The following is a 71,397-nucleotide window of genomic DNA, read 5'->3' as shown; positions in this document are numbered from 1 at the left end:
AGTTTTTAAATTTTAAAACATGGTTTTAATTTTTAGAAACTTTCCTTTTTTAACTCCTACTTTAGGAAAGAGAACTTATAAAATTTTATAAGAGTTTATCTTGTAAAATTTTATATAAAAAAATTTTTTCCTTTCCTTTTAATGTGGCCGGCCACCTTGCTTGGTGCCCAAGCAAGGGCCGCCCAATAGGATTAAATCAATCCCAATCCTAAACCAAACAGGATTGATCTCAACCATTGATTGATGATTAATTCAATCAATAGGAAGGAAAAGGAAAATAAAGAGGGAAAAGGAAAATTATTAAAATCTTTCCTTATTTGCCTTGGGCAAGTAATATAAAAGAAGGGGTAAGGGGGCTTCATGAGATATAACTCTTATTCTATTGCTTGGGTGATCTCTTGGTGGTCGGCCCTCTCCCTTTTTCCTCTCCCTTTGCTCTCTTCTCCTTTGTGGTGGTGGTGGCCGAATATTGCAAGGAGGAGAAGTTCTCTTTTGGGTGGTGTTCATCTTGGAGGTTCGTCGCCCACACGACGTCCAAGGCGAGGCGAAGAATACGGCAGAAGATCTCGAGGTCATTAGCATACAAAGAGAAGGTATAATTAGCAATTGTTTTCCGCATCATGCTAGTTTTTCTCTTTGTAAGAATTCTAAATACAAGAGGCAATTAGATCTAGTTTTTTCGAAATAGTTTTTCGAGTTTGTGTTTTCTTCTTTTTCGAACTTGTGTTTCGATTGTTCCTTTTGGTTGACCTAGAGTTATTTAAGGAAATAAATATTAGCTTTCCTTAAAAGGCTTTGCCTAGGCGGTGGTGGTTGCTCCCATATCCAAGAAGGACATGTGCCTCGCCATGCAGTCCTGGAAGCCAATTTTGGACATTAATATTTATGGAATTAATAATCTAGGTAGGTTTGAATCAATAGTGTTAAGTTCCGCTTGCGATTCAAATCTAAACCATTAAGAACAGATAAGTTAAATTTGGAATCAATGATGTTAAGTTCCGTCTGCGATTCCTAATTTAACTTCTAAAGAACATAATAGGTTATTTAAGGAAAGGTTCGATACTTGTACAAAAATTTTTGTACAGTGGAACCGGTACGTTTTCCTAGGATTAACCAACAGGTGCGATAGCTTCTTATAATGGTTATGCATTTTAGATCTATTGTCTCTATATCGTGCACTCATCAATCGGTCGGTCTCCTTCATGACCGATGATGAACCCTCCTGAAAACTTATATCAAAAGCAGTCTGAAAAAAATAAATTTATTTTGCACATGGTTAGTAATAAAGGAGTGATTATAAATATGTTGAATTACTTATACTTACTGATATTCGATCGTATATCATCCTTTTATTCTCAGCGGGGATGTGCTTCCAACTCTTAGCTTGTAAGGGAGCAAACTTCTTTACTGAGAGGCCTAATTCGGTCATAAATGAAGCTGTATTAGGGCCAATGGGATGCCCATCGCTCTGACAGAAAGTAACGAGGAATCTACCCCAATCACTTATCTGGCGTCATAGTCGATCAGAATATGTGTCACGTGTCTCCCTACGTATCGACCGACCTGTAAATGTAATAGTGTTAACAATTAACAAATGAAATATTTAAATAAAATTTTTGTAAATTAAATACAAAACAACTAACCACTGAAAGAACTATCATCTATAGGTGTCTCCAAAACTGATAAATGCTCAATCCTCTTAGGCGGCATGGCTGTCGCATATTCATCATATATAGATTAACAAATATGCATCAACATATATAGACATCTACAAGTAATGAATTAAAAAAAAAAAGAAAAACATATATACCCTGTTCATAAACATTAATCACCACTATCATCTGAAAGAGATAATTGATCATCTGTGTTACTATCAATTTCAGTATCTTCATCTTCATCGTTAAGAAAACTTTGAGCATCCCTAGCAAGCTCCACTTGTGCATTTGACATATTTATATATTGATGCACAACATCTAATCTACAAATTTGGGATATCTCTAATTCTTCACCAACTACTAAAGTTGCTTCATTAGAAGAATTATCTTGGTTAGTGTCAATATTGAAATTATTTTCGGATTCAATTTCTTCTGATACTTCATCAACTTCAGTTACTTCGTATATTTCTCGGTGTTGAACCTTCTGCACTACCATCCAATGGCCTCCGCACTTTATATCATTTAAATAATAAACTTGGTTTGCTTGGTTGGCCAAAATGAATGGGTCATCAACGTACCATGTTTTAGAAGTGTCAATAGATAACAGACCAAACTATTCAACTATTGATTTTTTTTCAGATTACATTGGAACCATTCGCACCAAAATAATTGTACTTTATATCTGAAAGAGTAAAATAGTTGAACAACATCCTTCAACACTCTAAAAAAATCTAAATTGTCCCCGTCATCAGATGATGGTACGCTAACCCCGCTGTTCTGAGTAGTTCTGCGAGCATCACGAGATCTTGTATGATATCGAATACCATTTACAATGCATGCATCATACAATTGAACTTCAAGATCAGGTCCCATTGCTAAATAATATAACTCGTTTGTGATTTCTAAATTTGTTAAATTCTTTAACTTTATCATTCTATCCCTAAACTATTGTGGGAAATCTCGCTCATGGTATTGGAGAAGTTGATTTGAATGAACTTTATTTGACAGAAGTTGTATATGTTCATTGTAGAAAAAAATAATTATTTTACAATTGTATAATGAAGTATAAATAATAAAATTACATAATGTAAAAACTTACTTTCTATATTGGTCAACTTCCTTACAATTGTTGAGAATATATCAATGTGCTTTCTTATACAAAGTTAAAGGTAATTTCAGATTATGTGGATTGCCAAATACTCTTGTTTGTTGTGAGAAAATACTTAAATTGCATTTTACTAGTTGAACATCTTGGTTTCGTTCTGGCCTACTAAATCTTGTCTCAATTTGACTCATATATAAGGAACTGAAAGTCAATGCCTCATTTACAATATACCCTTCTGCAATAGATCCTTCAGGCCTTGCTTTATTATGAACATACTTTTTTAGCCTGCCCAAATATCGTTCAAAAGGATACATCCATCATGAATAAACAGGTTCAACTAACATGGCTTCACGAGGTAAATGAACTGCCAAATAAACCATAGTGTCAAAAAATGCTGGAGGAAATATTTGTTCCATCTTACATAATATGAAGATTATTTCCTCTTCCATTTTACATAAGTCCACTAAGTGTAAAGATCTTGCAGTTAGTTTTTTGAAAAAAATCACATAACTCAATTAGTGTGTCGTATATATCTTTTGGAAATAATTTCTGTACGACCACTGGAAGTATTCTTTGCAACAAAACATGACAATCATGTGATTTTAGTCCATGTAACTTTCCATCATTTGCATTCACATTTCTAGATATATTAGCAGCATATCCATTAGGAAACTTCATGGATTTTAAAAATTGGCAAAATTCACGTCTTTCTTCTAATGTCAATGTGTAACTTGCATATGGTTTACTAAATTTGTCTCCAACTTTCTTTAAATGCAATTCACTTCTAATTCCCATATCCTGCAAGTCTAACCTTGCTTTAAATGTATCCTTTGACTTTCCATCTATATTAAATAATGTGCCAACCAAAGCGTCGCATATGTTTTTTTCTATGTACATCACATCTAAATTGTGTCTCAACTTTAAATCTGACCAATATTTTAACTAAAAAAATATAGACTTTTTTAACCAATTGGTTTCATTCAAAGATCGCTGCCGCTTTTTACTTAATGTAGGATCCTTACTGAATGCCACTTGGGGTAATGCATTTAACTGTGCTAAAATCTCATAACCATTAATCTTCGTGGTGGTCCTTCTTGTTCAACCTTTTCATTGAAATTCTTATTTCTACGCCATGAGTGTTGCACATTCAAGAATCGACGGTGCAATGTATAGCATATTTTACTCCGTAATCTTTGGGATTTAGTTTCATCAAGACATACTGGACATGCTTTATAACCCTTTGTGCTCCATCTATATATTGTTCCATATGCTGGAAAGTCATGAATGGTCCACATCACAGCAGCATGTAATTGAAATACTTGTTCAGTCGATGCATCATATGTTTCCACCCCATCATCCCATAGCTCCTTTAGTTCGTTGATCAAAGGTCATAAGTACACATCTACCTCTTTCCTAGGTGATTTAGGACCAGGAATTAAAAGAGACATTATCAAATATGATGGCTTCATCATTTTCCATGGCGGTAAATTATAATTTACAAGTATAACAGGCCACATACTATAAGCATTTGATATATTTCCAAATGGATTAAAACCATCAGTAGTCAACCCTAAGAGAATATTTCGTGGATCACTAGCAAATATTTCATGTGATGTGTCAAAATCTTTCCATGATTCACTATCTGCTGGATGCCTTAATACACCATTTGTTTCAACCCGTTTTTCTTTATGTCATCTCATATCTTTTGCTGTATGTTTGGCAATAAACAACCGCTCAAGTCTGGCCTTCAAAGGAAAATATCGAAGAATTTTATGAGCATTCTTTTTCTTATTCATCCCATCATACTTGTATCTGGGCTCCTTGCATACTAGACATATATCTTTATTCTCATGCTCACCCCAAAATAATATACAATCATTCTTACATGCATGTATCTTCTCATATGTCAATCCTAATTCTTTTAACATTTTTTTTTCTTCATAATGAGAGTTTGGATCACTAGCAAATATTTCATGTGATGTGTCAAAATCTTTCCATGATTCACTATCTGCTGGATGCCTTAATACACCATCTGTCTCAACCCGTTTTTCTTTATGCCATCTCATATCTTTTGCTGTATGTTTGGCAATAAACAACCGCTCAAGTCTGACCTTCAAAGGAAAATATCGAAGAATTTTCTGAGCATTCTTTTTCTTATTCATCCCATTATACTTGTATCTGGGCTCCTTGCATACTGGACATATATCTTTATTCTCGTGCTCACCCCAAAATAATATACAATCATTCTTACATGCATGTATCTTCTCATATGTCAATCCTAACTCTTTTAACATTTTTTTTTGCTTCATAATGAGAGTTTGGAATCACATTCGGTTTTGGAAATGCCTCTTGCAATAACTGAAGTAACATATCAAAAGATTTATTGCTCCACCCATTTAACACCTTCACATGCATTAACTTGACCAAAAAACTGAATGCAGAAAAATTAGTACAATTGTGATACAACTCTTTTTGTGCTTCTTTAAACATTGAGGTATAACTTCCTCTAATATCATCTGCATTAATATAATCTGATTGAGGTCCACTAGTATTGATATTTTCTGCATTTCTTAAATCAGTAAACATATCTTCAAAATCATCTTCTTGATCATGTTCCTCTTCATTGACAATATTTATATTAATAGATGATGTAGTAGCTTCTCCGTGAAAGTTCCAAACTTTGTATAATTTATCAAATCTCCACTTATAAAGATGTCCTCGAACATAATTCAACTCATATTTAAACAAATTGTCACACCTTTGACATGGATAACGAATTTTAGATAAATTCAAACTTATCATATAATTCTCTGCCACCTTTAAAAACTGATTTAGTCCATTTATATATTCAGGCTCAATCCGATTCTCAATCATTATCCAACTTTTATCCATATTTATTACCTGATTAATAATATAAAAAAGCATATTATTCAATAAAATAATCCTAAAATTAATTAATAGCATCAAAAGAACCCTAAAATTATCATCTACGCATTAAAATAAAAAATTGTCATTATCATCTAAGGATAGGCTAGATGACTAAGAAATTTTCTACACATGTGGTCTAAAATGACTATATTATCATCTATCATTATCATTATCATCTATACTATAAAGAACTAAACTAGACATTATCATCCATACTATAAATGACTATATTACCAAAAAAAACATATTACAATTATAAACTAGGTAGGCAAGATTTGACACAGAGCTAAGATTAATTTTAATTACCAAGCTAAGATTTGACACAAACATGAGGAGTGGACGGGGATAACAAAAATGTAGGCAAGAGATCACCAAGGACTAAAGAACTAAACAAGACATAAGCACATAAAGATGAATAAAAATGAAAAGCACAACTGACAGAAGGTTTCAAGTTTCAATTAATGCTCACTCCTTCTACGAAATTAACATTACCTTCTATACTATGTACTCCTTCTGCGAAACCAGATGAACCGAGATGCTTCATGTCTACTATGTACTTTTGAATCAAATCAAAAACTAAAGGAACAAGAAGCAGAACGATGCAAGTTTGAATGAAAAAGAGCAAGCTTTGACGCAAAGAGGTATGAGTATAATAAACACTACATTACGAACCTATTTCGTGGAAAGAACTGATATGAAGCACGTTCAAGAGGAAGAATACAAATCCCCATCAATAACAGGTAATAACAGGAGCAGGAAGGAGGGAAGAGTCACCTCGCCGGAAGGAAGGAAGAGACGAGGCGTTCGGTGCAGCGTTGGGGGAGTCTCGCCGGAGGAGGGAGGGAGGGCGTAGGAATGAGGGAGGAGGAATCGCGAAATTGAGTGCGTCGGGAGGAAGAAAGGGTCGGTCTAGCGTCGATGGAGTCTCGCCGGAGGAGGGAGGGTGCAAGAATGAGTGAGGAAGAATCCCAGAATCGCTAAGGGAGGAAAAATCACGTGCGTCGGGAGAAAGAAGAGGGTCGGGGCAGATTAGGGTTTAAAACGAAAATTAGCGACGAAATTCCCAATTTCGTCGCAAACATTTAATCATTTGCGGCGAAAAAAACACTTTTCGTCGCTAAGTTTTTAGCGGCGAATAAATTCGCCGTTAGATTTGTTGTAAAAATATTTTTTTTAAAAAAAAAAACAATTGGCGACAAACGGTACTTACTTTCGTTGCAAACATTTTAGCGGCGAATTAATTCACCGCTAGTTTCGTCACAAACATATATTTTTTAAAAAAATGGGAAAAGTTTGCGTCGATACTATATTTAGTCGCAAATATCATTATTTAGCTACGATATTATGTTTCGTCGCTAATACTTCGTCGCTATTTTCCTAATTTTTTGTAGTGAAGGATAGTTCTATTTTATTTTATTTTACTTTATTTTCTTTATGTTATTGTCAAGTTCATTGAAGTTAGTTGAGATTGTTAATGAAGAAAGATAAAACTCTCCTATTTTACTTTTTCCTCCCCGTGTTCTCTTTTCTGTTTTTCTCAAAAACAACAATTTTTATTTTATTTTATTTCAAGCAAACAACCTTTAACAAGCAACTCTTTTCCCCAAGCAAACAACCTTTAACAAGCAATTCTTTTCCCCTCTGTCCAACCACAACAACAACTACATAAGTGAGTTGTTTCTTTCTTCTTTTATATTTCATTAATTAAAAGAGAGTTGTAAAATATAAATTTTATTTTATTAGTTATTAGTAAGAATGATTATTTAGATTGGAATGAAGTATCTATGTAGGAATCCTAAATATTATGAGAAGAGATATCATAAATAATTTTTTAACCCTGAATCATAGATAAGCTCTGGATTCAACGGATTATTGGTTCAACTAGAATCATATGCTAAGGTTAAAATTTTTGAATTTAAATTCATTTTCAGTCCATTAAATTGAAAATTTTATACATTTTTATTGTGAAAATCGACTTACACTAATATTTATTTTTTTAAAAGAAATTTATCTAGTATTTTTAAGTTGGTAGAGTTGGATAATTCAATTTTATGTTGTATTATTTTTTTTTTTTTTTTGCAATATCCTTAAGTTAAGGTGGACCTGGTTGACTAAGTTTAAGTTGGCTCAAACATGAGTCTTGATGTTTGAGTTTCGATATTTGATAATACATGGAGATTGTAAATGCAATCGTCTGATTGGGGAGATTGTTGATACAATTCCCCTCTGGTCAAGAACTGACCAGTTAGATATGAAGAAGAGTCAAGTAGGTCAAGGTTGACCGGATATTTGATTGGGAAAATCTTAATGAGTGGAGCTAGATGAATACCTAATGAGTGAAGTTAGGCAGTTGGAAAATCTTAATGAGTGAAGTCAGGTGAAAGACCTAGTGAGTGAAGCTAGGTAGGTGAAAGTCCCGGTGAGTGAAGTCGAGTAATGGAAAATCCTGGTGAGTGAAGCTATGTGAAAGACTTAGTGAGTGAAGCTAGACAGGTGAAAGTTCTGGTAAGTGAAGCCGGGCAGTTGGAAAATCCTGGTGAGTGAAGTCAGGTGAAAAACCTGTTGGAACCCCAAGGTTGTTTTGGTGTGATCAACAAGTTAAGTTAGGTCCTGCGTTGTTTCTAACCTTGTGTTTAAGTGTGCAGGAGCTTAGGAGCACAAGTAGTCGAGCGGAAGACGCAGCTAGCGAGAAGGATGACACGTTGTGCGTCCGAGGGACGAGGCGCTGCGGAAGAGTACATCGGCGGACGAGAAGGAAGCGCGCGGTGGTTCCGAGGGACGAAAGCCGGAGCGGAAGATTGCTCGGGGAGCAAGAGACGCAGCTAGCGAGAAGGTCGACGACCGAGGGACGAAGACTGCGGATGAGTACGCTAGTGGACGAGAAGGAAACACGCGGCAATTCCGAGGGACGAGAAGCCGGAGGGAAGCACGCTTGAGAAGATCGGAAGTTGGGTTCGGGTGAGCCCTTTTCCGGATTGTCGAGATCACCCAAGCGACCGGATCCGGAGTGGAAGAACCTGTTAGGATGTATACTAAAAGCCTAGCTTTTGGTATAAACATTTATCTAGAAATAAGAATCACATTGGTCAAATGTCTACATTTATGATAAATGTAGTTGTTCAATTAATTTATATTGTAGATAACATGGTGTGTGGTGTCACACACAGAAGATCATGTTATCGGTTCCTTATAAATTATAAACAGTAGCTCACGACCAAGATGGAAAGGAACAAACCATTGGAAGGTCGTAGTGTAATTAGGTATTAGTTTATCTTAACTATATAATTACACTAGTACACTTAGAGTGTATTGAGTATGACCATTTGAGGTCGTTCCTTTTATACTGACTTTATGAAGGAACAAAGACCTCAGTTATTATGGAAGTGTGTGCTCTTAATCCTAATATAATAACAAGCACATATATTTGATATTTATTTCTTTAATTTATCAATGGGTGAGATTTAGTTCGATGAATCAATAAGCTCGATAAGTTGGGAAATGATATTACTTATAGTGTGTGTTGTTGATTATAGAAGGAAACTGTGTCCTAGTGATCTAGGTTGAGAATGTCCCCAAGAGGAGCTCATAAGGATTGTCATGTTAAACCCTGCAGGTGACAATAAGGTTGAGTGGTACTACTCTTGGAGCTAGATATTAATTAAGTGAGTTGTTAGTAACTTACTTAATTAGTGGACATTTGTTATCTTAAACACAGGGAGACTAACACACTCATAATAAGAAGGAGCCCAAAATGTAATTTGGGATTGGTGCGGTAGTTCAATAATAGTTCTTTAGTGGAATGAATTATTGTTGATGAAATTAAGTTGTGTGTTCGGGGCGAACACGGGATGCTTAATTTCATCGGGAGACCAAAACTAATTCCTCCTCTCGGTCCCTATCGTAGCCTCTTAATTATAGAGTACTATACCCACCTATACCCACCTTCTTACCCATCCTATAGGGGCCGGCCAAGCTAGCTTGGAGACCAAGCTAGGGCCGGCCATGGGTATGTTCATGGGTGAATTCATGTGGTCGTCCCTATTAAAATAAAAAGGAATTTTAATTTTAAAATTTTCTTATGTGGATAATATAATTTAAAAGAGAGTTTAAAAATTTAAATCCTTCCTTTTATAAGATTCTACAAAAGATTAAGAGAAGAGTTAAAATCTCTTTCCTTATTTGTAGATTAAAAGGTTGATTTTAATTTTGGTAAAAACTTTCCTTTTAATTATATTCATGATTTAAAAGAAAGTTTAAAAATTAAAAATTCTCTTTTATTAGTTTCTACAAAAGATTAAGAAAAGATTTAATATCTTTCCTTATTTGTAGATTGAAAGGAGATTTTAATTTTAGAGATAACTTTCCTTTTGGAAATTATCCACATGTTTAAAAGAAAGATTTTAATTTATAAAATTTCTTTTATTAACCAATCATGAAGGGATTAAAATTATTGGAGAAATTTTATAAATTTCTAGAAACAAATTAGGAAGTTTTAATTTTGTTTTAATTAAAACTCTCCTTGTTTTGGGGAGAAGAGTGGCCGGCCATTATAATTTGAAAAGAAAAAATTATTTTAATTAAATAAATTTTCCTTTTCAATGGCAAAAGAATTAAGGAAGTTTTTATTAAATTTTCCTTATTTGCCAAGACCAAGGATTATAAAAGAGGGAGTAGAGGAGGCTTCAAGGCTAACGACTCTATTCTATTTTTCCTCTCTTTTCTCCTTGGGTGTGGCCGGCCCTTTCTTTCCTCTCCTCTCCTTTGTGTGGCCGAAACCTTCTCATGGTGGAAATAGCTTTGGTGGCCGGATCTAAGAAGGAGAGAAAAGAAGCCTCTTTTCTAGCATCCCTTGGAGCATGGTGGTGGTGGCCGAGCCTCTTCATCCTAGGAGAAGTTTTGATGGTCGAAACTTGTAAGAAAGAAGAAGGTGCTTGGTGGTTCTCATCTCGGAAGATCGTTGCCCACACAACGTCCGAGGTTAGAAGAGGAATACGGTAGAAGATCAAGAGGTCTTTCTAAAAGGTATAACTAGTAATTTTTGTTTTCGCATCATACTAGTTATTTTTGGAAATAATACTAAATACAAGAGGCATACGATTCTAGAGTTTCGAATTTGTTTTCGATATAGTGTTCTTTTGTTTTTCTTTCCCTTGTGATATGATTGTTCTTTTCGGTTAACCTAAAGTTATTTTAGGAAATTAAATATTAGCTTTCCATAAAAGGTTTTGTTTAGTCGGTGGTGGTTGCTCCCATATCCAAGAAGGCCATGTGCCTCGCCACGTCAGTACTGGGAACCAATTATGGAAATTAATATTTAATGGAATTAATAACTTAAGGTGATTTGGGTCGAACGTGTTAAGTTCCGCAGGAGACCCAAGTCAAAACCTAAAAGAACGAATAGATTAAGTTTTGGATCAAACGTGTTAAGTTCCGCAGGCGATCCAAAATTTAATTTAAAAGAACACATGGTAGCTAGGAAAAGGTTCAGACCTTTGTACAAAATTTTTGTACAGTGGAACCTCTAGGTTTTCCGAGTAGCAACCAATAGAATCGGACCGAGGCGAGACTGAACCAGAGAAGAAGTCCCGGATGAAAAAGTCAACGCCTGTTGACTTTGGGCTCCGGGGAGCCCGGAACAGTCCGGGGCGCCCGGAGCCCTCCGGGGGGCTCGGAACCCTCCGGGGCGCCCTGAGCAGTAAAATTGATCAGATCGAGTTTTGACTCTATCTGAACGTTGGGGGATAAGTTTTATCCCCCCCATGGCGCCCGGAACCCTTCCAGGCACCCCGACCAAGGCTATAAATATAGCCTTGGTCCAGAAGCTTTACATTCAACTGAGAACTCAAGCATTCTTTCTACACTTGTACGCTTCTCTGTTTTAAGCTTCTATTGTGTGCTTCATTGCTGTAAAAGACTTCTCCGCCTAAAGGAGATACTAGTGCTACGCTTTCTTGGATTAACAACCTTCCCGGTTGTAACCAAGTAAATCTTGGTGTGCCTTTTACTTTTCTGCTTTTATTTATTTCTCTTATTTTACAAGTGTTAGTTTAAGAGTTTGGGAAGGGTGTTTGCGTTTTGATTTTTGCAGGGCTATTCAACCCCCTTCTAGCCGGCCCAACGGTCCAACAAAACCTAGTGAGTGAAGCTAAGCATGTGAAAGTCCCGGTGAGTGAAGCCGGGCAGTAGAAAATCTTGGTGAGTGAAGCCAGGTGAAAGACCTAGTGAGTGAACCTAGGCAGGTGAAAGCCCCGGTGAGTGAATCCGGGCAGTGAAAAAATTTTGGTGAGTGAAATTAGGTGAAAATCCTAATGAGTGAAGATAGGTGAAAACCCTAGTGAGTGAAGCTAGGTGAATGTCCTGGTGGGTAAGCTAAGCAAATGGAAAATTCTAGTGAGTGAAGCCAAGTAAATGGAAAGTCCTAGTGTGTGAAACTAGGTAGATGGAAAGACCTGGTGAGTGAAGCCAGGTACGTGGAGATCCAAGTGAGTCAAGATTGACCGAACACCTGGTGTTGGGAAACCCAAGTGGGTCAAAGGATTGACCGGATACTCGGTATGGGCAAATCCAGATAGGTCAAGGGTGACCAAACATCTGGTGGAAATCCAAGTGGGTCATGGAGGACTAGACACTTGGTGCGAGACGGTAAGTCCAAGTGGGTCAAGGTTGACCGGATACTTGACACGAGAAGAAAAGTCCAAGTGGGTCAAAGGGTTGACCAAACACTTGGCAAAGAAAGTCCTTGCATGTTAAGGTTGACCCGATGCTAGGTATGAGGAGTTCCAACAGATCACGGTTGACCGAATATTGGATTTGGGGACCCTAGACTATTGTTAAGCAAGTCAAAGGGAAATCAATCGATCAACCGATTGATTGAACTGAAGCCCAATCGATCTGCAGATCGATTGGGCACAGTGTTGCGACAAATGACAGCCCAATCGATCAGCTGGTCGATTGAGAGCCTATATCGCGCATGCAGTATCTTCCCTAATCGATCAGCCGATCGATTGGGCTCCCCAATCAATTGGTTAATCGATTGGGACCAAGTTTCTTATACAGTCGTGAGAGAACAGAAGAAGACTGAATCGATCAGTCGATCGATTAAAGCCCCCCCAATCGATTGGGATTCGACTGTTGTTCAGGATGCAAGCGATGGACAGCTGCGATGGCTGGGATGTGACATGACAATCGATTGGGAGCTGCAGGAGTGCATAGTATATAACCGTTGCGAGTGTTTTTCTCAGTGCTTTCACGCGCGATTCTTCACGTGATTTCTCCACTACTCACAACCAGTTCTTAAAGGCTCTTGGGGACAAGTGCTAGTGCACTTCTGGGTTCAAAAGGCAACAACAAGGGACAAATAAGACAGAAGAGAGGGTTGTTATTTGTATTCTTTTTTTTCTTCTTGTGTTGAGTTGTTGTATGTGTGAGTGATGTACGAGGTTTCTCCACTTCCGATAGTTACATGGAGTGTTTTTATTAGTGAAGTGAACGTTGTGTGTATGGATTCTTGGATTAGTCATCTCTTTTCAAGATGGATACTAAGTAAATCCTAGTGTTAGCATTGTGAATATGCTTTGTATGTATTTCCGTTGCATTTCATCATCACAAAGCGAACAATCGAAGCACGACGAGCTATTCATCCCCTAGAACAAATCGACCCTAACATTTTTATCAGAGGATTCAATAGGCATTTCCGATATTCGTGCATGAATCAACAAATTCGATAATTATCCATTGCATTAAATATCTAAGAAATTGAAAAGACATCTTACCACTATATCATTTATCGTGACACCTATAAGCAAAACTTAAAAAATGATAAACTTAATAGCTCTGGGGATGATTGGCTCGACCCTATCAAATTTTCTATCGGTCATTAAAATAAATCGGGAAACACTAGCGACAGGCGGCTAAGAAGCCTAATATATTTTGGTTGCATGCCTATAACCGTGAGTATCTATGTGACAATCTAAATACTCTACCACGGCACCATAATCCCGGGACACTTATAAGCAAAATTAAAAAAAAAAATTATTAGAGGACGGTTAATTTCTGATTAATTAGGTTGGGTAACATCGAGCTTGGGGTGACCAGTCCGATCCTATAAAAGTTTTCCACCAGTCATCCGGATAAATAAAGTAACACTCGCAACAGATAACCTAGGAGCCTAGGAGTCTATCAGGATAATTTGACCCATATGTTAGAGCTTCCACATTGAATCGTTAATATTTGATGTTAATGTCAAGGTGACATTAACGCGTTCATGCAATTGAATGCGCTAATGCTTTGCTTATCAAAAAAATAAATGAAAAATAAAACATATTGGCATTAACACGTTCAAGTGTTAATGCTAATGTGGATGCCCATAGAGGACGGTTAATTTGATATCATTCCACGTCAATGCTAACTTAACTATGTCAGACGTTAGAATATAAATTAGGACATTCACAGTCATAAATTTCTTAAAGAGGTTTATGCTCTGCCACATCATTATCATATCAAAAGTTAAAACCTTATTTTTTTAAGAATCACTCTCTATTATCATAAAACCTCTCTCTTTTAAAAACTCAACTTTTTTTTAAACTCTCTCTCTACCCTTTTTCCATTATTTTTTTTATAAACCTGGTCCTAAGATTTTGATACAGATTTATAAAAAAAAATTATAAATCTCACCTATATAGTAAATGAGAGATTTATATTGAAAAATTTATAACATAAATTATATGCTATAAATCTTCCACTGACTGATCTTTATCTGCAAAAGACTATCAATAGAAAAATGTTGAATTAATAATAACAATATATTCTTTTTCCATTACTCCATGGCGCAACGGCTTTGGTGCTTTTGAAAAAAAAATACGAAAACATATATAATGTATTTTTTAGTAACAAATTAAGAGTGCAGATTTAGCTATTTTAATTCATTAATATTCTTAGATTTAAAATATAAATTGTGATAAATGTTTCTGTCATTAAACTGATATTTTATTTTTTTAAAAAAAAATTTAATTTTCTGATTTGATATATAAATTTTGGTAGAATATTAAGCCGCGCCATTGCGCGGATATTTATTTATGCAATAATATATTGTCATAGAATTTTAGGAGCACTCTCTGGGCAGAGGACTCAAAAATGGCGACGTCGAGGACGAGCTCCGGCCTTCCGTATCCCGAGAGGTTCTATGTGGCTGCCGCCTATGCCGGTTTCGGCGGATCGCCTGGGGACTCCACCGCCGTCTCGAGATTTCAGAACGACGTTGCCCTCTTGCTCTACGGCCTCTACCAGCAGGTCAGATCCGCGATTTTACCCTCTACAGCTATGGTTGATTTCTGTGGTTATCGGCGATCCGCATTTGTTTTTTTTTGTCTAGTGTCTTCTTGGTCTTCATTCTATAGGATCTGATGGATCTGCAGGTGGGAGTTGAATTTTGGTAGAACTGTAGCTCTAGTTGATCTGATATAGATCTTCGTTTGGTGTTATCGCGAATGCTAGATCTACCCCTAATGTGATGCGATCTTGGTGTGAATACGCAAGTTGCGGGGGTTTTTTTTTGTGGTTTTATCTGATCTAATTTGTGGATTTAGGCTACCGTTGGTCCGTGCACTGCTCCCAAACCTAGAGCATGGAATCCCGTTGAGCAAAGCAAATGGACGAGGTTTCTGTTACGCTGCTATTTCCTATTTTTATTTTTATTTTAAAGTTGTCATATATGCAGTGCTCTATGTTATGGTTTTTACTTATTGAATTAGATGTTTTAGAAACTTGTTATAGATGCACCCGAAATTCATTTCCTATGTTTAGCACTTAACTAGTTTTTAGTAGATATTAAAATTTTGACATTTGCAACTAAAGATTTAAATAAAAATAAGTGAGAGGCTATGTTTTTTTATTCAATTCTAGGATTACTTTCTCTATCCTTAAGTTCTGTAAGAAATTTCTTTTAATTTTTCATGTTTCCTGGTATTTACTTTTCTGTAGATGGTTTAAGTTATTTCAAGCTGAATATGCCAAAGTAATCATTATGAACTAAAGAAACTAGTGGGAGGGGGATCAAGTGTTGATGTATGCCAATGATTGTATGTTGGTCTTTAGACAATGTACTTGTTGCTGAATATGAGTTGATTAGAAAGATGCATTAATATTCTTTGTTCATGAAGAATAAAATCTGGAACAGTGCATTGGTAGAATTCTTTTTTTAAGAAAGATCAATTTTGTATGTTTGTGTGGTTAGAATTATGACAAAAAATTGTGAGTTATAAATGAAGCTTGAGACAATTTGTAAACATGGAGAAACTTGGAAACGGAATCTCTTAGCATTCGTCTAAGTATGACATAGTATTTGATCTTAACAGTCAACTGATGTTTACCATATACAAGGTGAAACAAATCTTTTCTTCCCTTTTTTGTTTCAGTAACAGTTATTGTGGACTTAGATTTATCAAACATTTATTTATTATCTTCCGTATGGTTGTTGTTGTGATGCGTTGATTTACAATGTTTAAAGTTCTCCATTAATTCAACTCATTCAAACAGCTTGTCTCCAATGTTTTTTTTTTTTAAAAATAATATTTGGTATTTTAAAGGTATCAGATGCATCTTTCCTACAAGAGAAAAGGACTATTTGGCTGTTCTTATGCGTTAAGCATGTTTTTTATTAATTTTTTCTTTGTTCTTTCCCACAAATTTGTTAAGAATTCCTCAAGCATCTTCTTCTTACCTAAAAGGTCTTGTTTGTCGATTGTCTACGAGAATGTGCATGTAGTTATTTTCTTTCACTACGTTAGTATCATAGTCCTATCTAAATAATTGCATGATTCAGTATTTAGTGTTCTTTCTGAATGTATAGTACTAAAAAGTTGTTTTCCTTACAGTTGGCATGGACTTGGAAATATGGCTTCAACTGAAGCAATGCGTCTGTTTGTTAAAATTCTGGAAGTATGTTCATACCTTACTGTTGCGTATGTTGTAAATGTACAAGGATATTCATTATTTTTGCCTTCTTCCAGGAGGAAGAACCTGCTTGGTATTCTCGTGTTCCTCAAGTAGCAGAAGAGCCTAGTGTAGATGTAGAAATGTTTGTAAGTACACTAATGAAGTATTTTTTAATTTTATTCATCAATATTCATTTTAGAAAAGAAAACTGATTTTTAACAAATTGAGACCTATTATAATATTGTGTTGCATGGAATATTCATTTCATGGCAATTTAATAGTTGTTACTCAATATATTGGATGGACATAAAATATGAAATGTAAGCTTCATGAGTAGATTGACAAGAAATAATGTCTGTAAAAGTATTAAAAAAATATTTATAATAGTGAAGCTTAGAAAATGAATGTTGCAATTCAAAAACCTGATGGCCAAACTATTACTTCTAAATGAAACTGTATTTTGTGTTTTGGTGTAGTGTGATTGTGTAGTGTTTGCATTTTTTGATTCACTATTTGCTAAAATTCGCTTTGACTATATGATATTCTTCTTCCTAACTTGATTGCTGTATGTATCTATGATTATCCTTTTTTACCCTTGCTTGATGGGCTATGATTGCGCATGTTTCTAATCTATTTATTAATTGTCTTAGAAGCCAAAATTAGAGTCAGCTTCTCAATCAACTTCAGAAATTGGAGATTCCCTTCCTGAAATAAAAACTATTTCTTCTGAAAATGGGCTTCCATTGGATATGGAAGATAAAGATGTGATAAAGGAGGGACTTGACTCAGTTGGTATTTATGATCAATGGGTTGCACCACCAGTATCCGGACAACGCCCTAAGCCTCGTTATGCGGTGTTCTCTCTTTTCTGTTGTGTTTTCAAATTATAGCTCCGAGCATTATTCCTCTATAGCTGAAAACTAATTTGTGTGCAGCATGGAGCAGCTGTCTTACATGATAAAATGTACATTTTTGGTGGAAATCACAATGGGCGCTACCTTAATGATCTCCAGGTAAGCACAACATTTGGAGTATTTTAACATAATGAAACTATTTTGTGGTTGCCATTGAAATGTACAACTTGGTTAATAAAACTGTAACCAAATAATTGTTTTTTTAGCTGGAATTGTTGTGCTCTTGAGAAACATGTTTAATAAAATTTAATGGGAACTTATTGATCCAATGGTTCATAGTTCCTCCAATTTTATTTCTTTTCTTTTTTCTGTAATATACTGATGAAATCTAAATTCAATGACTTTAGTTATATCTAATTATTGCAGGTTTTAGATTTGAAAACTTTGTCATGGTCAAGGATTGAAGCCAAAGAATTAGCAGGTTCCTTGGATTCTTCAAACCCTGCTTCTGTTGCCCCCTCTGCCGGCCATTCATTGGTACTGCATGAAGATTTATTTTCTATTTTTAGCAACATTAGAGTTGCTAAGAGTGGCTATAATTCAAGAGTATATAATGGAAATTTTCCTGTTATTATCCTACATTCAGATTCCTTGGGGAGGCAAGATTTTATCAATTGCTGGCCATACAAAAGATCCATCCGAGGCCATAATAGGTTAAATCATTTTGTTTTGTAAATATTGTGCCTTGCTTTTTTCCCTCCACCTGAAGCAGTGTTATTCTAATTATTCTAGTGAAAGAATTTGATCCAGCAACTTGTTTATGGTCAAATTTAAAGACATATGGGAAACCACCAGTAAGTTTTCTTTGATCTAGTATTCAAGTGCATAATCTTGACCATTGAATCAAGTCAGGAAACCTTAAATGCCACCAGAATTTATAGATTTAAATTTTATTTTTTTTAGTAATTCAAACCAAAAACTTAGGATAAACACCCAAAGTTAAAATGATAAGTTCAGGAAATTTATTCCAATGTTTTTTACCTACCCACTCAGAATCGTTTCAGTTAATATGGCCAAAATCTAATTGACTATTTGCTTTAATTGAAGATTTCCCGTGGAGGCCAATCAGTTACACTTGTTGGAAACACTTTAGTCATATTTGGTGGTGAAGATGCGAAGAGATCTCTTCTCAATGATTTGAACATACTTGACTTGGAAACCATGACCTGGGATGACATTGATGCTATGTAAGAATTTATTTTTTTATCTTCTTGAACTTCTTTGACCTTAGCTTTTTGGGTTTGCATATTGAGTTAGCAAATATTTTCAATACACAAACTACTTGTGTCATAATTGTAGTTAGCAACTTAGTACTAAGGAAAACGAATTTGGATTTTGAGACTGCATTTGTGACATGTTCTATGCAAATAGAGAACTTTAATGGGCATAATTACATGCATAATTCAGGTAGTCTTACTGGCATTGCAGGCTTGTCAATGGTCTGTGCCTGGGTCAGGCATGATTGGATTCAGTTAGGATGAATCCAATCATGTTGGAGTTGTGTTGGGCAAAGCATGGCCCAAGTTTGTGTAGACTTGACTCAAGACAGATTTGGGTCCATGATGCAGCCATAAATGTTGAGCCACCATATAATCATTCCTCTCGTTCACATTGTAGACCCATGCCCTTGCTGATGAGTGATGACATTGATTTTGCTCAAATTGAATTGTGGAATATTATAATAGGCATTTAAGAATTTGAGATTTAAGGTTGAGGGTTAAGAATGAGAGATGAGATTGAGTGATTAGAAATGAAAATGAGAGATGAGTACAGAGATTGGAAAATGAGTGAATAGGAGACTAAGAACTTGCTGGTTGAGAGTTGGAGGGCAGGGAGGGTAGTTATAGAATATTAAAGGATTTTTAGTTTTAAAGTTTAGAATTTTAAATTATTTTAATAGCAGGATGACTAAAATTCTTCTATTTTTATTTTTTTAATACAAAAGAATGGATATATTGGAAAATTATAAGAAAAAGGGGTAGTCTTGTGCTTGAGTGGTGCCTAATATGTGGGTCAACCCGAGTAAGGGATCGTGCCCAGCCTGGTCTGGGTTTTTTCCAAGCCCAAAATATGGCCTGTGCTTGTCACAGGCACGAGCCATGTTTAGCACAACCTTGTTATGGGTTGTGCCAAGTTTGGCACATGAGCAGGCATACTGCTGCACAACATGACTGGCTCGCACACGCTTCATGTTAGGTCCACCTCAGCTCAGCTCATGTCAGGCCTGATCTAGCCCATTTAAGATTGATATGGTCTGGGCCACAACCTCTGCTTGACACCCCTAAGCACGACAGCATATCAGAATGCCTTTGTCGACAAAGTGCCAGCTAGATTAGACTTCAAAGCCAAAGTTTCAGTGGTCTTTTTGATTAGACTATTTTTATGTAAATCTGAATTGACAGAGAATGCTACTATTCATTGACTAATTCTTCTGTCTTTTTTATGTTTTAGAGGTGCGGCTCCCTCTCCAAGATCTGAACATGCTGCTGCTTGTCATGCTGACCAGTATCTCCTAATTTTTGGTGGTGGTTCTCATGCCACATGTTTTAATGATCTGCATATGCTTGACCTGCAAACTGTAAGGATCTCTCTTTTCTGATGATGGTATGATGATGATAGATTATGTTCTTTTCTAATATTCATTCTTTATCTAGATGGAATGGTCAGAACCAGAGCAGCAGGGTGTGGTTCCTGGGCCACGAGCTGGCCATGCAGGTATAACTATTCGGGAGAACTGGTTCATTGCTGGAGGTGGTAATAATAAGAATGGTATGTTTTTGAAGAGTTTCTTTTTCTAGACGTATTCTTGCCATTTTCCTCTTTGAACGGAGACTAATAAATCCTCAGCTACTCGCATCATGGTCTTTATGCTGTTTTGTTCACCTATTTGTTGCCTTTCTGAAGTTTTAATGTACAGTCCAATAAGATGGCTAGCTACATTGTTAATTATTAAAAACAATATGGTCAATGAGAATGAAGGTACAATTACCAAGGTAAAGTAGTAAAAGGGCATTTAAGGACACAGAGCTGCAAACCTGGATAAATATTCGAAGTATTAAAAAAAATATATTAAAGTTGAAACCTTTTAAACATATAAGGATTCTGGAGACAGCAGTAGCCCCAAGGAAAATGGGTTCACTTTGTTTTACATTCGATAAGCATTATGAAACTAAACTGCAACTTTAATGTTCACTTTGTATTTTGTAGTAGTATTCAATGTCTGCTATCCTTAAGGTATATATATATATATATATATATATATATATATATATAGCATGTGCGACATGCATGCACGACGCATGTGGGCGCCTCCATCTCCCATGCACTGAGGCACCCATGCGTGTCGCCCAGGCTATCAAAACCGTATATATATTGCATTTTCATTCTGGCAAGAGTATAAATTAGCTGTGACATTTTTGTTTTTGTGAGGTTGAATTAGGCTTTTATGAATAGTCGTTTATGTTAATTGCCCGTTTTTCAACTTAGAGTCAATTATTGTTGATTTCTTGTTTCTAATTCTTTCTGCACTTCTAAGCTTGTTTTCAGGGGTCTCTGAGACTCTTGTTTTGAACATGGCCACACTAGTATGGTCTGTTGTTACCACTGTTGAAGGACGCGTGCCCCTTGCTAGTGAGGTATGCATAAGGTTTTTTACTGTCTAGTTTATCTTTGCTACTGTTGGCTATTATGTTCATGAAAGTTATTTCTTATTTCAAATGTATTGTGAGTTCAAGACTACTATTATTGCAATTATATTTTAGGGCTTAAGCTTGCTCACAAACACACACAAGGGGGAAGATTTCCTTCTTTCCTTTGGAGGTTATAATGGGCGTTATAACAATGAAGTAAATACTTAATCATCCATTTAAGATTTTTTTTTCTCATGCTTGTGTTAATGCAAAATTTCTGTTTGGTTAGGTCTATGTACTCAAACCCAGCCACGTATCACATTCACAGTCAAGGATGATAGATGGGCCAGAATCGGACACTATTGCTGTAGATGCTAGCAGAGATATGGAACCAGAGTTCGAAGTAACTCAGAATAAAAAGATCAAGGAAATTGTGGTGGACAATGGTGACTCAGAGCAAATGGTAATGTAACATCTTGTTAAGATGTCAGCATAACCAACTGTTTGTATTGAATTGTGCCGAGTGACAGAAAAACATAAGTGGTTTACAATTCTGCATCGATGTTTTCTTTTAATTTAATAGGATCATGTGGAAATCATAGTAGCTATTTCAATTTTTGTTGACTTAAATTTCAGAGTGTCAGCAATAAAGAAACCATAGGGCACATTGTGGAAACCCTGGACGCAGAGAAACGAGAATTAGAAGCAACACTTGACAAAGAACAAATGCATACTGTACAGCTCAAGCAAGAGTCAGCTGTAGCTGAGATGAAGAATTCTGAACTTACTAAGGCAAGCTTCATCTTGATGTTTCTTCTTAATCATAATAAGGTGTTGTTTGTATTCAAAATTTTAACCCATCCATTTTAATTATGAACTATAGGAACTTCAGTCAGTTCGAGGTCAGCTTGCTGCTGAACAGTCAAGATGCTTTAAACTTGAGGTACACATTTATCATCATTGGATTTGGTCGTGTTACCTCTAACTTCCAACTGTTTAGGGCCTTTAGGCTACATTGAGTTTATCCCTCTATCAGACACTATTGAATGCTATATCACCAGTAATATCGAAAGGTATTTACACATTTTTATTGTGAAATCTAATGATTGTTGGTCTCTCTCTACCATTCACATCTTCGACTCATTAATTCAATCTGTGTACATCTCTTGGTTATCTTTGAACATGACATACCTTTTAACCTTTTTTTCCTCCTTTTATCATGTATGGAGCTACACCTAATTGCTTTGGGATTATATTTATGTTATTTATTTTTCTAGTAATCATCTATCTTTGCATTATCTTTTCTTCTACTGCATTTGTATGTCGTCTTATAATTGCCCAACTAGTTTGATTGACAAAGAATGACAATTATACTTACGACACTTTCCTTTCAGCATAATGAACACACGACGATCACACAAGAGACTAGAAGTTTATTCAACCATTCCCTGCTATTCATATTAAGATTTAATTGTTATTATATTAATTGTGTTATGGTTTAGTCCTGCATCATGTGTTTAGTTATTACCTATAATATTGAAACTCTATATGGTGAAATAGTTCCCTTCTATGAATAACAACAATACAATAAATTCCCTCTCAACTTAGTAATGCTTGACTAGTCAGTTCCTGGTTGAATTGGTCAGTCTGGTATGATTTATAAAACATTGCTTAAGAGTAGTCACAAGTGACATTAAGAACCATGTAAAGGGGCCAACAAGAGAAAACATCAAGATTAGTGAAAGATGGATTTTGTTTTGTGATGGAAAGCTAAACATTAAAAGGAGTAGAAGACTAACTTTCATATTGACTTCCAACTCCCTAATATGATTGAAAAGGAAAATCCTAGCCCTAGAAGACATTCCACTCAAATAGGGCTGGTTTGGTACGATATACCGAATTTTGCCTATTATATGTATACCGTACCGAAAATTTCAGTATATTGAAACTTTGGTATATTGGATTTTCAATATGGTATGAATTTCATATTTGTTCATATCGAAAATTTCAGTATATCAAAATTTCGGTATATCAAAATTTCGGTATAGTATCGTTTTACAATACCATCTATATTGAAAATCACTTTGACGCAAAGAATCAGATACAATCAATTCAGAAGCCACATGTAATACCTCCTGTTCATAATAACAAGGCATTACTAGACAGCAAACAAACAATAAGATTTAAAAAACACACAACCCATCACTAACAACAACTAAAGTATTGATCACAACAGGAAGAACTAAAGTATTGATTACAAAATGAAGTATTTTTTCTTATCAAAAAACAAAAGCAAGTGCTTTGTAATTTGCGTTAGGTCAGATCAAGCCCCATAATGGGAAGTAACATCTGCTGCACCTCCACTGCCAAGGATAATGTGACTATTAATAACTTTAAGATAAGATACTTTAAAGTCAACAATTATGAATATGCGTATCATTGTCCTACCAAAATTATAGCAGGATCATTGTTTATGGTAGTTGACTGAGCGGGTGGTGGAGGGACTTAATTTGCAAGTCCTGTAACAGCAAAAATTTTAAATGAGCGTCAAGCATTTGACCAATAAGAATACATGAGGTAGAGCATGCATAAGATGTTAATATTGAAATGTTAAAAGTCAAAACCATTTTACATAAATGCATTAGTGAACAAAACAAACAGCGGCTTGAAATCAATATGGTGAGATCATCCGATTAGATATCATTTCATAAGGATTTCAATTTTCTAATAACTCTTGCTGTTGTAAGGTCTCAAAAAAAAACTTACTGCACACAAACTTCATATCATCAAAAGAGTTCACCAAATACTTCAACATTGATTAGTAAGATGGAAGATATGAGAGAAAGGAGGGGAATTGATTTTGTGAGAGTTTCCCTCCTTTTCCACACATCTTCTATCTAGCGCGATTCTAGTAATTTGATAATTGACAGCAACAAATAATAAGCAAAGCATTATGTCAAAAAACGAAGTTAAAAAATGTTCTTGCAGAAATATATTTTCATGAATACATATAATAGCTGAAGAAAACACTAGCCAATAAAAAATGTCTTGTTAAAAACAATTTAAGAATCCAAAGTTAGCCAAAATTAAGCACTAAGAAGAAAAACAAAAGTATAGCAACAAAGAAAACATATTGTGCCAAAATAAGCACAATCCTATAGAAAGGCATTGTGTGTAAAAACTTGATGTCAAGATATTGATAGTGGCTCCATTTCAAAAAATAATATATGGATAGAAAGAGAGAGTTATTATGCATAATCTAACATTTTATATGCAATCTTGCCATGTAAGCGGAGTGACTCTTTTTATGAAAATATAGTGGTTCCATTTAAGGACGGAGTGACCCTTTCACTATTTTTATAATTCTTTTTTGTATAAATAGACATATTGTTTTATATGGGACTATCTTGGAAACCATGAATAAGCAATTCTAACAAACTAAGGGCAATTGAGCTTCATTACATGATTATATCTTTAAAGGTGGGCATATGGGTTTTATTGCACCACTTAGTCATTGATTGCCACTTAAGACACCATTAATAATGCCTAAGTAATTTAGATCTCTTTTGGTTAATAATAGTTTATATGTTTTCTTTGCATCTCTTTAACTGTGATTTATTTTTCAACTTTGAATAGTACTAGACTTTTTGAAGAGAGTTTCTCTCATCTTAGTCTGTCTACCTCTCTTAGTGACCCTGCACTTTGATCTCAATAGACATCCAACCAGTGATGTAAATATAATCGTACTCTTCAAGTTAGACCAAAGTGGAGGTGGATGTAGAACAAGTAGCTCTAGCATAGTCTTGAGTGGCATTTGCAGTTGTAAAAAAGAAGCATTATATTTCAGGTTAGATTAACAAGCTATTATTTCAGTTTAAATTTAATTAAATAAAAAACTTTTATTCTTTTCAATTTCTTCAATTTCCTTATATAATTAAAGGTCATCATCCGTTGGATCTTTTCAAAAATTAAACTTCGCTCCAATCACTGGTGGACACCAATGCCTGTACCATTTTAGTACTCAAACTGCTTCTAAAAGGATCCACAACCCTTTTGCCCAAGCTAAAAGCGGACTCATTAGCAACAGTTGAGCATGGAATTGCAAAAATATTCTTGGCAATAATTGAAAGGATCGGGTATCTAGTTTCACTTCCTCTCCACCATTCCAAAAGATTGAAAGATTGTTTAGATTGTTTTTCAATGTCATTGACTAGGTACTTATCCACTTCATTGGATATCTCTTGAAGTTTTTTTTTTTTTTCTCGTTTTGTGCTTCCACATCATCAAACAATTCATCACAAAGACCACCACTAGTACCACCATCTCCACTATCACACTCTATTTACATACTTTAATTCTCAACATTCAATATATCATTTATTCCCTTGTACTCCGTTCACAAAGTTATCAAGTTTTGTTTGACCTTATCAACAAACTCTTGGATCCTTGTAGGAGTACCTCCAAATTTTGACACCGATTTTGATCATTTGAAACTTGTTCCTCGGGTCCAAAATATTCTCAATAAATATCAAAGGGTTCATATTATATCAATTCCCCCAATACTTGTCAAACTTTAACTTTATTGCACATGCTATCTTTTAAAGAGTTGGATCCAAATCATCAATTCTCTTTCTCTCAATCTCAATTTGTAATGCAATAATTGATAAGTGATTGCACCACTTAGCTCCAAAGTGACATCATAAAATTTTTTAGACAGTGTACAAAAGTCTTGCATTCTCCCAATCATCAGCAATTGGAGGCCCCATCCTTTCTTTACCCTTTTCATCTTTTTCGTACAAGTAATTCATAAAAGGCAATCATTCTTCGGCCATCCTTTCGAACACCCTTCTATACTGTAATGCAACTTTGAGCATTTTATAAGTTGCATTCCACCTTATTTTGACATCCATAAGTACTGTTGATGTACTAGAAAACTTGGATAGTATGGCAAACTCCCTAAATTTATTCAACCTTGATGAGGAAGAATGAATAAAAACAACTGCATTCCTTATAGCTTTAATTGAAACATTAAGCTTCTTCAAGCCATCCTTAACAATTAAGTTAAGTATATGACCCACGCACCTCAAGTGCAAGTATTTCCCTTCAAATAACAATGAATTTTCACTTTTATTCTTCTTTTCAAGTAATCAATTGCAGTGCCATTAGAGGAAGCATTGTCGACTACAATTGAAAAGACTTTTTCTATCCCCCATTGTGACATACCTCAACCATCTTGCCAATTTATTTTGCTATATAACTAGTGATATTTGTGAAGTTAATTATTCTTTTATGTAACTTCCAATCACTATCCAAAAAGTGAGTTGTCACTACTACATTATTTATGTTTTGAATGGATGTCCAAGTATCAGTTGTGATACTTACCCTTTGGTCGCCAATCACACTTTGTATTTTAGCTTTCTCAACTAAGAATAGATCATAAACCATACTTGCAACTTTCTTTTATCAGGAATTCTGAATCTCGGTTGTAATTCATATAATAACTCTACAAACCCCTTCCTTTCGACAGTCCTAAAAGATACTTCATCGACAATCACATACCTTGACAATTTCAATTCACATCTTTTTTGATTATAAGTATGAGGAACTAGGGCACTTGTCCTATAGTCTCATTCATCAATGTAGGTTGACTTTTAACATTCTCACTTGCTTCATAGAGTGGACTTGACTTGCACCTCTTTACGAAGTGGTTTTTTAACCCACTAGTACTTCCGTAAGCTGCTGGGATCTCAACTTCGCACTATTTGCATATCTCTATTCCTTGTTCTTTTTTCCCTTTTCACAATGCTCCCAAGATATATGCCTTAATTGTTTAAGAGCTATATGAGGCTTTGATTTGGAAGATTTTCTTAATCTTTTTTGACCCATAGACTTTGTATTTTAGATTATGTTGCGTTTGATGTTTGGGATGAACTTGGCTATTAGACTCCATCTTGGAAAAGGTAATAATTCATATGATTCACTACACATGTAAACAAAGAATTTGTGATTCGAAACATAACCATTAAATACAATGCTAAATCCAAAAAAGAGAGGAAAAAGTTGGATAAGAGAAATCAAACCTTTCGCTTTCTTGCCAAAATTTGAAAATAGACTTGGTGGAGACGATGAATGCTTCATCAAATACTTCAAGTAAATCGAGGAGTGCATATGGGTTAGGGCAAAGACTTCGTGAAGAGAAATAGGAATGAAGAGCGATGAGAAGATAGTCTTGGGTTAGGGTTTAAAGAGGACTAGGTCCTGTTTAGAGTTTTCGGGAAGAGGAAAGGGGAAAGAGATCAAGGAGTGGAATCGACCTTGGAGGGGATGCTAACGAGCTCGAATTGGAGGAGGGGCAATGGCTTGGTTTACTGATCAGAGTGGGCGACGATGGAGAACATAGTTTGAAAGGAGGTACTTTTAAGCCTAAGTAGAATAATAAATAATTTTTATCATATATCAATTCCTCAAGGGGAGAACGGAGTTGACTTGGACTGCCAATAAAACTTTTAGATCTAATTAGAATAGTAAATAATTTATAAGAGAATATATTAGGTATTTCAGTATATACCGAAATATCGAAAAATAATAATTTCATACTGATGCGGATATCGAAATTTTAGGTACGGTATAATATTGTATCAAAATTTTTAGTATACCATAATCTTCGGTATGAACGGTAAATATTGGTATGGTATGTGCGGTATATTAAAATTTTCTGTATTTTTTTCACCCCTAGTTAAGCAATTCGATTCTAGCCAAAAATTGTTTTTCTCAAAATTCCCATTAAGCCAGATAAATCAGTATCTCTCCGTACCCTGCACACAGCAAGCAACAATATTTTAGGCCATTCTATTTTCCAGTGTCTCCCCCCAAAATAATTTCTGCTTGGCTATTGCACTTGATAATTATATGTATTGTCCAATAAAGGCCCACTTAATTTTTGAATAAGTGTTGTTCTGCAGCTTCACCAACATCCCACAAAAAACATTGTGATTCTTGCCAAAGTAATCCTTCCTCTTCTAGTTAAACTTTGTATTATCTTCTAAGATACTATCATTACTATTTCTCTCAGCAGAATTAACTTCATGGTGTTTACAACTGAAAACTACCTTGACTGTTATTGAATTCCTTAGCACAACTACAAAGCTATAGAGAACTGATGGTTCGACCTTGCTTTTCCAAAATGATTACTGTTGTAAATAAACCTTAATTATCCTCAAACAGCATTAGTATTAATTGATAACATCCACCATCATTGGCAGCAAATCACCTATTTGCACTTCATCAATCCTAGAATGCCAAGACTTTCGCTGGGGCATTTTTTTAACCTGGTAGAATGAAAGCAAATTTCTCCATTGCAAGCTTGAAACCTTTCTCCTACTGTCATTATTACCCAAACTCACTTAATCTCCTACTCCAATTCCTTTATTCATGTGTGCTCATTTTTCAAAAAATAAATGGGAGGCTGAAAACCTGTTGTAGCTTTCTTGATGTATGTTTTATTTTTACGAATATTTTTCTCGAGTTCAATGCTGAAGATGACTTCCATTTTGTATTGTTCTGGACGTGTGCTGATTGACGTGAAACATGTATGCATTCAAGTATCTATGTTTACAATTAACAGATACCTAAGAAGTTATATTCTTGATAGGTGGACGTGGCAGAACTACGGCAAAAATTGCAGGCGATGGAGGCATTGGAGAAGGAAGTGGAGCTGCTTCGGCGGCAGAAGGCGGCCTCAGAACAGGAAGCTCTAAGCATTCAGCAACAGCAAAGCTCCGGTGGCGTGTGGAGCTGGCTTGCTGGCAGTGGAAGCCCTCCACCTCCTGCCTAATCCTCGTACAACGTGTGGAGCTGGCTTGCTGATAGTGGAAGCCCTCCACCCCCTGCCTAATGCTCGTACAAAGCATATACCCTTCTTGTAGCATTCTTCATTCTGATTGATATATTTTTTTTTAATTACAAAGTAGACGTAAAAAGTGATGAGACTTCAACCACACCAAAGTTTGTACTCTATAAAAGTACTGATTCAAGAAACAATATCCTTTTGACCTTTTTTCCCCGTCTTGCATTTGTCTTTGTTCGTCCTAGACTCGTATTGCTTGTAATTTATTTTATTTTCAATTACTACATACTTTCTTTTTGTAAGATCTTACGATATTGTTATCATATGCTTCATGAAAATTACTTTCTTTTCAATACTAGCGTTATCTCGGTAGACATTCTAGCGTTTCCACCATATCATTGAATTGCTAATAGTACTTTCAGTTTCTATCACAGTAGAAAATTATGATTAAAAGAGAATATTTTGTTAAGATAAAATAATTTCTGTTTGGAATCAAGTCATCTTTCACAGAATAAACGAATCCTAGTTATTGAAGGAAGTTGTTGGTTCGGTTCGGAACTTCGGATGACCAAACACCGAAGCTTCCGTCGCCAGCTGTTCGGGATCGAGGTCGAGTTCGATGAAACCGATGCTGCAGGCGCCTCTCCAGGCAATCGTGTTCCATGATGAGTTGTCAAAGCGTAGTCTCAAACAACCGTTGATTCGAAAAAAAAAAAAAGAACAATTGGACCGTCAGGATCTAGTTCCCATAAATGTCACTGTGCGGGGTCGGGAGGGCAAAGGTAGATCTGACCGCATATAGGGCACGCTTTGCCTAAATGAAATGACAGCAATACCAAGCCATTTCCTCGTTTGTCGGGAATGCTGTCATAGCATTTTGGTCATTTCATGTCGATAATACCAAGGCCAGCCCTCTCTATATACGGACTTCCGCCTTCCGCACCCTCGCATTTGGTGATCGACGCAGAGCTCGTCTTTCCCTTTTCTCTCGCTTCCTTTCGTGTTTTCTCGGTTTCACTCGCAGATCGATGGCTTCAGTCGCTGGAACAGCCTTCGCGGTCTCGGTTCGTCCGCCGCGGCGGCTGCAGCAGGTACGAGTCGCTACCTACCTTGTGTTTGCTTGATCTGAACCTGTTTCTGTTTCTTATATCCATTCTTTAGGATTTTGGTCGGATCTGGTTGGATTGTTTGTCTTGTGATTTTTTTGGCATGAGAAGTTTAGTCGAGGAGCTCTGAATACATCGACTGTTTTTTCATTTATAATATTTTATTGTATTGTTTCCTATTGGAAGCGGTGGGTTGATTTATTTTGAGTATTGGACTATTAACAGAATCCTTTGCCTCGATTTCGTATCTGTTCACTGTTTAGATTGTGAGTTTAAGCTAATCGAACAACTATATTAAGGATGAACTGGAGTTCCTTTGCAACGCACATTGCTTATTAATGAGGGTTTATGTCTGGTTTGAAATAATGGATCTTGAAGTTGTCAAATCTTTTCTTTGCTTGTTGTCTCGATCGATCTTTATCATTATAAATGCTAGTTCATCTATATTCCAGGAAATAAAACAATTTTTTATGTGACGAAAATCTCTTATATCGTTTAAGGCGTAGCCTTGTTTTTCTTCCTAGGAAAGTAGGTTGCTCGCATTCATTATAAATGAGAGTATAGGATGTTCTGGAGAGCACGACAGGTTGGACATCGGCATGTGATTCAAGATCTAATAATTGTCGCTTGTTTAGATGAGTGTGGATTATCTCATGTTTGACTAGATGAAATTCTTAACTGTATCATATGTTCACCCTGCTCTTCCATCTCTCTCTCTTCGACTCTTTCTTTTCAACCTTCTCTCCTATTTTTCTCTGTACTCTGAACGTACTATCGCTGGTGCATATACATCTAATTTTCATATCAAATCTGATGTCGACATTTCTAATTTCCATCTCTGATTGAGGCCTATCAAGTGCGAGGGCTCTTAACTCTATGGAGAATAACGAATTGTACCGTGAACAGCTCTTCACTGTTTACTTTCTCTGCTATGCCAATATCATCTTTTTATTTATTTATTTATATACTCAAATTTCTATTGCTTCTACATTCCCCAATTGTTTAAATTGTCTCTAGCTGTATGTATTTCAAATATCCTGTAGCGATGTAGTTGGAAGACTACTTTACTACATGATTGTTTTAAGTATACTCTTATTGTCCTGTTGTTTACTCAGCATGTGGCATAATGTGGTGATATTATATTGCAACCATTGATCAATTTTGAAATAATCATCAGTGTAGTTTCCAAACTGATTACATTCTTCTCTCAGTTCAAACCAAAATGACATATAGATATTTTCCCTGTTTTGCAGGTATCTAATCACCTCTCTGGTCTCAAATCAGTTTCCTTCACAAGCCAACGGAAGAGCTTTGTTTCAATCCGCTCAGCACCGCGCTTCAGGATTTCTTGTGCTGTATGTTCTCTTTGTCCTTTGTGTATACATTTTCTATGTGCAGGTATTTCTCTCATTCAGTATGCCATTTTGTTGATCCATTGAGATCCAGTTTCCATTTTTTTTTTAATCTGAAGGTTGTAAATTTCAGCTTGAGATAAACACAAATATGAATTTGTAAAGATGCTAGACATTAATGAAGTAGGTAGGCAAACACTCAATATCTTCCACTCAAAAAATGTTGTATAATGTGCTGATGAAAACAAAGATTTAATGCTTTGGTTAACTGCATTCATTAATGTTTTCCTTTAGTAAAATTATGTCATTTACAGTTTTTTTTTTTACATTGTATAATGTTGGAGCTAGTGAATTTGGTCACTCATCCCAAGTCATTACCAATTTAGTTGCTTAGAGCACCAACCATGGGCTTGGCACCCTCTTATTGAATAGAGAAGTCTATCATTCAATTAGTTCATGCTTTCTTCTATGGAGTAACCTGTTTTATGTGAAAGGGTATATTGTTTGAAGAATATGATTATTTTTTTGTTTGTTAATGTCAGATTGAATAATATTGGATATTTAGTTTAGTACTGATAGCCGGTGATGTTTTAATCTTCTTGCATATTTTAAGCATTTTATAGTTTTCCCCATTGTTAAATTAATATCTGAAACAACATATTTCTGGTGAAATTTTGTAAGCTACCCAGATTACGGCTTTGATAAACTTGTGGTTTACAAGCTAAAGTTGTTTCCGTTTACCAGTCATATAGGTAAGTGCTACATGACTTCTATGTTTCCTTCGCTGGTTGATGTCATGTAATGAGATGGAACTCCTTGTCATCATTAGGGAGTCGAGCCATTCACTATTGTTATCTGTATGGTAAAAGGTTAAAATGTTTAAAATGAGGAGTGATTGTTGAAATCTTGTATGATTGGTGTCATCATTACGGAGTTGGGCATTCATTACTCTTATAGCAAATGGTTAACAACTCTTATAACAAATGCAGTTAAATTAGTGCAGTTGACATGAGGATACGTGAAATTATAGAAAAGCTAAGGTAAAAGAAACATATTTGGAAGCAATTAGATATAGTTTTGATAGATGATTAATTGAGAGAAAATTGATTAAAATGCTATATATGTTCCAATAAATCTATAGTTTGACAAGTTGAATGATTATGATCTTATTTCTTATAATAATCATATTTGAAAATTAAATTTATAAACGTGTAATTAATTCTCCAGTCATAAGATATTTTGAAAATTCATTAGAATCATTCGACTAAGGACAATTAACAACCATAATTGAAGGTATGGGTGACAGATCAATTTTTTTTTTTTTAAATAAAAGTTCAATTAATAGCGACTTGAAAGATTTTGATATTAACAGCACCTTGACAATATCCCAAGTGTCAGGAATTGGTCTCCCATTTAGACTTAAAAAAAGACTTTGATATAAATAGGGAACACAGGTAGCCATAAGATTATATCTTTTTCCTAATGGATCTTGCATTTCAAATATTGCCCTAGGAGTGCCTATACTACATCTTCCACAATTCGTATGGTTTATGTTTTAACTATCTCATTTAAGTTGGAATCCTACATAATGCACAAGTGATATATTATGTAATTGTAACCAATATCTTTGTCATTCCTTCTTGGCATGAAATTGTATGAAATACGATCTGATTCTTTGAGCAGGCCAAGCCAGAGACGCTGGAGAAGGTGTGCTCAATTGTGAAGAAACAGTTGGCACTCGCTGAGAATGCTCTGGTTACTGGAGAATCCACCTTTGTTCAACTCGGGGCTGATTCTCTTGACACGGTAACAGTCACGTTCTTATTTGAAAATTTTCCACAATACTTCTACATGATTCTTCAAAATATCTGCAAAATTCTAAAGTCTTATTGTACAACTCTGCTTATGTGACTATTCTACACCTATACAAAAAACCAATTAATTTTTCTCCATCTCTATTGTAATAACAGTCACATTGATAACAACCTTACCACTTTTAGTTTTTGAGAAAGTTGCAATTGCTTGTTTCTATGATATTATGGTAAAATCACATAGCTTGCCAGAAATCCATGGCTTGCCCTACAGAAAATTTGTTGAAGCTAATTTGACTTACAAAATAAGAATTGTTGCATGTGATGATGCCGAAACATCATCGTACCTGTTGTTGATAATTATTGTGAAGAGGAATTGTTTCAGAAAGCTACTAAACATCAATTTCTAGCGCAGGTTGAAGTCGTTATGGGTCTTGAGGAGGAATTTGGTATCAGTGTGGAGGAAGAAAATGCCCAGACCATTCAGACGGTTCAAGATGCTGCTGATATGATTGAGATACTCTTGGAGAAGAAAAATGCTGCTTAATAAAACATAGTCAGAGCGTTTGAGATTGCCAACTTTTGAGTTGATGCCCTTCCAGTGTCCTAAGAAGTAGCCTTTCTGTCGAGCAAGATGTCATAAGACTCCTCTATTGCCGTACTTCCCTTCTTGGTCTGTGTCAATGTGTCAGATGGAGTTCCTTTTATTTCTGTCATACATAAATTTGGTCATATTCAGATATCTTGATCATGCTTCATAATTCAATATTTGTCGGCATAGTCTCTAAATATTATTAATTACCATGCGTGTTATGTTGAATATCTCACAGCACACATTGAATTTTATATTTTATATAATTTTTTTTATATATATTAGTTATACCATTCATTTTTGATTTTGTGCATATGTTTTTTTTTAAATTAGTAAATAAAATTTATTTTTAAATATTAAAACATTATTTAATTTTGGAAAAAATAAAAAAATGAATTGGGTAATGAAAGTAGATATTATATAGGTAAAAAAAATAAAAAAATAAAAAAATATTTAAAATATTTTAATGTGTAATGATAAATAATTATTAAAATAGATGGTTTATTTAAATTTTAAAGATATTATAGAGAAATTTTAATTATTATTAAAGGGTGTCTTTTTAATATTTTTTCTTAAAAAAATTGTAATCTTGAGGAAAAATTATTTGCGCTCCCTTTCAAATTTTCTATAGTCATATCTAATATTATTTTACCCTTAAATGTTCAATAAGTGTCGTTGAAAGCTAAGGTGAAGCGTTGTTAAGGCTCATGTTCCACCTTTTATATGTTTGAGAATCATGTTCTCCCGCGGGCTGGATCAACCGGTTAAGGCGTGACATCCTTGCACAATGAGTCGTAGGGTCGAAGGTCCACGAACGCGCACTGGATGAATAATCTGGGCCGGCTGTGTTAAATTCTGGGGCCAGGTCTAGGGGGCCGCTGGGCGGCGGGATCCACCTTTTGCACAATGAGAATATTTCCTTTTGGATGGATAGTTAGTTAGCATATGATATTATTATTATAATAAAGATTGAGAGTTAAATCCTGATTAGTAGGGGTTTATCTTTTTCCATGCGTCATTTAAGATTAGTAGTCATTTATGATTTATTTCTTCCGTATTAATTTGAGAATAGATTAATCAAAATGCTAAGACAAACAAATCACTTTTTAGCATCATGAGAATCTTTTGTTAGATTTAATAATATATTTGATAATTAAATTTTAAAGGATTAGCATGAATTTCAATATTTAAAAGTATTTTTATTTGATTTGGAGATTTTAAATGATTGGACCTTTTAAAGTTCTTTTGAAGTCTAATAAATTTTGATCGATTGATAATGATAAAGAAAATCGAAAACATTCCTTATCTTCTTGATAATCGAATCCTAGCTACCGAGTTGCCGTGCCTTTATAACTGCACCAAGCTTGAGGCATTGAGATCGTATTATGAATATATTGAGATGATATTTCAATCAATTATTGAGTGTGAAAACTTTAATCTTTCTCATCATAAATCTTATGATCAAGACTTTTTCAAAATCCCCATCATGGTACTTCTCAATTACCCTAGCTGTTCTAGACTTGATATTATTTGATTCATCATTTATTTATTTATTAGGCAAATCCAATCTTATTCTTTAGAGTGAGACATTTTTTTATCTCTCTATACTTATTTATTGTTAGGTATTGCCTCGGGGCGTAATTGAGTTTGATATCGAAGCGGTAGATTTTGCATAAATTTGAAAGAGGCATTGATTTTGTTAACAATGGAGGGGTTAGCTAACAATATTTACGAAAGCTTAGCGTTAAAATGAAAAACAGTGAAATTACAAGGACATTTTAACGACACTTAAAATCTACAGGGGGTACATAAAAAATACAATTTAAATATGACAGGTATAATAGAATGAAATGAAATTATCCCTTCGTCATTTCCCCTAACTCTATACCCCGCTTCTCCTCCCGCCGCCGTCGCCTTCGAGTCGACTCACCGCCGCTGGCCGCTCCTCTTCCATTCTTGAGATCAGCGCCGCCCAGTCGGTGACGAGCGCGGGCTCGACACTTCCTCAGAAGTCCGACCAGCAGCGAGTACCGGTAAATGTAATCTCTTCCTCCTTAATTCACTACTTCGTCTGATGACGGATCCCCACCGAGCAACGACCCACCATCGCTTAGTCGTCTGGTCGAGTTGCAGCGAAAAAGGATCGGAAATCGGGAGGCTTGACCCTTCTCTTCATATTCCGGATCCCCGCCGCACGAACTCCTCTTCCCACTCCCGCGATCTCCTCCGCAGAGACTCATTGCTTCTACGCCTGTCTTTTCCAGCGATCGAGATCTTCTGCGCCTGCGAGCTACCTTCTATTTCTCCTCCTCGTCGTCGCTGGCAACAGCCGCCTCCGCTTCCCTGCGGACTGCAGCAATCGTCGCAGTTTTTTTCCCCCCTTTTTGGGGCAAAAAAACTCTTCCTTCCAACCCCTTTCCCGACGAGCATCAGCGGACCTCTTCTGCCTTCCCCTCCCTTCCTTTTTCGTCTGCTCCGAGCAGCAGCTGTAGTCACTAATTTCCCCACTTCCGAACAGTCGCAGCTCCCTCTGGTCGTCTCCTCTCCGGGTGTGTGGATGAGAAATATAGATTGAAGAGGGCAGATATACCGATTCCGTATTTTAAGTTAGGACATGATGGTCTTAAGGTTTAACATAACAAAGCATAACACTAGAAGAATTACTTCTAGATAGAGTCACTTGTTATGGTTGAAGTACTTGTGAACGATGGCATCTTATGGTTAATGATTCATATAACAAATGGAGCCTTCAATTAGATGAATGGACCATAGCAATTATACGTGCTAATTTTCCTTTCGTTGGTGTCACCTATCATCAATATGGGTGGAACGTTGGGCTGGCACCCATGAGTGGGTCTAATCACACTCATTAATTAGTATTTGCAAAAAAAAAACATTAGTTTAGCAGTGGGTTACTTCATAAATAAAATTGTAGTGGATACATTTAGTGTATTATTTCGCCACAAGATCTTACCTTTGTTAATCTCATTCATGGTGCTTTACCACTTTGTTTTTCTTGCTTACTCCTCTTGCCACTCCAGGGTCACAAAGAGAGAAGGTCTAGATTTTTTTTTTTTCCCTCTTGTGGTTGATATTAATTTTTGCTAGTTGGATTACTCAGATGACACTTCACATAGTTTTGCTATATTTTGGGATTTCCTCAGTTATATTTATCTTATTTTACTTATGTACTTGAAGTACATATATACTAGGTATTAAAAGGTAGATCTAGGCGGAGCACTTGTTAGAGTCTAGGCAATTAAAGGTTCATTGGAATAATGTTGATGAAGTGGCAAGAAGAAAATTAAATTAAAAATACAACAACAACCAAACCTTATCCTACCATGTGAGGTCAGCTATATGGATCCTTTTACGCCACTAATCCCTACTAATTATCACAGCTATATTGATTTCTACATTTAGATGAAAATATTTAATATACTAATTATCTCTATTGTTCACTGTGTCTGTTTTTGTCATTTCTATGCCATTTTTACTCTACTTTTATCACAGCTTTACCAAACACCTGAACCTTTAAAATCAATTTCACTAAGTTGTATGAAACACCACATTGACTTTCCTGAACAACTTTTTCCAGCAGTTTTGTGACTGCTACTTCTTTGCACCTACTAGGTTTTCTCAGTTATAAAACTAACCTTCAAAGATTACACTTGCTAATTTGTAACGACATTTACTTTCTGGTATCGCTAATTTAATGAGATTGTTTGGCATGATCTCCATCATAAACACTCACCCTGTTGGTTAGTGATTCCTAATTGTCCTTTAGAAACAGTCAAATTAATTTATATGATTTCTATAAAATTTGCCAAAGTAGCGCTACAAGCAAAGTTACAATGTTTCTATGCCTTCTTATTTCTTATATCATTTCTACCGATCTTTCATTTCATTATATATATTGACAAAGGATCTTGCAGTCCCTGGATCATGGCTGGATGGCAACGTTGTCTACGATCTGTTTTTCGGCAGGTCACTACAGTGGCTGAGCAGAATTGTCGGATATATAGCACTGGGTATAGCACCTGCACAAAGATCCTTTCACCAGGTAATCATGACTCTCTTATCTTTTCAATAATTTCCATCCAAAACTTTGTGTCTATTTGTGCAAGACATCCTAATGCGAATTAGTCAATCTAGTTTTTCACACATGATTTTGATTTTATTCATAAAGAATGTCTTTGTTATGAAATCCAGGTTCTGAACAAACTCAACATAATTTACCTTGTACAAAACTCCTGCTTTACCCTTTTTAACCTGCATGCTTGTGGATTTTCCTGTCTTCATGTACAACATACTCTCGGAATCTTTACAGTGTCTGAACTCTGAAATGAAGACTTTCAAGTGTAGAATCCTTTTTAAGTTGTATACTTGATCAAAAATTTAGTTTTTTTTTTTTTTTTTCAAATCTTAGATATTCTATTTACCTTATCCGTTATAATTTAACTCTTCTTAGGTTGATAATAAAAAATTTAATATTCTTATTGCAGGTCAATATGCACATCCATGGAGACTATCTGATTTTTCTTCTGCAAAAGTTGGAAGGCCTCTTTATCAGTATCTACAGCATCTGGTAATTGCCTTAAATTGCACATCTAATGCATAAGCTTTACCTTTGAACTGTCATGTTACCCAACTTTTCTTTATTCACAAATTATCAATGTTCTGGATTTGCATGTAGAAAGTTGATCTTTGAAATGTGTTTTTCAATTTCTGGTAACTTAAGGACATAATTGAAGAGTTTACTTTGTAGATTGTACCGGTACACAAAAATAGTCTGCTGTATCCCTTTTTTATTTCAAACGAAGCATATCTATAACTGAGGTACTGGATTCCTGATACTACAAAATTGTTTGTTAAAACCTCAAATTATTCATCGGCTTTCATGACATTTTACTGCACATACTTAAAAATTAAGATGCTGTTCCTTGTCAAAATTATCATTCTCTCTGTGATTATTTTATCAGATTTCATCTTAGGTTTGAGCAATAATACATGTTTGATATTTGATCCCACGTGATGCTACTGTAGCAAATTTCCAGTACAAGGAGCTTGTTGGCTGAAGAAAATACTGATGCAGTACCTATCTCTTCTCCTCTTCTCATTGGAGATTCTCTGAAGACCAAGAAAAAAGATGGGCTATCAAAACCATTGACCGTTCAAGCTATTAAGAAAAAAATAAGACAGGTATAAATCATCCCAAACATCATTGATTCCATTGTAAAGTTATCCGTCATTTTTCACTTCTCATTTCCAAATTAAGATGTAGATACCAAATGTTAACCACTTCTCTGTGTGGCCAAGAAAAACTTCAACTATCACAGATTTTTATAGTTTTACTTTTTTTTTTCGTGTGCAAGTGTTCCTAAGCTTGAGTTTCCAATTTTATGATTTTGAAACTGATAAATGCATTTTATGTAAGTAATTTGTACACTTGGAGATGACTTAAACATTTTTCTCATCAACGTATTTGGATTGGATATAAGAGGTAATGGATTATTTTAGATGCTCTAGGTCTATTGATTTTTATGTAGGTTCATATTATTCAAGTTTTAAATTGAAGTAGGTAGTAAGAACAATTTAATGCTTAAAAAATGAAAGATAAATATCTTCTATTGTACTAATTCCCCACACCTAGGCAGTATATTGTTTAGCAAACTACTTAAAGATTAAAGACGTGTCTGAGCCTAATGTTCTGTTTACTCGTGCTAGATCATCCTCGCTTCTGCTATGGTCTGTCCATGTACATTAAATGGAAGTTACCCTGAAAATTATAGTACATCACGTCCAACTTTTGCTTATCCATCCAATATGTTACTTGTCCAACCTATTTTATCTTTCTGGTTCTGCCAGTATGTCCTTCAAGAATTAACCACGTTTTAGAATATCTTAGTACATTAATTTAAGTCATGATTCTTTTCACTATTATCATCCGTACTCCATAAGATTTTGTGTTTGAAGTCTAATTGCAAGGCTCCAGGCTGCATTTGTTTCTGATTAATAATTGCCAGATTATTAATTCATTTGATGATGCATCCTAACAAATTCCATTCTGGACTTTGTTCTTTTGCTTCATGATTTGTGTTGAGATAGTAGGTTCTCTGAACTCTGATTGGTCTTTGGCTTAGTTCTTGATCGTGTCAGATAACAGGTGACTCTATTTAAGTCCCTATCAAGTTCATTTACTCAGTGATTAGTTTCTAAATTCGCCGTGGCATAATTGCATAGACCAGTATTTAGTTTAAGGTGATAATTAAATGCTTAAATGGACCGTCTTGCTTGCTAAGACTTTGTTTACCATGTTTGAACATACCCTAAACCAGTTTTTACAGTTTTTATGGATTCACCTTTAGTATTTACTTAAACCTCAAGGTTACACCCCTTGAGCTTTTAATTTTATCATCCATCTTATATTTGATTTATTGATAACAGAGTCCAAAGAAGGTTAATCTGGTCGCTAAACTAGTACGTGGTATGCGTGTTGAAGATGCTCTCTTGCAATTGCAACTGATTGTGAAACGGGCTGCAATGACTGTCTATCAGGTCTTGAGCAGTGCAAATCATTTTGGACTGCAGAACAATTGGCTTGATTTAATACCATCTCCCTTCTACATTTTGATTGTATTGCAGGTGATCCATTCAGCCCGCGCAAATGCAACACATAACCATGGACTCGATCCAGATCGTCTCCTCGTTGGTAACCTGAATGTTTCAAGCTACTTATAATAAGTGAGATCCATCCACCATTTCGCATTTGGTTATCCTTTTTTGCCCTTCCTTGTAGCTGAAGCTTTTGTGGGGAAAGGTGTGTATCGTAAGCAAGTATCGTACCATGCTAAAGGTAGGTCTGGTGTCATGGAGAGGCCTCAATGCCGCCTGACGGTGGTGGTCAGGGAAACCACTCCCGAAGAGGAAACAAAGATCGCGAAGCTGCGAGTAAGCAATTTCAAGAAATTGACTAAGCGGGAGAGGCAACTCATGCCTCACAAGCTCATCGAGACAACTCCTAAATGGACTCGGAGGCGCAAGGAGGCTGCTACAGATTCATAAGGGTGGTGCAATTCTGTGTTTTTCTTCTATTACTCTTGCAAGAGATGGCAAAACTCGTGTTGAATTGTTTGCATTTGTAGCATCTGTTGTCTCAAGGCAGCACTAATGGTACATCTTCCAATATTTTGAGACCCTTCTAGCTCTTTTATTTCGGACTAAGAAAAGAAAGACCTGTTTTACTTTTTATTTGATATTGTTGGATTTATATAAATCTGATATGGACGGATGTATGGAAATACTACGCACGATCCATTCATTGCATCGATGCAAAATTGGTAGCCACTGTGGACCTCAGTCACGGTCCACTGTATCCACCTGACCAGCAATGGAAACTTCACACCTAACAATAAGCTATGAAAGATACGATCTTTGAGGATTTTGGCTCTTCCTCCTCCTCCTGCCACTGTTGTTGAAGCTAGGAGATAGAGCTTGATTGGGGAAGGAACCACCACTCTCCTTCTTTGTTCCGGAGCTCTTCCTGCCATAATCACTGTCGTGCATAGGCTCTTCTTCTACTGTCATCTGGCTGTAGTCCTCCAAGGGATCAGAGCTGTCCACCCTGAGGCTCTCAAAGTGAGAGAAAGCGATTTCAGATTCCTCGACTAGTATGCTCGACAAGTCCTCTCCTACTACCAGAAAATGATCCACCTGAACATGTTTCAGCAATCTGTATAAGTCTCTTGCTACCACTGAAATAATCCTTAACCCCATTGGTATGCACTCAAGGACAAAACAATAAGATCTTTTGTGAGACAAAAGTGAGAGTACCTTGCAGGAGAGAGAGCAGAAGTGGAAGGGCTCTTGGAGGATTCTGTCACATGTCGAGCAAATGTTGGCAGAGCCTTTGGAAGGCCTTGATCGAGGCCTTGGCTTCAAAAAGACCACTTTAGCACTGTTTATGGTATAAGGCTGTCGTACCAACAAAGTAAAGCTGGTAATGTCAACAAACTACATGAGCAACAACACACAGCAGTAAAGCTTAAGCACCTGAACATATGAGCAATCTATGAGCTTGTCGAGCTCCTCCAATCGAACCACATCATTGTATATGTAGCGCCGAACCTAAACAATTCAATCAAACGCATGCTGTGAAGTGAAGAACATGTGAAGTTTAGAAGGGAACTCAAACTAGTTTCTGGTGAGATGTTATGGCCTAAAGAGAAATGAATTGATATTTCAATCAACATGTGAGTTTCTTGAGGAGGAACCATTTACTATCATCACTATTCAGGGAAGCTCTATTTGCCTTAAATCCATATCTGACACTTACTATACTCCTGTGCCATTTTCTAACTCACTCTCTCTCTCTCTGCACTACATGCGGTGGAGGAAATTATTGGCATAGGAAGAAGAAACAAAGAACAAAAATAAGCATCAATTCCAGCATTAGAGCCCGAAACTTCTCTCTAATCACCTATCGTATGGGTAAAGATTTAGTAAAACCAGCAAGGCCTAATCAACAATTCCTCAAACACTTCTTGGTACATCAATTTCAAAGAAAACGAGAGGTTCATGAATCAAGAACCACTGCTTTACGTTTAAAGAACCATCTTTTAATTTAGCAACACAGCAGAAGTAGAAAGAAGATTAAGATTAGGGATGATAGAGGAGCTAATTAGCGAGGAGGAGGAGGAGGAAGGCGGAACCTGGAGGAGAGGGTGGGAGCGGTGGTCGGCGGCGCAGTGGAGGCAGATGCTGGTGCAGCAGCCGAGGCAAAAGGTGTTCTTCTCGTTCTTCTTCCGGTTCTCGTGAGCGGGGCAGCCCACAAAGAAACTCTCTTCCACCAGCCCGCACAGCCATCGCGGAATTCCTGCTCCGAACTCCCTCCTTCCCATGTAATGTAAGGAACAAACACACAAGCCACTCGTCGATCAATTCGGTCAAAAATCTCAACTTTTTCGAAGCAAAGCCAGATGCTCCGCCCCCGGAATCGACCTGGGGCAGCAAGAAGCTTCCTTTCCGCGTGAGGTGAAAGGGGAGGAGGCTAACGAACTGAGGCGAGCTATATATAGAGGGAAAGGGAGATGGGCCAGAGAAAGAGAAGGGGAGGGAGGGATTTAAATACGAGGGAGAATGGTTTGTTGTGTTGTTGGGAATGGGGGAGGAGAGGAGGAGAGGGTGGTGGCGGAGACCGAGCGAGACAAGCACCGGCAGCAGCCCCACTGCCATTTCCTTGTACCTTTTCCTCTGCCGCCCTGCCTCGCTTTTTCCCTTCAAACAACAATTGAAACGAAATGGAAATTTCACGGAGGAAATTCGTTTCCATTCTCGACTTCGCTCGACTCATGCACCACCACAAACGAAAATGGATTTTTTTTTTTTTGTTTTTTTGTTTCCAAAAGTCGGCATCAGACGTGACCATAGGCGGGTCTGAATCGGATCCAACCGGGTCAATGAATCGATTATCTATTGACCTGATTCAACGGACCGAATCCGTAATCAGATGAGACTTATATATATATATATATATATATATATATATATAGGCGGGTTTGAATCGGATCCAACCGGATCAATGAATCGATTATCTATTGACCTGATTCAACGGACCGAATCCAGATGAGACTTTTATATATATATATAGGCGGGTCTGAATTGGATCCAACCGGGTCAATGAATCGATTATCTATTGACCTGATTCAACGGACCGAATCCGTAATCAGATGAGACTTATATATATATATATATATATATATATATATATATATATATATATAGGCGGGTTTGAATCGGATCCAACCGGGTCAATGAATCGATTATCTATTGACCTGATTCAACGGACCGAATCCGTAATCAGATGAGACTTTTATATATATATATATATAGGCGGGTCTGAATCGGATCCAACCGGGTCAATGAATCGATTAAAAGACTTAATATCAATCGAGATATCTTATATCTTTTTAAATCCATGAACTTTATCAAATCTTTCAATATGAGATTTTTATTGAATCCCAATAATACTCCCCTCAAATGAAGGATCAACATGTGGTCACTTTTGACTTGCTTTGACCCTTTTTGTGAGTATTTGATCATCCTGATCTATTCCAAGCCTCACAGAAAATTTCTACGTCCAGTCACTCTTGACTTGCTTTGGGCCTCTCCGCAAGCATCCGGTCATCCTGACCTTTTGGATCTCCTTGCAAGTATCTAGTCACCCTGACTTGCTCCGGGTCTCCTCGTGAACACCCGATCACCTTGACCTGCTCCGAGCCTCCCCGTTGCAAGCATCTGATCAACCTGACCTACTTCAGGTCTACTCTCAACTTTATTTAAGGTCATCCCATATGACATCTGATCTAGACCATGACTCTGATACCAATTATTGCATAAAGAGGGGACAACACCTCTCAACTTCTAATATGGAAGAAGAGGAAGAGATCGCGTGGAGCAACAAAATAAATACGTATAAAAGGAGCAAACATGAGGAAATAAAAGAAAAAGATGAAAAAGAAGAGTTATGCGGTATGCCTACTCCATAAAAAAAGTCAAAATTTTATTAGAATTCTCTCTACATAAGAGTATCATTATTTTTATCAATTTTTTTTTAATATGAGAGTTTAATTGAATCTGAACAAATTTTAAATGACGTTTTTTTTTAATCTAAGACTATTATAAATCGAGAAACTAATTTGATGTGTCCATCGTTGAATTCGTTAATGATAAACTAATTTGAGTCCAAATCAAGAAATTAAACTAATCTCATATATATATCTTTAAATTCATTTGCAATAAGATAATTCCAGAGTAAAAAAAACTAATTCGATGTATACATCAGTTCGTTTTAACAAACTAATTTGAGTCCGGGTCTAAAAACTAATCCAACGTGTGTTCTTCAACTGTAATTCTGTAAACTGGTTTTTGTAAATTCTCTCAAAAAGCTTATTTGATTTTTGCCCGTTAAAAGCTCATTGCATTAGTAACTAAAAGAGTTTTAAGAAAAGGTATTTACATATTAGAAATGTCTTATTAAGTCTGATTAATAAAGGACTGGAATAGATCTGAATCCTTTCATAGTATCTACATTTTTTAATTTATTTGACTTAAAGTTTTTGGCGTGGAACTCTTTTATTTTTATTTTTTTATTAATGTTAATTTTACAATATATTTGTTTTAAATTATTTTACATGTGAGTGTTTATTTTTAACTTATTAAATTTATTAATTTTATTTAATTTTAATAATTAAGGTCGTATTTTATTCATTTAATATATAATTTATATATAAAATTATCAATAACATAAAGACTATTTAACTGGGATAATAAATAAAAAAGAAATATAATTTATTTAAAAAAAATTATATATATATATATATATAACATTAGTTTTAGTTATTTTTTCTTTTAAATAATAATAACTGAATCTTTAATTTTTTTATATTGTTTAAAATTAAAAGTTGACGTTCCAATAATTGTCCAACCAACGATTTCAAATCATGGTCAGATCTATTCGATGTCTAAATTTTTAATCATGAAAGCCACGCCCCACTTTAATTTTTAATTTTTAATCAAAATGATTCCCTTTATCGTTGTTCAGTCATATATATTTATCCTCCTCCTCTTTAATACCATTTTTATTATTATCTCTTGTCTACATCTCTCAATTAAATCTTGAATCGATCAACCATTTTAGTCGATACTATTATTTAATAGGCCTGAGTTTAAGATTGATGCTCGACAGTTGATGATGATAGGAATTTAAGGTCGTCGTTCGACTACTGACGTAGACAAGATTTTAAGGTTGCCACTCGATCACTGATGAAGACAAGAGTTTAAGGTCACCGCTCGATCGCTGACGTGGACAGGGGTTTAAGGTCGCCGCTCGAACGTTGACGTAGACAGACGTTTAAGGTCGCCGCTCGATCGCTGACGTAGACAGAGGTTTAAGGTCGCCGCTCGACCGCTGACGTTGACAGGGGTTTAAGGTCGTCGCTCGACTATTGATGATGACAGGGATTTATGGTTGCCGCTCGACTTTTAACTTGGCCTGGTCGGCTCAAGAGTCTGGAAAACTTCGATTTTTATTCACATTGACCCTACATCTAGAAGACATATACACAAGTATATTTATATTTGCTCACACACCTCTCACCCAAGCATGTAGGATTGGAGATGATTTCCGCTCCATGACCGCTCCATGGCCACTGAGCGGAGTTTCTGTACGACCCTGTAAGGTCCCACCCATGAAGTTTCAAGTTTGGTGGCGTTGTCGATCGACTTGATTTTCTTCCACACTAGATCACCGACCTAGAAGAATCTCGGGATCACCCTCCTATTATAGTTTTGCCTCATCCACTGTCGGTAAGCCATTAGCCGAATGACCGCTTTATCCCACGCTTCATCTACCAAGTCGAGCTCCATTAGCCTTCGCTAGCCATTTCCTTCGTTTTGACATTCACCTCCAGGCGAGGGGTGTTCCGAGCAGCTCGTGCTTCGTGGGGACCATCTCGACGTAACAATGTCGAGCGACCAACTGATCTCCTTTGACTTCGCCTACTTTACCGTTCACCGGGAATTTAATCTTTTGACAGTAGGTGGACACCACTGCTCGGAACTCATTGAGTGCCGGTCGACCCAAAATGATGTTGTAAGCTGAGGGTGCATCTACCAATATGAAATTTGTGGTCCTTATCCGCTTCAGGGGTTCTTCTCCGAGTGAGATGACCAACTTGATCTGGCCGATCGACAACACTTCGTTGCCCGTGAAGCCGTAGAGTGGAGTCGACATGGGCAGCAGTTGAATCCGGTCAATTTGCAATTGATCGAAGGTCTTCCTGTATATGATATTTACCGAGCTCCTTGTATTAATAAAAGTTCGATGGGCTGTATAGTTGGAGATTACCGCTTGGATGATTAATGCATCGTCGTAGGGGACCTCCACTTCTTCCAAATCCTTAGGGCCGAAGCTAATCTCGGGTCCCTTAGCTCTTTCCTTGCTGCAGCCAACAGCATGTATCTCGAGCCGCCGAGCATGTAACTTCCTTGCTCAGTTAGAATCTCTGTCAGTCAGCCTCTAGCAATCATTCCTATCTCCCCTCGAGCGACATTATTCCTATTCTCTTCTTCCCTTGCAGACGGTTTGGTTCATTCGGAAGAGGCTAGGGCAGGGATTCGGACCCTATGGTGGTGGCGTGGCTCTGTCGTCCTCTCCTCCTTCCTTCGTTCTGCAGATCGACTTCAGTGACGCCGGTCAAGAAGTGGCGATCGACGGCGATATCCATGCAGAACCGATCTATTAGTTGCCAGGTCGTAACAATCCTTGGTGTTGTGTGTCATCGACTGGTGGAAGGTGCAAAATATTTGTGCCCACCTCTTTCCTCTTGGATGAGCGACCGCCACCTGCTGTACGGCATGTGGCTTAGTCTCCTGGTGTGAAGGGGCTCATGATCGGGGCCCTTTAGGCAGTTGATGACGGCTTGATTGACGCCGCTCGGATGCTACTTCGGGATCGGTCGTCGTCTCTTTCTTCCTTGCCACCTGGGCTTCTTCCACATTAATGTACTCATTGACCTTCTTTTGGAGATGACCAAAGTCCTTCGACGACCGCCGAATGAGCGATCGGAAGAACTCTCCCTCGGTGAGTTATTGGGTGAAGGCGTTCATCAATACATCTAAGGAGACTATTGGAATGTCCATTGCCACCTGATTGAATCGTTGGATATAGACCCTTAGGGCCTCTCGAGGCCCTTGCTTCAGCGAGAATAAATTCACGCTAGTCTTCTGGTGGCAGCGACTACTAGCAAAGTGGTGTAGGAATGCCGTTTGGAAGTCTTTGAAGCTGTAGATCGAGCTGCTCGGCAACTGTTTGAACCACCGTTGCGCCAATCCAGACAGAATAGTAAGGAAGACTCGGCATTTCACCTAGTTCGTGTACTGGTGAAGGGTGGCCACATTGTCAAATTTGGCCAAATAGTCGTTGGAATCGGTTGTTCCATTATACTCTCCAATCGTTAACGGAATATAATGCTTCGGCAGAGGGTCATTTAGGATCCCCTCCGAAAATTGTTGATTGACCCGCTCGGGCGAGTCATCTTCCCTCGACGCTTTTCCTTTTTGTGCATCCCGCACGGGCGCCTCATCCGAGGAAGATCCCCGGTCTCTATCCGCTCGGTCTCTTTCTTTTGTGGGAGTCCATGATAGCGTTCGGTTGAAGGGGATTGGCGCATTACGGTTATCTCCATAGGAACTGATCGGTCTCCTATTTGGCTCCTGAGTGGAAAGTTGATCTGCTCAATCTTCTCTTTCTCTTCCTCTTTCAGTCTGCCGACCTACTGCAGAGGTAGCGGGCTCATGCATTGGTCGATCGACCAACACTTGTTGCTGTTGCTCCAATATTTTCGTCACTCAAGCTTATATTAGTGCATCGAGTTCCTCTTGCGTTAGTGTCACTGTTGTGAGTCGTCTAGCGTCTTCTATCTTCTTATTCGGATACAGATAACATTCCCACAGACGACGCCAAATTGATCCTGTCCGAATGAAGGAAGCTGGAAAGCCGGAGATGGGGTGACCGCTAACGGAAAGAAGACTTCGATCTTGCAAAACAAAATCAAACTAGGGAAGGAGTATTTGACGTTGGTCCTCCGACGCTCAAATCAAAATCAGGAAGAGAGAGTAATCAAGAAAAATGATAAATCTTGTCTTCCTCATTCCTGGCGTACCCTTTTATATCTTTTTCTGTGATTGTTTATTTGTCCTTATTTAATGATATTAATTGCCAGAGGAAAACTTATTTGTCATGACTTCCGTGCATTGATGATAAATATAGTGTTTTTCTTTGTCTTGACTTTCTCATATTTAATGATAAACGGTGTGTTTTCTTTTGCTTTCTTATCTCCTCCTATGTAATATCATTCTTTGTGCCGGACGGACGGTCTGAACGGCTCATTCCCTGTCGACTGGCCCATGCCCCGACTGACCGGGTGATGTCCGCTTAGCCACTCCTTTGCAGATCGGGATAACTATAAGTCCGACGTTAACTGTCTTGATTTTGATTGGCGTCGTGTCAATTGACCCGTGATAGATGGACTCTCCCTTATCGCCGCATCAGTGGTAAAACCTCCAGAGTCGAGAACTAGATCGGCTAGCTCCTAAACTTCGTCTATCCCTTTAGCTTCATCTTTTGATAGATGCGTCTCACTGTTAAATCTTGAAGAAATACACTGTCAGCTCCTCTTAATTTCATTTGCCAATTTCCAGAATGTTCTTCAAAGTTCAACCAATTGTTAATCTGCTTCTTAGGTTTGTTTTAACTAGAAATAACACTGGGACTGTTTTGCTGAGAGCCTGAGATATTATCAGTTTGAAAATAGGCAAAGATGAAAGTTTGGGCACACAACCAACACTGATTAGATGAGCTTAGCAAAACATACTTGACTGCATGTTCTACTACTTGTGAATTGCAATTGTCCTGACTATTTCTTCATTACAGATGATGTAGGAACAAATCCAGGTAACTCAAACTCTAGCATTACATTGGTCTAGCTTGTTTAGCATATCTTCTATCTTATTCGACTTCAGTATATATCATGATGGTTCTTGCTGGGAAGCTACTTGTTGATTAGCAATCCTTGTTTTTCTTTTATATGTGGCATATGATTGGGAATGTGAAGTCATATAAAAAAGAAAAGATTCATTGGAAGCCATTTATATTGGTTGAGCTTTACCATATTCTCATTCCCAAACATATCTCAAGATATAACTCAAATTTGTTTGTTTCGACACCTGTTGATCATTGCTGATCTCTAAGTGGGCATTTATACCCTTTGATGATGGATTTGATATCTCCAACGTTACCACCTCGGTGAAAGGACTGGGTGAGATTAGTGATGTTAAATTTATAGATCTCCAGTCTCCAATCGACAGTTTAGTAGGAAGAAAGGAAGTGAAGGTTGGGAGAAGCTCTGGTTTGACTAATGGAACTGTGATGGCATATGCTCTTGATTCTTGAGTACAATGACGAGAAAGGAATGTTGATCTGGGATGTTTCTTGATCTTTTGGTACTTGATCTTATAACTACAAGAGAGGACTCTAGAACTGTGTTCTTTAGTTTCAATTGCTGAACTCTATGAGTTTATAAGTTACGTGAATGCACTTCATAAGGATGTTGAGCTTCAGTTTGTTTCAGATTTGGTTAGTACATCTTCAATTGTGGTAAAAGGTAAATATGCTCGTTCCCATCAATTCATTCCAGGACCAATACAGAGGAGGTAAATCATGGACGATTACTAGTCTTTGGAATAGTGATTAGTACATAATGGAGACATTTATCTCGACTTTACTAAAATTTGAACCTCAGACTTCATGATGACAATACCTCATGCGCTAGCTACTAGATCCATCCGAGAGGACATCTTCAATGATCTGTGCTGAGGATGACAATTTTGAAAGGAAGAATTTATCTGCATTAATAAACTCATCCAAACATGATTTTAAATTTCTTTGCATTTTGAGGAGTATCATATATAAGGACAATATTAGGTGAGTAAAATCTCGGTTAATCCGAAATAACCGATTGAACATGATGGAATTACGAAGTTCCGTTTAAGTAGAAATTCAGTTTTTTTTTAATCTCAGTTATTTTTAATTATTTGAATCCGTCAGAGTTTTAAAATTTCGAATTCGATTAAACTGATTAAATTAAATCAGTATTAGTCGATAACGTGGGTGTAACCCAACTAATAAATTGGAAAGAAAAATTCAGTTAGTTCGATGTCTGACTGAATTAATCAATTTTATATTAATTTAATTTGTTCGATTTTAGTTAGGTCTTCAGCTCGTCTAAAAAAATCGATTAGTTTGATTTCAATTTATTCAGTTTGATAGATTTGAACTTTAACTGGATCTACATGTTTTAGGTTCTCCATCCTGTGAATACCATGCTATAGTAGTGCCTCAAGATATATATTGTCTGACATATCTCTTTGTCGACAAAAGTTACAGCCCTTGATTAACTTGGAGGATCACACAAGTTTTCTTATTTAATAGCTTATCCTTTCTGAAACTGAACTGTTTCTGCCCAATCTGTTGTCCCATGACTTTGATGTGTTCATTAAAGATAATTGAAAAGGAGATCGCAAGGCTGTCTGGGTGCATTGGGTCCTTTTTGCATACTGAATTAAACTATATTCTGTCTTAAATACAAAAGAAATATCCAAATTTAATGATCAGGAAGAACTTAATAAGTCGTCCTCCAAAAGAGACCCTCAGGAATTAACTAATCCACAAACTGACAGTAAAGTAGCAACCACCCACAGAAACAATAATTCACAAACAATAAATCAATCGAACAGTGTCCCACGCTGAAGTGCTATAAACACGATCATACACCACACAGAAATATAAATTATTCCAGAATATCGCAGTCCTCCTCAGAAACACATATCTAGAACGCAGCAGCAACACAAGGCAGCGCAACTGCAAAACAAACAAAACAAAATGAATCAGCAAAAAAACTGTAAATTGCAGATGCTTTTTTTATTTAGGAAAAAGACTTGAAAACGTTTCCTGTTACCATCCTTTCCAGAACCCATCTCCGCGGCTGCTGGTCTCAACCGGAACCTGCTGCTGGTTCTTGGCGCCATCCATCGTCGGATAGCCCTGAGGCGGTGGCGCCACAGTCGGCGGGTAGGCCTGCTCCGGCGGAGGATAAGCTGCAGGTTTTTACACAAATCATTGTTCTCACTATACAAAGTGCTTAATTCAATAAACAAAAAAAATTAACAAGTATTAATACCTTGAGGAGGAGCTTGTTGCTGAGCGAAGTGGCTCATTTTGAAACTAATGCAGAAGGAGGAGAGGTTCAGAGGGCGAGAATGCTGATGTAGAAGAAGAGAAGCTAATGCAGATATGGTTTACAGAACAGAGCGGGGCGTATTTATACATGCAAGCACGCTTCAATTCGATAACTTGGAAGGAAAGCAAGCTTCACACGCTTGAACTGACGGGTCAAAGAACACCATTTGTTTGTAGATAAACAAAACGCGTTCAATTTATATTTATATTTATCTATTTTGTCCAGGTGGATGAGATGAGAAATGGTGCAGTTGACACCTGTTAAATTGCTAACAGTAGAAAGTTTGATTATAGCATTCAACTACTCCATGGATCGACAAGTGGTATCCATAGACGTACTAAAATCAATATTTACTAGCAGCTTCAACAACTTTTTCTTTTACAAAAAAAGTGTAGTGAAATAATAGAATATTTAGTTTCAATTACTCAGCAACAATGAGGGGAGGTTGTTTGGGAAGGGGAAGAAACTGACAATTTTCTCTTCTAAGAAGAACTGAAACAAAAAATCAGTTTCTAAAGAACAAGTCGTATGAATTAGTTGAAACACTAATCAAGATTTCAAAGTTCTGACAAATTTATCAGATTCAAGTACTAGCTGTTGACACCTCTAGTGTTGGGTTGGAGCTTGATAATGCTCCTTGACCACTGCTAGAACAAATGTGCTTTTAGCATATTAAAATTCTTTTCCAAGATCACTAGTTGGGATCCAAATAGGAAACATACATCTAATTTGGATGACAACTTTTAAATATGATCAAAGCCATAACTTCATTGAATAAGATAAAATGCATCTTAGATGTTGACACGACTTATTCACTCATTTACATTTGGAACGACATTCAGATTCAGTTAAAGCAACTTGTTCCAGTTAATTAAGTTCTTCATCAAGCTAAAATTTGGCCAAGTTATACTCCTTAAATCACCCTGTTAAATACTAAAAAGCACAGAATATATATGAGAGCTCAGCAATAGTTGGCATTTTGCTTCAAGAAAGAACAATTGAACACCCTGAAAATAAAACTTTGCAAGCCTAACATAAAGCTTTAAAGGACACCATCAAGATCTAGGATAAAGAGGCCATCAAACACAAAACTTACAATTATTGGAAAGTTCTTGGCCCTTTCCTCTTGGTTTGTCGTCAACTACCCACAACAAAGTACATCAAATTTAATCTCGTGTACAAATGTCAAGTACCAGCGTGCCCCATCTACAGTACACTGTTGCTAAATGTTCACATATTCTTGTCTAATTTACAAGTAAATGAGAAGAAAACCACAAGGTAATCAATTGGCAAGATTTGCAGAAACCAAACCGTATAAGCTTAGTAGGCAGATTAAAGTAATGGAAGTGAGTTAAAACGAAAAGGCAACAACAAGGCTAGTCACCAGAATTAATAACATTGCAATTGAAAAACAAGAACAAAAATAATAAGATCTAAAGAGAAAAGTGATGTTACTCCAGTCACTAACAGGATTTCGTTTTGAAAGTCTGTCTTCTTGACCATGATTGTTAACAATGCATTTTTTATTTATTATTACTACCAAATCACCAGATCAGCAAGCAATAATGAGAATTTGTCTGCTAATTAGCTCTAGTAACCTCAATACATCATCATAATTGCAATAGTTACCAACATTTTGAGATTTGTTTACATGAGAGAGGTTAGATTCAGCTCAGTTGTGAATCTTAGACACCTTGAAGAATAGAAACCATCAGTCATGAACAAAAAATTATGATTAAAACATGGCTTGTGGGACGAAAAAATGATTGTTTTTTTTTTCTAGAGTAGATCATCCTAATTTCACGTATTTGGAACCACTCCGACCTAGTCGAGTTTGTTCTCACTGCATCAAACATCGAAAGGAGGTTAAAAAAACAGAGAGCAAGGAAAGTTTACAATGCCGTCCTCCTCTGCCTTCAGATTAAATGGTAGGCAGAGCAGGGGAGAACTAGTCGCCGTCAGCCGGGAGCACACGGAAAAGCTCTTCGAGGGCAGGATCGTCGTCCGAGGCCACGGCGGAGGAAGAGGATAGGAGGAGAAGGAGGCGACGGAAGAGCGGTACCGGGCAGGGGATCCGCAGCACGCCGCCCTGCCCGTAGCCGTACTCCTGGGCGGAGCGACGGAGAAGCTCGACGAAGGCCGGCCGGCCGAGCAGCTCCGCCCGCACTGCGAACCGCTCCATCTCCTCGCCTACTTGCACCGGCACGTGCCCCCACGGGACCCGCCGCCGCCGCGGCGTCCTCGCGGCGAACGGCGGCCGGCAGTCGGAAGCGTCCGCCACCCTCGAGCCCCGACGGATCTGCCGCTTCATCCACCCGCAAGGATCACAATCCGCGCAGATCGACGCAAGAAAAATGCTCGAATCGTCTAGGGTTCGGGAACCGAGCGCGCTGTGAGCACGAGAGCCCAACGAGGGCTTCTCCACGTCTTATATCGCTTTTCGACAAATCTAATTCCCTCAATAACAGTTTTTTAAATTCAATTTATTTTTGTAAAAATTGGCATGAAAGGGACTACGGAGAGAGTACGAGCACGAGTACCTGACAGCCACACTGCTCGATCCCCGTTTCTTCTCAAACAGCAAACAAATATCCAACGGGTGTTCCCTAACGATCTCACTATCAGACGGTTAACATCGCTTCAATATGCGCACCAGGCACGAGGTTGACCTACGGGACTGCGATCTGTACCTTTCCGTAGACCCACTGGTACGGCAACTGTGAAGCCGTTCCTGCCGTGTCGAGTCACGTGGAGCTCCACGAAGGGCCCCAGTGGCACGCTACCTTATTTATGGCGTTAAGTAAAACCCAACTGACCAAAATAGACATCATCAGAGACGTCCGTTTTAATAAATATATCAGTTTTTGACGCTTGTAAATCCCTTTCTTGGTGTTACCATTGGCGATAACACTTATCCGATACAATTTTAAGAAGATTTCCACGTCGATAGAATTTTAATAATTAGATAATATTACATTTTTTTTGCATGGAATAAAACAATAAAAATGATTGCTACGCCGCTCGCAAGGCGATGCGTGTTGACACTAGGGTGGCGTGGAGGGCTATTTTGGTCATTTGATAGATGGTGGGGGTAACGGTAGTGGGCCACGGATATTCGGTACGGCCGGGACACTGGGGCGTGGCGGTGGGTGGTGAGCTGGCATTAGCGCGTTCGTACGGGTGAGCACCGACCGGGGCGGGGCGGGGCGGGACTGGGAATCACACCGCTTACGTGGCTGGGTGCGGGATAGGGATTGGTAACTATACCCATTGAATTAAATAATTCCATGATAATATCTATTTTATTAAGATATTAATAAATGTTTAATAAATATCTACTTAGTGTAGTCAATCGGTAATGAATTACTTATTTTATGCCATCTCAATGAGAGGGCACACCGCATAAAGTAGTTCTATTGCTTAATAAAAGGATATTGTTTCTCATAAAGTGAAAAGATGATCAGTTGGACATGTGATTATGGTTAATTAGAAGAAGATTCATCATTATCTTATAAAATCAGAAGAGTTAGGGTGGAGATAGGGAAGAGGTTACAGTATCGATCTTTTAATGCTTAAGTCAGTCTCCAATTCAAGCGATGAAAATAGTAACAATGAATAGTAACAAAGAACATGTAAAATAGTGAAGTATTATATACCTTTGTTTATGGATGGACATATCCTTATATAGTATTATTATAATGTCTGTGCATGTATCCCATAGCAGGTGTACGTTTTTCAAAATGTCCTAGGAAAAAATAAGTTAAAAAGTACCTCTAATATTTTTCCTTAAGCGATAACACAAATCTCTGACATGATAGACTAAAAGTTTCTAAAGTACTATTTACTTGTTAAACATTTTCTGTTGTCAATGATACAAATTTTTAAAAAAGTACGGTAAGATATGTATATGGATCCTACTATAGGCCAACCCGAAGTCGATTGGCCGAGACGTCACCAGATCATCCATATTGCACAAAGCTATCAACATATTTTTCACTCGGTCTTACTGTTGTCGGAAAAACATAGTGCGTTTGATCAGACACGGTCAGGATGATGGTTCGGGTAACTTAGCATTTGTCTCGTAATCTCAGATGTAGTTGTGAAGGGCTATCGTTCGGATGGTCCGATCGACATTTTACATCCAATTGGTTCCGATGGCCTACTCGGCAAGCTTTGATTATTTGACCTTAACTTCAGCTTATCTTCATGATTTTGGGGCCCATATTCATTATCTTATCAGACTCGTTGAATTAATGGAAATTTATAGAGGTTGATCACTTTCAAGTGTTAGAACTTCGCTTAAATAATTTTAAAATAAACGAATTTTCTTCTTAATTAACTTATTGGATAAATCTAGAACACAATATACTTTTATTGAGAAATTAACTTGCATTCGTCCGTGTTAAAATTTGAATTCTGACTCTCTTATTTATTCTACTGAATAATGTTTGATATATAAAAGAAATTGAATGTATTAACTTTATGTCCTTTTCCTTTAGTTTTTTCATTACTATAATTATACAAATCTATTTAAAATCTTCTTTGAACTCAGATTAAGATTAAAAGTTTGAAACTATAAACTTAATAATACATAGAGTAAATCAGGAGTTTTTATATATATGCTGAGAGAAGGTCAATAGTTCTATTGAGATAAAGGTTAAAGTTTGGATGAGTAAATTCGATCACCCCTAATCGGGCTACCCAAGACAAGAAGGGTGGTTAGTCGGCATGCCCGCCTCCAGAGGCTTAGCTCCCCTAACAACCTATTCTGTACAGTATGATTCCAAGGGCTCGACTCCATCGATAACTTACTCTACTCAGTTAGCTCTACTCCTCGATTTCTCTAGTAGGTCCACCTGATTCCAATGGCTCAGCTTTCTCGACAATCTGCTTCGCTCAGTCAACTCTACTCCCTAATATCTCTAATCGGTCCGCCCGACTCCAGGGCTCAACTCTCTCGACAACATGCTCCGCTTAGTTAGCTCTACTTCTCGATCCCTCCGGTCGATCTACCCTATTCTAGGGGCTTAGCTCCCCCGACAACTTGCAATGGCTTGTTCGGCTCCATAAGGCCCCACAGATTCAACACCTTGCTCATTTTATCGATCTGACAACTCTACGTCATTTGGCTACTCCCAATCTGATACACTCACGTCATTTGGCTCCTCCCTACCGACTTAACTTAGTCATTATTCTTTTCTTAATGGGTATGACCTTTTGGCCCAATTGATTCTATATCTTATGGGCTTGTGCAAATACCAGGATTAACGTAACACGTGCGATCACACGTGAGGTGTCAGGGGTGTCAGGGCACGCGAGGTGGTATGATTATAGAGATACAAAATATAGGCGATGTGACTATATGATACAGGAAAATACGACTATTAGACATTTTCCTATTGTGACACGACGCCCAATTAATGAGGAGAGAATATTATTTCAGCAGTATTGTAAAAGGAGTCCATATCATTGGGTAAAGGTACACATACACATACATACACACTCTTCATTTACTGTTCATCTTCTCCATTTTCTCTCACTAGAAATCTTACTTGATCGGGTCGAAGTGGCTAAGCTAGGGCAACTCCTTGGCCTCCATTCTAACACTCCTTTCATATTGTTTTCTCCGTCTTAGGACCGATGAACAACATTGATGATTTCATTCCTCCACTTGGTGAACGGTGACCCAGTCAACATTAGAAATAACTCACCGGTAGCTCATTCATTCACAATCTCATTGGAGGTGGAATCAAAGTGAAAATCTCTCTAATGCTTGGTACATTTAGTGGTGATGACTCCACCAGGGTAAAGTCTTGATTTTACTTTATCAAAATGAGATTATTCCTTTGGTTACTATATCTAATATAGCTAATTTGTTCTTGTCTGAGATCACCCATGAACGAGCCACCCCTGAGCTATTTCTAATGTTGACTAGGTCACCGATCACCAATTGTGGAGGAATGGAATTGCCAAAGATGTTCATCAGTCCTGAGAGGGAGAAAATGAGAGGAAAGGAAGCTTAGAATGAAGGTCAGGGGTTGCTCTAGCTTAGCCACTCTGACGCTTGGCGAGAAAAAATGGAGAAGAAGAACAATAGATGAAGAATGTGTTTGTGCGCACACGTATATGTACCTTTGTCCATGGATGTGGGCTCCTTTTATAATACTATTGAAATGATATTCTCTCCGTATTAATTGGACGTATCTGTATGATCAGTGGCACGCGAGAGGGGAGGGGGTAAATCGCGTGTTAAAAAAAACTTTATTTTTGTCTAAATTAAAGATTAAGTACGCAGCGGAATAAAATGAAATAGAACAAAAAAAATATAAGTACACGAGGAGTTATTTGGTTCGAACCCTTTGGCGACTGCTATTCCAAGACTCACGATTCCTCAGACCGTATTGATTGACAATCCACTATAAATCTCTAATAGAACCACTAAAAGAGGGAATCAAATACAGAAAATCGAAGAGAATTGTAACAGTCTACACTCTCTTTTTGCAAGTAATAATAAAAATAATATTTAACTTCATTACCATCTTTCAGCGATCTCAGATGGAAATAAATTAGTGTCGTCTGTGTGAACACTAAGATTCTTGAACTCGACAATCTCAGGTGGGAATAAATTGGTGTCGTATGTGTGAACACTAAGATTCCTGAATTGAGACATTAAAATAGATGACACCGACAAAATCATCGAGAAGCACAATCTCACCAATGAAAGAAGATTAGTGGAAAATGTGTTGTATGTTCTCGTCAACATCGAGCAATTATCATCCTTAAGGCCCAAGGCCTCTCGGTTCAAGTGTTGGAAGAACTCTATCACCAACCCCTCAATCAGAGTTTCAAGGTTAACTCTCTGAATCGACGGTTAACAGCTTTAATCAGAAATTGATATCTCCAAATCGACAATCAACAACTTCAATCTGTAGTCAGTAGCTTCAATCGACAATTGACAACTCCAAATCAACAGTCGACAACTTCAATCAGCAATCGAAAACTCCAAGTCAGCAGTTGACAACTTCAATTGGCAAGTTCCAAATTTACAAAATTTGATCAACAAATTTCAATTGGCAAAATTCCAATCGGCTGCTCTAAATTGATAAATTTCAATTGACAGCTCAAAATTGGCAAATTCCAATATGCAATTCCAATTAGTAGTTGCAATTGGTAGCTCCAATCAACCATTTAATCGACAACCCAATCAGTCATTCAATCGGTCGTCCAATCGGCTGCTCCACCAATCGATCGTCCAATCAGTAGCTTATCTAGGTAGCTTGGTTCAGTCAGACAAGGTCGTCTAGTCTTCCAACCGCTAAGTCAACCCAAGTAACTCATCTGTCTCTGCTTGACAGCTTGAGATTATCAACTCAAGTCATCATAACATATAAGTCTGAACTTAAATTTTATAAATTTAAATTTAGAATATATCGCTCTTATGTTTCTATGGAATTACATCCTCCTAGTCTCAAACCAGCGACATCATTCAACAATTTGCCTTTTTAGGATTTGACCTCTTCCAACTCGGACATAGTCGCGGATCTAGCAATCACCCTTCTCATGGCCCAATGTCATTCTGCTTGGCTGCAGTCAAATTCTCGTCACCGACTCCTAAGCCGAAAGAAGCTCCAGCGACTAAGCCTTACGATAGGTTTGTGATAGCCTTATAACAAGCTTGTAATAGCCTTATAATAGGCTCAGAACTACCATACAACAAACTTTGACTCGCCTTATTATAGACACAAAACTCTTAGCCCCACAATAACGACTCAGCTTTTACCAACTCATCTTACGACAGATACGAAACTCCTAGCGTCATACTAGTAACTCGGCCTTCACTTACTCACCTTGCTATATGTACCGAACTCCTAACACCTAGCTAGTAACTCGACCTTCATCAACGTGCTTATGATAGACAAGGCATGTCTAGCCCTACGCTAGCGGCTCGGGCTTCACTGACTCACCTTACAACAGACACAGAACTCCTAGCCTCATGCTAGTGACTCGGCCTTCACCAACTCACCTTATGATAGGCACAAAACTCCTAACCCGTGCTAGTAACTTGATCATACGATAGATCCGAATTCCCATCATTCACTCCCCATTCGGGCTCTCCTTATCAACGCTTCAGTCAGATTCTCAACACTGCATCCTCAGTATGATTCCAACACTGACTCCTTAGTTCAGCTTAGTCCTGCCAAACCTTTTATCTCAGCTCTATCTACGTGCTTCAGCTTAGCTCTGCTTGAGTGCTTCAGCTTAGTTCTGCCTATCTTTTAACTCAACTCTGCATGAGAGCGTGAGTCTTTCAACTCAACCCTGCTTAAGTCTTTTAGCTCAGCTCTGTTTGAGTTTTTCAGCTCAGCTTAACTTAGCTTTGTCTAAATCCTTCAGTTGCGCTCAACTTAGCTCAACTCTGCTTGAGTCTTTTAGCTTAGCCTTGCTGACCCTTTTAGCTTAGCTATGCCTGAGTGCTTCAGTACAATTCTGCTTGAGTCGTCTAGCTCAACTCTGCCTAAGTCTTCTGCCATGAGTCCTTCAGCTTGAGTCTTTTAGCTCAACCCTATTGAACCCTTTCAGCTTAGCTATGCCTGAGTCCTTTAGCTCAGTTCAACTCAGCTCTGTCTAAGTTTTCAACTCTGCTCTGCCTAAGTCTTTTAGCTCTGCCTGAGTTCTTCAACTCAGCTTTGCCTGAGTGCTTTAGGTCAGTGGTTGAGTCTTTCATCTTAGCTCTGCCTGATTCCTTCAGCTTAGCCCTGCCTAAGTCTTTCAAATTAGCCCTAGTTACCTAAGTCCTGCAGCTCAACATTGCCTGAGTCTTTCAACTCATCCCTGTCAGGCCCTTTCAACTCTGCTTCGCCTGAGTCCTTCATTTCTTTTCTACCTGAGTCCTTCAGCTCAGCTCTGCTTGAGTCCTTAACTTTAGCCTTGCCTGAGTCTTTCAGCTTAGCTCTTCTTGAGTCCTTTAGCTCAGCCCTACCAGTCTCTTTAGTTCAAGCACCTTCAGAGTTCAAATTCCCTCTATCTCAGGCAGATGGCATCCTTTGGCATATCTAGCATAAACAGTCTAGTCAGTCAGACTCTCACTTCTTTTGACTAGACTCAAAGGGGATACTTGTGATATGAAGGTAAGTAAGGGTTCATGTGGCAGACCCTTAACTTGGTTAACATAAGAGTCATATGACACGACCTGAGATTTGGTCAACATAGACTCCATGTGGCATGTCAATTATCGAACTAACTCGACCAACTGAGTCGTTAATCTCCCGAGGAGTCTTTCTCGACCCTTCCGAGGAGTCTTCCCTATAAAGGCTACTCTCTCGAAGAGTATTCACTACAAAAGCCAACTTTCCTGAAAAGTCTTTCCTAATTCTCCTGAGGAGTCCTTCCAACAAAGGCGACTTAGCCAAGGAGTCTTGACTACAAAGGCAACTCATCCAAGGTGTCTTTCCCTACAAAGGCGACTCATCCAAGGACTCTTTCAAGGAGTCTTCCTCGACTCTCCAGAGGAGTCTTCCTTACAAAGGCCAACTCTTTGGAAGAGTCCTCTCGAAGAAAGTCGACTCTCCAATCTTCTCAATGAAGGTCGACTCCCAGTCTTTCCAATGAATGTTAACTCCCCAGTCTTCCCCATGAAGGCTGACTCCTTAGTCGACTCAGCTTCGCTAAATCTACACTCTTGTTCAGTCAATTCCGCTCTGTTAAGCTAACTATTGTCAATCTGTAAGTATACGAAATGTCGTCAAGTAATAAAAATATCAATTCACAAGGACTGTTGACTAAACACTAGTCAATTTTACAAAGCGAGTTATTTAGACGATTGAAAGTTATTTGAAAGCTCAAGAACTAAAGATTGAGAGAGAGAGTTGAGAGAGCAAGTGAGCAAAGAGGGAGAGATAGTGAGCAAGAGAGAGGAAGTGATTGAGGGAGAGTAGTTGACTTTGGGGGTGATTATAGGATTTTGATTTCATTATGATACTAGTTAATGTCCTTATTATTGTTCATCTTTTTACCTCTATACTTATGCTCTTGTAAGAATTCTAACCAAATACCGATATGAACTGGCAAAGTTCGTTCTTGAGTGTTTTTATAGTTAGCTTTCAATGTTACTAAGTAGAAGAGGTAACATAGAAAGTTCGGTTAAAAGGATATCCTCTATTACTAAGGGCCTCCGGTCATATAGTTTAAATTACTCAAGTCACTTCCTAGCATTGAATTGGTGAAAATTCATTAAACTCTAATTAGCTAATACTTTGCAGAGAATTGGTCTCTTTCAAGGCGATGACTCTAGAAAGTGTAGGATCGAAAAGAATTTAGATATCTCCACAATGGCATGATATTGTTCACTTTGGGCCTAAGCCCTCGTGTTTTTACTCTTGGGCTCTATCCAAAAGGCCTCATTCCAAATGGAGATATCTTTCTCTTATAAACTCATGATCTTTCCCATGTGTTTTCAATGTGGGACTATGTTTGCAATCTTGCAACCCCAATAATCCCCCCCTCAAACGAAGGACCACATGCTTCCCATGTCCGATCCTCGACCCACCAGGTCTTCCTGCCCCTCGGTCCACCCGACCTACTAGGACTTCCTTGCCTAGCCGCAACTAGAACTTCCTGCCTGGTGTCTGGTCCTCTTGATTCGAACATATGAACCCTCACTTTTTTTATTCGAGGTCAATATTGTACCCACATGGCTCAATCAGATCATAGCTCTTATGCACAGTTGGCGGTTAAACCTTCTGCCAGTCCGGGCTATGATACTAATTGTATGATCGAAAAGAATTTAGATATCTCCACAATGGAATGATATTGTCCACTTTGGGCTTAAGCCCTCATGGTTTTGCTCTTGGGCTCTACCCAAAAGGCCTCATTCCAAATGGAGATATCTTTCTCTTATAAACTCATGATCTTTCCCATGTGTTTTCAATGTGGGACTATGTTTGTAACCTTGCAACCCCAACAGAAAGTTGAGTTAAAAAGATACCATCTATCACTAAGGGTCCCCGACCATACAATTCAAAGCAACTCCTCTACATAGTGATCAATCATTTATATCCAAATGCATTCACCACATACATATTTAATCAAACACGAATAAGGCACAACACAATGAAATAAGTCATAAACATATTATAGAATAAGGAAATTAAATGATCAAATATATAGTTCACACATCAAAATTACATTATAATTATTCCTTATATCCTACAGTTTGGAGGATCTACTCTATAACAATGAAGAAACACTCAAAAGACATGAAACATAATATTCTACAACTCAAATCATAAAGAAAGGAGAAGAGAAAGCTTAGCAATGAGTTACCGATGTCTTCGGGAGGATCTCCATGCTTCTGTGGTGGACGAATTGTTGATAGTGTTGGGTTTTTCGGGCCGTGAAAATCGCTTTTCGCGTCGCGGAAACCCCGAATCACCCAAAGCCGTAGATCCGTGCAAGGAAAACCGAATGAAATACAAGTACGAGTTTCAAAACCTTTAGATCTACTCCTAGATCTATGTGTTGAGAAGTATACCTTGAAGCGTGCCCTTTCGCGTTCCCACTCGTCCAAGGAATTGCCGGATCTCTAGACCGTCAAGCGTCGGTCCTCTAGAAGTATCCACACGGACACGTAGGTGGAGAAAACCTCACACAAAGGTGTGTTAACACCTTGGTAAGATTCGACCAAGTTAAGGAGGGGAGGGAGAGCTTGAGAGGAAGAAGATGCAATAATCATCACTTGAATGAAAATGAATCCATTTTCATTCAAATTGTGGCCGACCACATTTCCCAAATGTAACCCCCTCATTAATGCATTAAGTTGTCATCAAAGAGGGAATGTAACCTCCATGAGGTGGCACTCACTAGTAACTCCCATGAGGTGGCAACCATGATGATGTGGTGCATCATCATTGGTCCACATCAATGCCAACTCACCAATGAGATGGCATAAAGTCAAGTCAAATTTGACTTTTAATCTTCCTCTCAAGTCAAGTCAAACTTGACCAAACTCTTCCATGGTTGATCTAATTTAACCATTTGATTCAAGCCAACTTAATATAATGAATCTAATTCATTAAATTAAGTTGATTTAATAAGTCATAATCTAAATTAGACTCATTGAATACATGAATCAACTTGAGTCTAACTCCATTAGCCCAATTTGGATTACTCTTAATCCAATTGGATCCATCAAATGAATCAAGTCCTCTTGGTTCATCATATGAACCTAATCTCCATCTAATTGTCCTTAGTGTGTGACCCTATAGGTTCTTGTAACGTTGGCAATGCCCTAAACCCATTTAGGAGCATAAGTAATGAGCGGTATCTAGCAACACATCATTACTACCCAAGTTACAAGAATGTCGAGATCCGACATCACCTTGTGACTACTAATTGTGACTCCTCACAAAATATGACAAGTGTCATTCTATCCTAGACATCTAGATTGATCAATGTGAGGCATAGACCGTGTCATCCTCTGACCAATCTAAATCTTGAACTCCAAGTAGACTCACTAAATCAAATGAGCTCAATATCCTATATTGACTCATTTGGGCATGGCCACGCACTTCGTGGTCTCACTCTATCAAGAATACCGATGTCTCTCCCGTCATATAGGAGGGATAGATCCCATCTACATCACTCACATCCCTCTGCATAATTTGTTATATACCCAGTAATCGCCTTTATAGTCCACCCAGTTACGGGTGATGTTTGACGAAACCAAAGTACATAACTCTTTATGTAGGGATCTATGGTGACTTCAGGTCTAAGGACTAATAGTCATACTAATAGCCACATGAGAAAGTATATGACACTCATATAACGATCCATGATACTTTCTCATGGCGGGTCATTCAATATACATTCTCCAATGCATACCCATGTGTCAACTTGATATCTCCATATCCATGACTTGTGAGATCAAATCATCGAGTTGACCTACATGCTAGTCTTATTGTATTAACATTGTCCCTGAATGTTAATACTCGACTAGGAATGATTTAGAGTAGTGTTCCCTATATCATCTCACTATCGGTTCAACTAACCGATTGATATAGGTGAGAAACATCTACTCAAGGACATTATTATACTTAGTTTATTTGGCACCAATACAAGTAAGTATAATAACCAAACAAATGCCTTTATTAATATAAAAATATGATACAATAAGTCCATAATACAATCATCAAATGATTGGCTCTAGGGCTCTAGCTAACAATCTCCCACTAGCACTAGTGCCAATCAGTGTAGGCTCTAAGCCCAAATGACCTAGTGTGACCATCATGCTTCCTTTGTGCCAAAGCCTTGGTCAAGGGATCTGCGATGTTAACCTCTGTAGGTACTCTGCAAATCTTCACATCTCCTCTCTCGATGATCTCTCGAATGAGATGGAAGCGCCGTAGTATGTGTTTGATCCGCTGGTGTGAGCGAGGTTCCTTCGCCTGTGCTATAGCTCCATTGTTGTCACAATAAAGCTCAATGGGGTCAGCAATGCTAGGAACCACCCCAAGTTCAGTGATGAACTTGCGGATCCAAACCGCCTCCTTTGCTGCCTCTGATGCAGCAATGTACTCGGCTTCTGTTGTAGAATCAGCTACTGTATCCTGCTTCGAACTCTTCCAGCTGACAGCACCACCATTAATGCAACATACGAACCCCGACTACGATCTATAGTCATCCTGGTCGGTCTGGAAGCTAGCATCACTGTAACCCTTTACAGCTAGCTCATCATCGCCTCCATATATCAAGAAATATTCTTTAGTCCTTCTTAAGTACTTAAGAATATTCTTGACCGCTATCCAGTGACTTTCACCTGGATCTGACTGGTATCTGCTCAAAGCATACGAGACATCAGGTCAAGTACATAGCATGACGTACATGATCGATCCTATGGCTGAGGCATAAGGGATCTGATCCATGCAGTCTCTCTCCTCTCTAGAAGAGGGACCTTGAGTCTTCGAAAGACTCACGCCATGTGACACCGGCAGAAATCCCTTCTTGGAGTTCTGCATGGCAAACCGTAGGAGTACTTTGTCAATGTATGTACTCTGACTTAGGCCAAGCAATCTCTTAGATCTATCTATATAGATCTGTATCCCTAGAATGCGGGATGCCTCACCTAAGTCCTTCATTGAGAAGCAACTCCATAGTCAGGTTTTGACAGACTGAAGCATAGGGATGTCCTTCCCAATGAGTAGTATGTCATCCACATACAATATGAGGAAGACAACTATGCCCCCTACAACCTTCTTGTAGACACAAGGTTCATCTTCGTTCTTGATGAAACCAAACTGTTTGATCGCATCATCGAATCGAAGATTCCAGCTTCGAGAAGCTTGCTTTAGTCCATAAATGGACCTATGCAGCTTGCATACTCTGCTAGTATGCTTTGGATCTACAAAACCCTCAGGTTGTGTCATGTACACATCCTCGAGTAGGTTTCCATTCAGAAACGCGGTTTTGACGTCCATCTGCCAGATCTCATAATCATGGTAAGCTGCAATAGCAAGCATGATCCGAATGGACTTAAATATCGCTACTGGAGAAAAGGTTTCATCATAGTCAATACCATGAATCTGCTTGAAACCTTTAGCTACCAAGCGACCCTTATAGATAAGTCCATCCATGTCAGTCTTTCTTTTAAAGACCCACTTGCACCCAATGAGTTTTACCCCTTCAGGTGGATCAACCAAAGTCCATACTTGGTTGGTGTACATGGATTCCATCTCGGATCTCATGGCCTCTAGCCATTTCTCAGAATCTGGTCTCATCACAGCTTCCTGATAGGTGGTAGGCTCATCCTCTATGAGCATAACGTCATCATGGTCAGACAAGAGAAATGAGTATCTCTCAGGCTGACGACGTATCCTATCAGACCTGCGAAGAGGTATGTCTACTTGAACCGGTTGTTGTTCCTCAACTCCTTGTGGAACAACATCATCCACAACACTTTGTTGTTCCAGTTCAATTTCCATCGAGGCATCAGTGCTATTGTTCGCATCTTGAACTTCTTCAAGATCGAACGCGCTCCCACTAGTCTTTCTAGAAACAAAGTCCCTTTCTAGAAAGACCCCAGTCTTTGCCACAACTACCTTGTGCTGACTAGGAATGTAGAAGTAATATCCCTTAGTTTCCTTGGGATATCCGATGAAATAGCACTTGTCAGATTTGAGTCCTAATTTGTCTGAGACTTGACGTCGTACGTAAGCCTCACAGCCCCAAATCCTCATGAAAGACACCTGGGCATCTCTCCCAGTCCATATCCTATATGGTGTCTTTATCACGGTCTTGGATGGAACTCGGTTGAGAATTAAAGCTGCCGTGTCTAGAGCATAGCCCCAAAGGTATGTCGGAAGATCAGTGTGACTCATCATAGATCGCACCATATCTAATAGGGTACGATTCCTCCTTTCGGATACACCATTCCACTGTGGTGTTCTAGGAGGAGTGAGTTGGGATAGGATCCCACACTCTGCTAGATAGTCACGGAACTCATGGCTAAGGTATTCTCTACCTCGATCTGATCGAAGTATCTTAATACTCTTGCCAAGCTGGTTCTGTACTTCATTCTTGAATTCTTTGAACTTTTCAAAGGATTCAGACTTATATGTCATCAAGTACACATAACCATATCTACTGAAATCATCAGTAAATGTGATGAAATATCTATAATCGCCTCTAGTAGCAACATTGAAAGAGCCACATACATCACTATGTATGAGTCCTAACAAATCAGTTGCTCTCTCGCTATGCCCACTAAAGGGAGTCTTGGTCATCTTGCCTCGTAGGCATGACTCGCATATCTCATATGATTCAAAATCAAATGATTCCAACAAACCATCCTTATGGAGTTGGGATAAGCGCTTGTCATTTATATGACCTAAGCGACAGTGCCAAAGGTAGGTTTGGTTCATGTCATTAGACTTGAACCTCTTGGTATTTACGTTATAGATAGGGCTTTCAAGGTCTAGAATATATAGTCCATTTATCAGAGGTGCACTACAATAGAACATATCGTTTAAGTAGACGGAACAACATTTGTTCTTTATAGTAAACGAGAAACCTTTCTTATCCAAACAAGAAACTGATATAATGTTCTTAGTTAATGCAGGCACATAACAACAATCGACTAACTCTAGTACAAGCCCAGAGGGCAGAGATAAACAGTAAGCAACCCGTGCTCCATTGCCTACTCGTAGGTCCACCTCGCCCTTTGTCAATGCCCTGCTATTTCTCAGCGCCTGCACATCAGTACAAATGTGAGAAGCACATCCAGTATCTAATACCCATGATGTAGAAATAGATAGATTGACTTCTATAACATATATACCTGAAGTGGAAGTCTCACTTCGTTTCTTCTTAAGATCCTCCAAGTATACCTTGCAGTTCCTCTTCCAGTGCCCGGTCTGACCGCAGTGGAAGCAGGTAGCATCCTTGGCGACCCCTCCTTTAGGCTTCAGTGTCTTGCCTTTGCCCTTGGCTTGGGACTTTCCCTTGCCTTTGGGCTTGCCTTTGCCCTTATGCTTCTGGACCATCAGAATGGGCTTAACCTTCTTAAGGTAACCTCAGTAGTTCGTAACATTCTAAGGAGCTGGGGCAGTGGCTTATAAATCTCGTTTATGTTATAGTTCAGAACAAATTGACTGTAGCTATCCGGCAAGGATTGCAAGATTAAGTCAGTGGCCAGCTCTTGGCCAAGTGGGAACCCCAGTCTTTGTAGGTTCTCTATGTACCCAATCATCTTGAGTACATAAGGACCTACGGGAGTCCCGTCTGACATCTTGCACCGAAACAGTGCCTTAGAGATCTCAAATTTCTCATGCCTCGCTTGTCCCTGATATAGTTGGCGAAGATGCTCAACCATATCGTAAGCGCCCATCAACTCGTGTTGCTTCTGAAGCTCAGAGTTCATGGTCGCGAGCATTAGACAGGACACATCTAATGTGTCGTCTTGATGCTTCTTGTAAGCATCTTTGTCTGCTCGCGGGGCATTGGCAGGAGGAGCCTCCGGAATGAGCTGCTCCAGAACGTACAGTTTACGTTCCTGGGTGAGAACTATTCTCAGGTTCCTGTACCAGTCCAGGAAGTTTGCTCCGTTGAGCTTGTCATTCTCAAGGACAGATCGCAGGGAGAAGGTGTTCGTATTTGACGTCATGGTTATCTACAACAGAATAAAAGCAGAAATAAATATCATATTCTTATAAAATCATTTAATTAGACATTTAATTAAATGATGCTCCCACTGAATTCTATAATTCTTGTGGGACAAGATCCACATCATACTAACCCTTGAGTTAGCTTTGGCTAATACACCCAAGGCTTAGTATGATCGGTAGGTAACGATTACCAATTACATCTCTATGCAACTCTTGTTTATAAAATCAATATCCGCATTTATATTAAAACTCGAGTTAGCTTTGGCTAATACGCCCGAGAGTTAATATAGATGTGATTTTGACCTATCTTTTCCAACCGTTGGAAGAATGCCTATAGTTGACTCGATCTAGCCGAGCAACTAGGAATACTCAATCTAATTGAGTTTGTATTTACCCATGCATTGATAGGCGGGACAAAGATTGTCCCTCCGTACCCTACCAAGATAATATGTATTGCTCTGCTTTGGCAGATTCAACAATATATGTGATCGAGGTAGTGATAGGTATCACGGCACGGTTAGGCATTTAGAGTTGGTTCGATCGAGATCTAATCTAATCGAAAAGGATGCATCTTGTGCACGACTTAGATCTAATCTAATCGCAAGGGTGCATCATGTGCACGACTTAGATCTAATCTAATCGTAAGGCACTAATTAATTAATTACTTATTAAACATGCATCATATATGATCCTGTTTGAAAGCTGAATCAACGGACGCTGGGCACGTGGCGCTCTCCGAGTCGCTGGCGTGGATCTTAGGCCGGTCGGACGACGCTCCGACGAACCTGTAAGGAAGTCGGGCCGGGAAGGGGTTCCCGGCGACGACCCTCCGACGCTCAAGTCAGGCAAAGCTCAACAAGAAAGTGGCTCCGAAAGTGGTAGAACCCGTACCTCCGGCAAAGGGTGAGGACCCTTTATATAGAGCTGTGAAGAGGCTCGGCCACACATACCGAAGTGCATACGTGTCCTCTGTCCATACCTCGGTATGGGCTTGTCAGAAGAGCTTACCTGACACCATACTGCTACAGTCCGAGCACATCTATGATGGGACAGCGGGATCCTCTGTTGTAAGATCTTGCGTATGGCCTGGTCGTTGAACATACCCGCTGTCAGGAGATGTTCCCCCGATGTTTCCTTTGTCCTTTTGTCTCTTTTGTTCCCGCGCCGAGCGGCCAGCCGCTCGGCAGGCATAGCTCAGATCGGGCGTAGGTATCGGTTCGACCGGGTGCTCGGCTGAGAGTGTTCCACAGCAACGATGCTTTATGCTTCGGCCGAGCGGGCTATCCGCTCGGCCAGGTGACCCTTTTCACTATGAGCGTCGGAAACCCGTCCATGGTCGGGTTGTCTTCTGTCCGCCCCGGGAAGCTCTTGGCCGAATGTCAGGTCGGCTCGGCATCCTTCTGTTCGGCCCTGCATCCTTCCGTTCAGCCCGGCATGCTTCCGTTCAGCCCGGCATGCTTCCGTTCAGCTGACATCCTTCCGTTCGGCCCGGCATGCTTCCGTTCGGCAGGGCATCCTTCCGTTCGGGCCGGGATCCTTCGTTCGGCGCAAACTTGGGGTGACCTCCACGTGTTTTTGACCCTCCGCCCATGACCCCCGTCCTTACCACCGGATCACATGCCTCCCCTTCAAGTCTAGTCGAAGGAGGCGCATAGTCCGACTGACTGGACGCCCGTAGTGCCGAGCGGCGCATCCAAGAAACCATTCTCCGCTTCTCCTCGTTAATCGCCTCTCATCCCACCTCTCTTGCATTTTGCAAGGGATTTCTCACGAAGTATTTTGTATAGCTAGTCCGCTCGGCTGAATATATCTCGTTTCGCAAATGGGATTTTCGTCAGATGTTTACGGGGTACTCTTGGTAACCCGCCCGCTTGCACACTTGGTCCGCCGGACTCGCTTAGTTGAATACATGCATGGCTTTAACTGGAATTACCGCTAAACAGCATTACTTCCGGCCGGAGGGTTTATAGTCGCCGGTCCGACTCTCGATATTTAACGTCGGAGCTCGACGGTCTTCCGGCCGGAGGGTTTATAGACGCCGGTGCGACTCGATTTTTAACGTCGGAGCTCGACGGTCTTCCGGCCGGAGGGTTTATAGACACCGGTTCGTCTCTCGATTTTTAACGTCGGAGCTCGACGGTCTTCCGCTCGGATGATTTATAGTCGCCTGCTCGACTCTCGATTTTTAACGTCGGAGCTCGACGGCCTTCCGCTCGGATGATTTATAGACGCCGGCTCGTCTCTCAATTTTTAACGTCGGAGCTCGACGGTCTTCCGCTCGGAGGGTTTATAGACGCCGACTCGTCTCTCGATTTTTAACGTCGGAGCTCGACGGTCTTTCGCTCGGATGATTTATAGACGCTAGCTCGTCTCTCGATTTTTAACGTCGGAGCTTGACGGTCTTCCGCTCGGAAGATTTATAGATGCCGGCTCGTCTCTCGATTTTTAACGTCGGAGCTCGATGGTCTTCCGCTCGGATGATTTATAGACGCCGGCTCGTCTCTCGATTTTTA

General features: G+C 38.2%; 5 protein-coding genes across 8 annotated transcripts; 3 read left to right on the top strand and 2 right to left on the bottom strand.

The window, feature by feature from the left end:
• The first annotated feature begins 14,746 nt into the window (after nt 1–14,746).
• LOC122053123 (acyl-CoA-binding domain-containing protein 6-like) lies at nt 14,747–29,225 on the top strand. 3 transcript variants are annotated; one of them, XM_042615011.1, is made up of 19 exons: nt 14,747–14,976; nt 15,273–15,343; nt 16,560–16,623; nt 16,695–16,766; nt 17,274–17,474; nt 17,556–17,633; nt 17,901–18,011; nt 18,121–18,187; nt 18,267–18,328; nt 18,582–18,721; nt 19,986–20,112; nt 20,189–20,303; nt 21,081–21,169; nt 21,296–21,379; nt 21,453–21,626; nt 21,800–21,955; nt 22,047–22,106; nt 27,066–27,123; nt 28,815–29,225. In XM_042615011.1, exons 1-19 carry the CDS (start codon nt 14,821–14,823, stop codon nt 29,027–29,029), a joined length of 2,100 nt encoding a protein of 699 aa, XP_042470945.1. In that variant the 5' UTR covers nt 14,747–14,820; the 3' UTR covers nt 29,030–29,225. The 3 variants fall into 3 exon arrangements, with proteins under 3 accessions (XP_042470945.1, XP_042470944.1, XP_042470946.1); XM_042615010.1 differs by having other exon boundaries at nt 17,271–17,474; XM_042615012.1 differs by lacking the exon at nt 27,066–27,123 and having other exon boundaries at nt 17,271–17,474.
• A 712-nt stretch (nt 29,226–29,937) lies between these two features.
• LOC122053122 (acyl carrier protein 1, chloroplastic-like) lies at nt 29,938–34,079 on the top strand. The gene is made up of 4 exons (XM_042615009.1): nt 29,938–30,100; nt 31,369–31,470; nt 33,151–33,273; nt 33,694–34,079. Exons 1-4 carry the CDS (start codon nt 30,038–30,040, stop codon nt 33,823–33,825), a joined length of 420 nt encoding a protein of 139 aa, XP_042470943.1. The 5' UTR covers nt 29,938–30,037; the 3' UTR covers nt 33,826–34,079.
• A 1,628-nt stretch (nt 34,080–35,707) lies between these two features.
• Nucleotides 35,708–41,146, top strand: LOC122053120 (50S ribosomal protein L22-like). Of its 2 annotated transcripts, none has more exons than XM_042615007.1 (7): nt 35,708–35,909; nt 37,806–37,933; nt 38,376–38,458; nt 38,917–39,072; nt 40,318–40,428; nt 40,516–40,582; nt 40,670–41,146. In XM_042615007.1, the coding sequence occupies exons 2-7, from the start codon at nt 37,816–37,818 to the stop codon at nt 40,933–40,935; spliced, it is 801 nt and encodes a 266-aa protein (XP_042470941.1). In that variant the 5' UTR covers nt 35,708–35,909; nt 37,806–37,815; the 3' UTR covers nt 40,936–41,146. The 2 variants fall into 2 exon arrangements, with proteins under 2 accessions (XP_042470941.1, XP_042470940.1); XM_042615006.1 differs by having other exon boundaries at nt 35,709–35,903.
• Nucleotides 41,147–41,163: 17 nt separating this feature from the next.
• LOC122053121 (protein RGF1 INDUCIBLE TRANSCRIPTION FACTOR 1-like) lies at nt 41,164–43,164 on the bottom strand. The gene is made up of 4 exons (XM_042615008.1): nt 42,582–43,164; nt 41,923–41,997; nt 41,704–41,844; nt 41,164–41,583 (listed from the first exon to the last, which is right to left on the bottom strand). Exons 1-4 carry the CDS (start codon nt 42,768–42,770, stop codon nt 41,287–41,289), a joined length of 702 nt encoding a protein of 233 aa, XP_042470942.1. The 5' UTR covers nt 42,771–43,164; the 3' UTR covers nt 41,164–41,286.
• An 8,556-nt stretch (nt 43,165–51,720) lies between these two features.
• On the bottom strand, nt 51,721–54,150 carry LOC122053119 (auxin-responsive protein SAUR71-like). The gene has a single exon (XM_042615005.1). It carries the CDS (start codon nt 54,037–54,039, stop codon nt 53,677–53,679), a length of 363 nt encoding a protein of 120 aa, XP_042470939.1. The 5' UTR covers nt 54,040–54,150; the 3' UTR covers nt 51,721–53,676.
• Nucleotides 54,151–71,397: the final 17,247 nt, after the last annotated feature.

This window comes from Zingiber officinale, chromosome 3A (assembly GCF_018446385.1).
Source record: "Zingiber officinale cultivar Zhangliang chromosome 3A, Zo_v1.1, whole genome shotgun sequence".
Classification (NCBI taxonomy): Eukaryota; Viridiplantae; Streptophyta; class Magnoliopsida; order Zingiberales; family Zingiberaceae; genus Zingiber; species Zingiber officinale.
Note: the sequence above shows the minus strand (reverse complement) of the source record. Positions and strands in the feature narration are given on the sequence as shown.

What these genes read in the sequence shown, in the direction of transcription:
- LOC122053122 (XM_042615009.1), top strand. Translation starts at nt 30,038, where the DNA reads ATGGCTTCAGTCGCTGGAACAGCCTTCGCGGTCTCGGTTCGTCCGCCG. An exon ending in GCTTCAGGATTTCTTGTGCT is followed by an intron (nt 31,471 to 33,150) that starts GTATGTTCTCTT and finishes TTCTTTGAGCAG; the next exon opens with GCCAAGCCAGAGACGCTGGA. An exon ending in GGGCTGATTCTCTTGACACG is followed by an intron (nt 33,274 to 33,693) that starts GTAACAGTCACG and finishes TTTCTAGCGCAG; the next exon opens with GTTGAAGTCGTTATGGGTCT.
- LOC122053119 (XM_042615005.1), bottom strand. Translation starts at nt 54,039, where the DNA reads ATGAAGCGGCAGATCCGTCGGGGCTCGAGGGTGGCGGACGCTTCCGAC.
- LOC122053121 (XM_042615008.1), bottom strand. Translation starts at nt 42,770, where the DNA reads ATGGGAAGGAGGGAGTTCGGAGCAGGAATTCCGCGATGGCTGTGCGGG. An exon ending in TAGATTGCTCATATGTTCAG is followed by an intron (nt 41,845 to 41,922) that starts GTGCTTAAGCTT and finishes TTGGTACGACAG; the next exon opens with CCTTATACCATAAACAGTGC. An exon ending in TCTGCTCTCTCTCCTGCAAG is followed by an intron (nt 41,584 to 41,703) that starts GTACTCTCACTT and finishes AAACATGTTCAG; the next exon opens with GTGGATCATTTTCTGGTAGT.
- LOC122053120 (XM_042615007.1), top strand. Translation starts at nt 37,816, where the DNA reads ATGGCTGGATGGCAACGTTGTCTACGATCTGTTTTTCGGCAGGTCACT. An exon ending in CACAAAGATCCTTTCACCAG is followed by an intron (nt 37,934 to 38,375) that starts GTAATCATGACT and finishes TTCTTATTGCAG; the next exon opens with GTCAATATGCACATCCATGG. An exon ending in TTAAGAAAAAAATAAGACAG is followed by an intron (nt 39,073 to 40,317) that starts GTATAAATCATC and finishes TATTGATAACAG; the next exon opens with AGTCCAAAGAAGGTTAATCT.
- LOC122053123 (XM_042615010.1), top strand. Translation starts at nt 14,821, where the DNA reads ATGGCGACGTCGAGGACGAGCTCCGGCCTTCCGTATCCCGAGAGGTTC. An exon ending in GCCCTAAGCCTCGTTATGCG is followed by an intron (nt 17,475 to 17,555) that starts GTGTTCTCTCTT and finishes ATTTGTGTGCAG; the next exon opens with CATGGAGCAGCTGTCTTACA. An exon ending in GCGTGCCCCTTGCTAGTGAG is followed by an intron (nt 21,170 to 21,295) that starts GTATGCATAAGG and finishes ATTATATTTTAG; the next exon opens with GGCTTAAGCTTGCTCACAAA.